At 39.2% G+C, this 72,089-nt stretch overlaps 1 protein-coding gene and 1 pseudogene across 1 annotated transcript; one reads left to right on the top strand and one right to left on the bottom strand.

Annotated features, from left to right (window-relative positions):
- Positions 1–34,674: 34,674 nt before the first annotated feature.
- On the bottom strand, positions 34,675–35,085 carry LOC148567072 (uncharacterized). The gene has a single exon (XM_088484519.1). The coding sequence runs from the start codon at positions 35,083–35,085 to the stop codon at positions 34,675–34,677; it is 411 nt and encodes a 136-aa protein (XP_088340645.1).
- An 11,110-nt stretch (positions 35,086–46,195) lies between these two features.
- LOC148567071 (uncharacterized) lies at positions 46,196–46,917 on the top strand (annotated as a pseudogene).
- The last annotated feature ends 25,172 nt before the right edge of the window (positions 46,918–72,089 follow it).

Below are 72,089 nucleotides of genomic sequence, written 5' to 3'. Positions count from 1 at the left end.
CATGGTAGCTACAACATGTAAGTGAGAAAACAGTAGAAGCGAATGGCATATCAATAGTGCAAAAATTACAACAATGGGAGAAGAGTGTGGGTAACGAAAGACAGTGCAAGTTCATGTCAATGCAAAAGGAATACAAGTATCATAAAAGATTGGCATTGATTTAAGTAATATTACCCAACAGTGTAGAACAAGTCACTAAGCACCAAAATAATACCAGAAAAGATACAACAGTTGAAAAAAAATTTAACACCAATGGAAAAATAATAAATTTAGAAAAGAAAATAAAAATATGCACAAATTTAAAATGCAATGAATGAAAGTATGCAGATAAATTGTGTAAAAATAGAATGAAAGTGAAGAATGATGAGAAGTTAAAGAGATGAAGAAAAAAGAAAGAAAGAAGGAAGAAGAAAGAATAAGAAAAGATAGAAGAAAGATAAGTAGGATTGGAGAAGAAAAGATAGGAATTTTGGCACTGATCTGGATAAACTGTGCGTCGCATGCGACGCGGACGCGTGGGACACGCGTTCACGTGGTTGGCGCTGTTTTCAGGTGACGCGGACGCGTGGGTTACGCGTTCGCGTGAAATGAACTATGCCAATGGCGCGAGAACAGCCTCGCGTACGCACAACTCTCTGTTTCATTCACATAATGCCAAAATTTAGGGTGACGCGTGCGCGTGGGTGATGCGCACGCGTGAATGGCCTATTTTTGAAAAATGACGTGGACGCGTGGGCCACGCGTTCACATGGTGAGGCTTGTGCTTCCAGCATCATTCCAGCCCCACTCCATCATAACTTACTGCCATATACCCATTTACGTCGAGTTCGCAGGGTCACGCGTGTGCGTGGGTGATGCGCAGGCGTGGGAGGCTATTTTTCAAAATGACGCAGATGCGTCAGCAACGCGTACGCGTGGGCGTGCTTGTGCCTAAGGCACGCCTCCAGCCACGCTTCCGCGTGACTCTCTGCTTCTTTTCTTCCTTGTTTCGAATGCACCTATGACGCGGATGTGTCAGCGACGCTTGCGCGTCGCGTGCGAAATTTTTTTTATACATAATGCAGACTACATGCATGAACACTAAGAAAAATAGAATAAAACAAAACTAAGAATAAAACAAAGTAAAATAAAATTGAGACTGAAAAAGAACAATCATACCATGGTGGGTTGTCTCCCACCTAGCACTTTTAGTTAAAGTCCTTAAGTTGGACATTTGGTGAGACCCCTTGTTATGCTGGCTTGTTTTTGAACTCGTCTTGAAATTTCCACCAATGCTTGGACTTCCAAAAAGCTCTATCAATACCAAGTAAATTCCTCAAGCTTTGATGGAGTTCTTCACAAGTTTTGAGCTCCCAAAATTGATCCTCATATATTCCCGGATCCCAAATCTTGATTCTACATCCGTCTTCAAGTTAATCATGATGATTCCATCCGGGTGGTAAGCAATCTGAATTCTCACTAAGGCATCCAAATAGCTTCCTAGACCCATACAATTCAGTATTCTTCCAACCATGATAATTCAGCCGTGAGCTTCCTACCACAATGAATCTAGGATTGTGTTGCCAACCACTAACCATCTCTCTCTTACTCTTATAGCCACAAAGAGCTCTAAGTTACCCATCCATCTCAAGTAAAGCATATTCAAGTGGGCTAATTAAGCTTAGAGATGAAAGATTTACCCACTTGAATGAAAGAATGGACGGTGATGGCTTTGGGGGAGAGGTCTCCAACAACTTTGGCAAGGTGATTTCCAGCTCTATTCCCTTGAACTCTTCCTTGAGAACTTCCACCTCCTTGCAAGCTTCTTCAATTTCAACCTCTTTCTCTTGGTAGCTTTCCTCCGATTCGATCTCTCTTTCATTGTTCACCAAGGGCATGGGAGGTTGTGCTTCTTCTTTAATCTCCATCTCAAGTTCAATGGGAGAGGATTCAAATGTAGATAAGAATTCATCAATGATTGAATCCATCTCTTGATCATCCCCTTCAAAGTCTTCAACCATGATATGCCTTGGAGGTTGTACACCCTCCTCAACATTAAATTCAAACTCCTTAGAAGGGGGCTCTATGACTGGGCTTTCCCATGGACGTTCCGCATCTCCTAAGTCTTCAACCATTTCTTCCTCTTCAACGATTACGGCTTCCTCCAATTGTTCCAATACAAAGTCATGCTGCTTACTGTCCACCGGAGTTTCTAGCTTCTTCTTCCTGCTACGTTCTTCATTAGATTCTCCACATGAAGCCATGGGGTTCCTTGAGTGTCTGAACGTCGGAAAGCTAATTAATTTATCGCTTGTTCCAATTGATGAAGGGTTGCATGAAATTGATCTACTGTTTCCTTGAGGCGATCCTGTGATTCTTGGGTCGATGGATATGGACATGGTGCATATGGAAGTGGTGGTTCTTGGGGGTAATTGGGTTAGAATTGGGGTGGATAGGAGTTGGGGTCATATGGAGGTGAATGGTGTAAAGGGACTTGTGAGTTTAGTGGTTCAAAGGTATGTTGGGGAGGTGGTTCATAAGTATATGGTGGGGCTTGTTGGTAACTACAAGGGGCCCACCATATTCATCATCTTGGTACGCTCTCTGGAATGGCTCTTGACCATAGTAATTTGGTGGAGGTGATTTGTCACGAAGGGGTCCACCATGACTATTGTCTTGGCATGCATTGTAGAATGGTCGTTGTCTATTGTATCTTGGAAGGTGTTGTTGCCGAAAGGGTTGATCAGATCCTCGTGGCTCCTTCCATCTGTGATTGTTTCAACCTTGATGCATGTTCCTGTTATAGCTTCCATTCCTTTCAAAAAAATTAGAACCAAACTCAAAGCGACGGGGGTGAGAATTCATAGTAGCTAATGAAAACTAAAAACAAAAATAAAAACAAATAAACAAGCAAAATAAAATATTTACAGTAACCAATAATAAGGCACACGTTTGCAATTCCCCGGCAACGGCGCTATTTTTGACGATTGGATTTCTGTCAGTAAAGAATTTTCACAAATAAAGTCCCGTTGTAAGTATAGTTTCTAAACCAACAGAGAATCCTTTCATACAAAAGTTTTGGTTGTCACTTAAGCAAACCCAATAAAATTGATAACCGAAGTATTGAAACCCCGGGTCATCTCTCAAGGAATTGTAGGGAAGTATGATTTATTATTGGTTATGGAAAAAAGGTATATTTTTGGGTTTTTGAAATAAGGAACAGGAAAATAAACTGGCAATAAAGTAAATTAATTATTATGAAAACTAGTGCAGGGTATAAGAACTAGAAATCCCATCCCATTTATCCTTATCAGGTGTGATGAGAATTGTTTATTTCTCCCACTTAGTTAACCCTTACTAAATAAAGGAAAGTCAAGTGGACTAATTAATTTAATTCCTCAAGTCCTAGTCAACTCCTGTGGAAAGACTAGCTTTAGAGGGATCCAAATCAATCAGCAAATCCCAATTTTCAATCAACAGCTGAGTTTGATAACTCAAGTGTCACCAATTACTCAACCAAAGCAAAGGGGGAAAAATCTAAATTATTTATATTAAATAGAAGAAAGCAATCATAAATCTGAAATACCTCAAATTGCATTAAATAGAATATTCAAATCTAACATGAAGAGTTCATAAGCCAATTTGGCAACATAAGTATTAGCAAGTGAAATAGAGTAACTAAAGTAATAGAGTAAATAAAAGTAGAAGAAAAACTAAATTAAAGGAACATTGAACCTGGAATGAAGAAGAAGTAAACCATAAACCTAAAACTAAGAGAAATCCTAATCCTAAAAACCTAAGAGAGAGGAGAGAGCCTCTCTCTCTCTAAAACTACATCTAAAACCTAAAATTATGAATAATGAATGTTGTCCAACGAATGGATGGATTCTCCCACCTTATAGCCTCTAATCTGTGTTTTCTGGACCGAAAACTAGGTCAGAAACAGCCCAGAAATTGCCCCCAGCAATTTCTGGTATGTACAGGTCGCTGCAAAGTCACGCGTACGCGTGGATTGAGTTTTTGTCAGGTCACGCATGCACGTGATCTACGCGTGCGCGTTACCTATCTTCGGGGCAGCTATGGCAAATTATATATCATTGTGAAGCCCTGGATGTTATATTTCCAACACAACTATAACCGCGTCATTTGGACTTTTGTAGCTCAAGTTATGATCGATTTAGTACCAAGAGGTCAGGCTGGACAGCTTTAGCAGTTCCTTCAGTTTCTTGTATTCCTTCCACTTTTGCATGCTTCCTTTCCATCCTCTAAGCCATTCCTGCCCTATAAAGCCTGAAATCACTTAACACACATATCAAGGCATCAAATAGTGATAAGAGGGAATTAATTTTTGGTAATTTAAAGGCTTGGAAAGCAAGTTTCCAATTATAGAACAAAATTAGGAAGGAAAATATAAAACCATGCAATTTATATGAATAAGTGAGTAAAGAATTGATATAGACCACTCAATTGAGCATAAGATAAACTATAAAATAATGGTTTATCAAGGATCATTAAGGAGAATGGACTGTACGCGCTTCACCCTCAAGCAAAGATGGATCCACACTAACCCTAGGGTTCAGATCTGGAGGAGTATTGGCAACTGCTCAAACCAGTGTCAATCACATACAACTTGCCATTGAAGAAATCACTCACAAGCAAAGAGAGTAGTAATACTAGTGTTAATTCAGAAAGATAAAGCAACTTCAATCCTTAACCCTATTCCTATCAGTATTTTCTACCTCTTTTTCTTTATTCCACATTAAATAGTTTCTCTTTATGAATGAAAATCCAATAACCTTTTGATCTGCCTGATTAAGACCTGCAAGATAACCATAGCTTGCTTCAAACCACAATCCTCGTGGGATCGATCCTGACTCGCTCAGGTATTACTTGGACGGCCCAATGCACTTGCTGGTACTGCTGTACGAAAGTGTGGGGTTCGTACACACCACTTTTAAATTTTATGTACCATTGGGAGCACTACCTTCGAGAAAGCCCTATGTGATCTGGGTGCAAGCATAAATCTAATGTCCTTGTCTATGATGAAGAAGTTACAAATCCAAGAGGCACAATCCACAAGGATAGCATTACAAATGGCAGACAAATCTCTAAAGCCTGCATATGGATTAGTGGAGAATATCCTGGTCAAAGTGGGTAAGTTCTTCCTCCCAATAGATTTTGTAATTCTTGACATGTAGGAGGATGAAAATGCCTCCATAATTCTAGGAAGACCATTCCTAGCCACTGGGAGAACTCTGATTGATGTAGAAGTGGGCGAATTAGTGCTTAGAGTGCATGATGAGCAACTGGTCTTTCATGTCTTCAAAGATATGCATTCATCAGGTGAAGAGGAGAGGTGTATGCAGACTGGGCTTATTGATCCAAACCTTCAAGATCCCCCTGATGATGCACCACAGGATCTGTAGCTCAAACCTTCTTTGGTGACAATCAACAAAATTCCTCCTGACATCAAACCTAAGTTCGATGTCGGGAATGCATCATCCACCAAGGAGGAGGTTCCCAAAAAAAAAAAAGAAAGTACCCAGAGGATGGAGAAATAAAAAGATTTCCACTGAAAACTTCTCTCCAGGAATGAAGGTGGTATTTACTGCAAGCCCAATCCTGCCTGATACAGTAAACAGAATTCTTTCTCTTGAGCATATTGAGCTACTTCATGGGAACACATGGAGACGATTCAAAGTGAGAGGAGAGGAGTTGAAGCTCTATGATCAACTTCCACCTTAGTAGAACTGACTGTCAAGCTAATGATGGTAAAGAAGCACTTGTTGGGAGGTAACTCAACTATTGTATGCTTTGATTTTGTGCTAATTTGTTTTTACTTTCTATTTTCCTTTCCTTTTCATGATAATTTTGTGTTCTTCCTATTTTTACATGTCTTGTGTTCATGCAGAGTGATTAGAACAGAAACAGGTGCGATCAGACGAAGTTTAGGACACCCTGGAGGAGCTGGGTTTAGACTAGGTGGTTCCTAACTTCACTTTCTAAAGTTAGGCGCTACATGAAGGCCAATTTGGGAGGAGCATTCGGGAGGCTTGGCGCATAACTTCACTTTTTTGAAGTTAGGCGCCACATGATGCGTACAAAGAGGAGGTTTTCACTGGTGGGTGGCGCTTAACTTGGCCTCATGAAGTTAGGTGCCACCAATGAAGCTTTTGATGCCATTTACCACTGCCAAAAAGAAAATTATTTTCACGCCTAACTTGGGTTACACCAAGTTAGGCGCCAGAGGGGTGCTGCGTTTCGGGAAGGCCCGCGCCTAACTTCCCTATTGTGAAGTTAGGCGCCAGTGGAGGGTTGTGATACGGGGCATGTGGCGCCCAACTTCCCCTTCTTCACGTTTGGCGCCAGGTTCCATAATTTAGCCTCATATCAAACAAAATCATAAAGGAATCAGATCATTATTTGATCTCCCCCCTGTCATTATTCCCTGACCACTTTTCTTTTTACCTTCCCCATGCCTTCTTTCCCAACATGTTGACCAAACCCCACCTACAACCCGTGAACCCCACTTATTACCCCCCTCTCCCCCTAATATATATAATCCTACTCCCCACCCATGACCCCAACCATTCCTTATACACACCTAACCCCCCACACCCTAAACTTGCTTCAACTACGTCCCCCAGCCCTCTCCTTATCCTGAACTGTGATCCTTACCCCCCTCCCCTCCTTACGTCTTTTTCTTTTTTTTATTATTTATTCCGTTTTAGAACATTACTTTACTTCATTCTTTATTTATTTCACTTTGCTGTATCCTCCTCTATTTTTTTAGCTTTCTACTTCCTCATTATTCTATTCTATTTTGCTCAGGGACAAGCAATGATTTAAGATTGGTGTTATCACTACGCTGTTATTTTTCCAGTTAATTTCATTGCACCAAACACTATTGAGTCCTCAAGAAAGAGGAAAGGTAAGGAGTCCGCCACCAGTGCTTATAATTCACAGATATTCCGCTCGAAACTACATGAAGAGCATTTCTATGATGTCCCTTACAAGAAGGTTGTGATTCTGGAAGTGAAATTTGCACTTCAACCGGATCAATATCCGGAAATTCAGTTTCAGATTCAGAGGCGAAGATGGCAATTTCTGTGCAAACCGCATACTGAGGTGGTTTAGTCTCTTTTTCACTTCATATTTCCTTTCGTCTCTATTATGTTATATTCCTATTTTCTGCTATTTTACTTGAATGTTTGCATGATCTTTAGTAATTCTGAGTCCTAGGTTCTAGTTTAATTCTGTTATTCTAAAATTTCAGTTATTCACCTTTTATTTGAAGAGATGTATTGCATGAGAAATTGAGTTTATATTAAAGAGTAGTCTTATTTACTTAAATATGGTGGTATTATCTATGATTCTGAATGCATGACATGAACAGTGCATATTTGAATTTGAATCAAGGGATGTTGGTGCATAAGGAACAGGAATTTAGAGAATTATTATGAATTCTCTGAATTAAACAAAAGTTTAATCCTTGAAGCAAAAGAAACAGCAAAAAGAAAATAAAGAAGAGCAAGGTCCAAGGCTCTGAGCATCAATGGCTAGGAAGGTCAAATATGATTAAAAGCTCAAAGAGTTATTTTTCTAGCCATATGCTTGTGGTGTAAATGTGTCAAGTAATCCTTGAGACAGAGCACCAAGAGTCGAGATCAAGTGCATTTAACAGAGTATGCGAAAGGCTTTGAGCACCACTGTCTGGGAGTAACTAAAAAAAATTAGAACAAAAAGAAAGTTCCCCAGTTAAGTGCTTATGGTGTTTTTGTGTCAAGTAAAGCTTGAGACAAAGCATTTAAAGTCACGACTAGTCTCAAGGTGCAAAGCACTAAAGAAAAAAGGAATAAAAGAAAATTTGTTGTATTCAAGGATTAATCCGAAGTGAAAAGGCCAGAGAATTCATAACATTATCCGGATTCTAATTCCAAATGATAGTGACATTCCTTAGATTCAAAGGAGTGTGAGATGCCAAAACTATTAAGAACTACAGTGCATAAACCCCACTTTGAGAAGAGACATGAGCTTAATTGAGCACTCGCTTCTCATGCAAATTCATATCCTAAGTTATATTTGTTTTGGTTGCTTGAGGACAAGCAACAATTCAAGTTTGGTATTGTGATGCATGAGCATCTTTCCTAACTTTTCCTAGTAAATTTGCATTCTCATTTGTAAGTTTAACCATGATTTAAAAACTTTTTGAACCACAATGAATACTACTTTTAGTTGTGTACAATTCTATTTATTTCAAGTAGCATTCGGATGGATTTAACAAGCTTTTGTTGCAGAAAAGGAAGAAAGCGAATGATGTTATCAACCCTGACCTCCTTGCACTCCAACAGAAATAACTTGAGCTACAGAGGTCCAATTGACGTGATTTCAATGGCATTGGAAATTTAACTTCCAGAGCTTTCCAACAATATATAATAGCATATATTTCTTCTCCAATCGGTATGGCCATGTTGGCACCTAACTTGGAGAATCCCAAGTTATGCGCCGGAGGAAGACAAAAGCTTATAATGTGTGCTGCCAAGGCAGCGCCTATAGGAAGACAAAAGCGCATGATTCCATTCGGCCAAGGCAGTGCCTAACTTCACTTTCTTGAAGTTAGGCACCAGTTCAAAAGGAAGTAGTGGTCCCCATTCATCCAAATGAAGCTGCACAAGGATTGTAATTAATTTTTTATTAAACCTTTTATTCTAAATATAAATAAAAAAAGATGTTATTTAGTTTTAGAAAATATATTTCGCATTAATTAGGATTAGATATAAAAGGAAAAAGAATCAGCCCTTCGGGTTTGACGATCTGCTTTCCACTGCTAGTAAAGAAATTTTTTATAAAAGTAATTGCGTTGTAAGTATAGTTTCTAAACTAACAGAGAATCCTTTCGTACAAAAGTTTGGTTGTCACAAGTAACAAAACCCAATAAAAATAATAACCGAAGTATTTAAACCTCGGGTCGTCCTCTCAAGGAATTGCAGGGAGGTATGATTTATTATTGGTTATGGAAAAAGGTATATTTTTGGGTTTTTGAAATAAGGAACAAGTAATTTAAATGACAAGAAAAATAAATTAATAATTATAAAAATCTCTTGCAAGGTATAAGAACTGGAAATCGTATCCTAGTTATCCTTATCAGGTGTGATGAGATTTGGATTTTGCTCCCACTCAGTTAACACTTACTAAATAGAGGAAAGTCAAGTGGACTAATTAATTTGATCCCTCAAGTCCTAGTCAACTCCTATGGAAAGACTAGATTTAGAAGAATTCAACTCAATCAGCAATCCTAATTTCCAATCAACTGCTAAGTTTGATAACTCAAGTGTCACCAATTTCTTAACCAAAGCAAAAGGGGGGAACAAATCTAAATTAAATTGAAAGCATTATAAATAGAACAATCATAAATCTGAAATACTTCAAAATGCATTAATTAAGAAAATCATAACATGAATGGTTCATAAGTCAAATTGAAAAGATAAATAACAATTAAAGTAATAGAATAAATAAAAGTAGAAAATAAATTAAAGGAACATTGAACCTGAGAAGAAGTTGAAATCCTAACTCTAAACTTGAGATCTCCTCTCTCTCTCTCTCTAAAAACTACATCTAAAACCTAAAAATGTGAATTAAAGTTGTCTCTAAGTTGTTATTTGATTCCCCCATTCTCTGACTTATATTCTGTGTTTCTGGATTTGGAATTGGGCCGAAAAAGGGTCCAGAAATCGCTGGGGCGTTTTCTGCAGATTCCTGTACGTGGCGTCTGTCATGCGTTCGCGTGGGTCACACGTCCGTGTGGTTTGGAGTTCTTTCTTTTCACGCGTACGCGTTGGTCATGCGTCCGCGTCATTTGCGCTCTGATCAAGGCACGCGTCCGCCTCAGTCACGCGTTTGCGTCGATGCCATTTCGCGCTAAGCACGCGTCCGCGTCATCCATGCGTCCGTGTCGCTGCCTTTTCTTCAAAACTCCATTTTTTTGCTTTCCTTCCATTTTTGTATGTTTCCTTTCTGTTCTCTAAGCCGTTCCTGCCCTATTAGACCTAAGAATACTTAACTCACAATTCACGGCATCGAATGGTAATAAATGATAATTAAAATTAATATTTTTAAAGCATAGGAAACATGTTTTCACACTTATCACCTAATAATGAAGGAAAAGTAAAACCATGCAATTCATATGAATAAGTGGGTGAAGAATTGATAAAAACACTCAATTTGAGCATAAGATGAATCATAAAATAGGGGTTTATCAATCTCCCCACACTTAAACAATAGTATGTCCTAATGCTAAATCCAAGAGAAAGAGTAGAGGTAGAATGGTGGAATCTTATGCAATGAAATCTATTCTAAATGCAAACTACCTAAATGAATCATGCAATTCTAATTACTATCCACCTATATATATAGAGCTTACATGTGGTTAATTTAATTCATATTCTCCAAGGAATCATATATGTACAATTAAAACCAAGCCATATTAAAATACATTCACAATTGAGTTGGGTTAAAATATTTCACAAACTTGCAAGACAATTAAATAATTAAATTTGGATATATGGAGATGAGCTATTGAACCCTCACTGGGTTTTTATGTTTACTCTCTAGTCACTCAGTGTTTGGGGTTAATCACTCTATTCTTGTCTATTCCTGCTTTCTAAAACTTTGTTCTTCATCTAACCAATCAACAAATATATAATGTATGTATACATACAAACATCATGAGGACTTTTTGAAGGTTGTAATGGGGCCAAGATAAAGGTAACGGTATATATTTGAGGCTAAGTGAGCTATAAATTGAATCCTTGATTAGTCTAAGATCTCACCTAACATATACATACTCTATAAAATTTTAAAACTATCCTGGTCTTCCCAATTTTTTCACTTTTGTGCCACATACTCATGTACCAATTTTATTTTGATTTTACTTCCATGTGCGTTGATTACTAAACTTATTATTGGGGTAATTTTGTCCCCTTATTTAATTATTTAAATAAATAAATTTTTTTATATATAAACATAACATTTTTAATGCACATGGTATTTTCATTTATTTTGGTTTCATATGAGTATGCTCCCAAAATCCTGATTATTATTTTAATTTAATCTTTTCCTATCAACCCATGTTCCCACGTTTCCCCACACTTAGTGTGCATCACAATTTCTATTTTAAGCTAGCCAAGGATTCAACTTGGGATTTTTAAATTATTTTTCTGCTTAAGGCTAGTAATGTGGTTATAAAACAAAAGGGGATTAAAAGGCTCAAGGGGGTTAACAAAGGTGATGTAGGAGGTAGGCTTATTTGGGATAAGTGAGGGAAAGTTTTAAATGATGGCCTCAATCATGTGCGGGTATGTATCTACATTCTATATTGGACATATAGATTAAAACAAAGTAAAGATTACAAGCATAGAAAAGAAGTGTGAAACACACATGAATGAAATTTATGGTTGAATGTAACCATATAATTAAGCTCAAAAACTCACGGGTTGTGTGTTCGTTAGCTCAAAAACCATATATCAGTTATGTATGTCATGCAAGTAGAAATCAAGAGTTTCCATTATTCTCAATGTGAATCTTAGGATGGCTCTTAAAATCTTAGTGTTCTTCCTTGAAGAAATGTTGTTAAATAACTCACATTTATTGCTATATATATACAATGTGTGGATTGTTGTGATTCTGTTATACTAAAGTCTCTAGTTTACTCTTTTTATTTTCAATTAATCCAAGTTATCATATGCTGAAAGGGTAAACTAAACTAATTAATCCATATATTCTATATCACAACTTAATAGGCTAAAAATGCAGCTAAACTAAATATCTAAGATAAATATATATAAGCCAAAGTGCAAAATGCAGAAATACAGTAAAAAAAATGTGCAAGTATCAGAAGATAAATAATATAAGATAAAATAAAAATAAAAATAAAAATAAAAATACAGAAAAATAAGCAAAATAGGATAAAAAGAGAGTCTGAAAAGTGGTTCACCAAAATAAAGTACGCCAGAGATGGTGATCTCCCCACACTTAAATAATAGCATCGTCCTTGATGCTCACTCAAGCTGGGTGTGAAGAAGTATCATCTCCGGAAGGATGTGCAGTAGGTGTCTCTGTGGTGGTCTGAGGCTCTGCAATCTGGATGAGTGTCGGAGGGTCTGCCTGCTGAAGTGGAGGCTTTGCCTGTAGAGGGATCTCTGGATCAGCCGGCTGTATTTGATGGGACTCCTCATGGTGTGGCGCAGCCTGCTCAGGTCCTGCCTGCTCAGCCTCTGCATGGGCCTCCTCCTTATGATCGTCCGCCTCCTCCTCAGATGGCTCAAAAGGGGTGTCAGGCTCGGAGGAAATGTCGGGGTGGCCAGATCGAATCATCAACTTTAGGTGCTCATAGCATCGCTTGCTACGACACTCAGATCTCTCAAATCACCGCTGGTTGCGGCGCTCCATCTAGTCCAACCGGTCAAATAGTCAATGCACGAGGTGGTAGATGGGCTCTGAGGCAGGTGAGGGTGCAGTAGTGGTGGCTGGGGCAGTGGATGCAGAAGGGGCAGCAGAAGATGTAGCTGCCTCAACAGAGACAATGAGAAATGGAGGTCTGTAGCCTAAAGCCTGAAACTTCCTGCTGTGCGGGATGATCTTCTTGCAGTCGGCGGTGGTTGGCTTCTCATCTGCTAGCTCCTAGGACACCTCAGCTCGGCGGCCCAACTGAGTAATCAAGTATGGAAAAGGGAGGGTGCCTCTGACATGGACTCTGGCCATGTAATACTGGATGAACTGGGGCAGATATAAGTCCTTTCCCTCCATCACATACCAAATGAGGGTAATCATAGCAGCTGGCACCTCTGTCTCATGAGTGCTTGCCATCACATAGTTACTTAGAATCTACTGCCAAAGCCGAGCCTCATCATTCAGATAAATGATCTTAATTCCTTTGGGGGCCACTGCGGATTTGCCCATGACCCAGGGGACAGTAGGATCAATAGCAATTCTCTGCTTTACTGTGTCCCAGTCAAATCTCATAAATCGCATATCCTCCTCAGCCTTTTGGTAACCATCTGGCTGATCTGATTTAGGTAGGAGCTGGAGGATTTCTTCTATTGCTTCCTCAGTAACCAGAATATGCTTGCCTTTAAGCTGAACTGCATCCAAGGATGTTTTGAAGTAGTTACAATAGAATTCTCTGACCCAGGATGAGTTGATCTCAGTCAAGTTTCTCTCCAAGAAGAACCAGCCTATCTGTTTAATCTAGTCTGAAGTGTATTGTTTGAGTTCTTCCAGAATTTTGAGGGTCCTTTTCAGGTATAGGTTCTTGGAAGTGGCAAAAACTGGGAATTTCAGCTCACAGTATTTGTTTGCAAATTTTTCTGGGTCAGTGGCAGGCACCAACTGATTAGCCTTTTCCTGCGGGGTAAAGTTCTTCAACTGCCAGGAATCGTCGTGAAGGATATCCAAAATAGAGGTAGAGGATTCGCCTCTTTTTCTTTTGCCAGTAGTTGCTTTACCCTTTCCTTTACTTTGAGGGTCAGACATCCTGAAAAGCAGAAGTTGTAGGATACAATTTAAGAACTAAAGCAGAAGAACAATTAAGCAAATAGGATTTATCAATATAGGCATAAAGGCAAAAGAGCAATAAAAGCATGAGATGAGTTAAATATAATTGAATTTTTGGACTGTATGTAAGTGAAAGGTCTGAGAGTAAAAATCACAATCCAAAATATATGATATGTGGAATTCTTATTAATTAGGAAAAATAGTAATCATGCCTTTGAGTTAGAAAGTTAAAGTAGTTAGGTAAAAAGAAAAGTTCGGAAGTTAAAGCAGTTAGTAAGTAAAAAGAAAGTTAAAGTAAGTGGCATGATAATGGGTTTCCTAGTTAACAATAAATTCAAATAATTGAAGAACAATCAACTCATATTCAAGCAAAGATTTCAGTTTATTGATGATAATTTATAAAATTTGCAAAAGGAAAAAGAAATCAACAATAATGCAATTTAGTAATCCGGGAACTAGAAAGAGTGAGAATGCAAGCCCATGCATCCATGAATTGGCTAGCTTGAAACCAAATAGTAAAACTTGAATTTGTCAAAAACAATTCATGAATGGTAGTTGAGTGAAATTTGCTGAAAAAAAATTTGGGCAGTATTTTGGCTAAAATTGGATGTTTCTGGGTAATAAACAGCAAGAAAATTAGTTCATATGACATTAAATTGTGCTGAAAAGATTAACAAATAGAAAGAACATTAAAGAACAGTGTAACAGCAGCATCAAACATGAAAAAATAATATATGAACAGCATCATCACAGCTATATTCAAATTGCGAAACAGGTAACAAGAACGGCGCAATTATCAGGCCTAAATCCACTAACCATATCCTAGCTACCTAACCACCTAAAATCCACTACAATCATGCATCTCTAACTATCCTAATTTTAACATAATTCGAAAAACTAACTAACGGAAAGAAGAATCGCTGTTTGGCGGAACTTGGTGTGTATGTAGGAACAGAATATGGACACAGAGAGGTGGTATGGTTGTGGTGGTGACGGCGGTGACGCGGCAGTGATGGAAGGCGGTGCGGTGGCGGTCCGTGGTGGAGGCAGGGGTGTGTTGGTGGTTGTGGGTGGATAAGGGTTAAGGGGGGAAAGGAGAGAAGAAGGGGGGTGAGGGTTGTGGTGGTTGGGGGTGTGGTGGCCGGCGGTTGAGGGCAGGTGGCGCAGTGGTGGCGGCTCGGTAATGGGGTGGGGGTGTTGCGGAGGGGGAAGAGTGGAGGGGAGAAGAGAGGGGAGGGGGGTTGCGGTGCGGGCGGCGCGGTAGGGGTTGACGGCGACGGTGGGGCGGCTCGGTGGGAGGTGGTGGTGATGGTGATATGGTGGTTGGGGGGAAGAAGAATAGAGAGTGCAGAGGGGGTTTGGGGGGTGAATGGTGACGCGGGGGAGGGGGGGTGAGGTTTCGGGTGAATTGGGGTTAGGGTATTTGAATCCACGCGAACGCGTGGAACATGCGAACGCGTGGTTAGGGCAAAATGGGAAATGACGCGCAGTGACGCGATCACGTGAGTCAGGTGAAATGTAATTGACGCGTACGCGTGAAGCACGTGAACGCGTCGCTTAGAATTGTGCTAAACGCACAGTTCCAGCGTCGTTTTGGCGCAAGTCTCTATTTCCAATAGGGTCCATCAAATCCATGCGACGCGTATGCGTCGCTCACGCTTTCGCGTGGGATGTGTGCAGTGCAAGTGACGCGTTTGCGTCAGGGACGCGAACGCGTGGGCCAATTTGTGCTAAACGTACACCAGCCGCACGATTCCAGCCCAACTTTCTGGGCGTTGGATCTTTACGCCGATTTCCAATCGACGCCCACGCGTGGCCTGCGCACTCGCGTGGGGTGATTTTTTTTATATATATGCATGATGCAAAATGCAGTGCTAATGTGGATGAAATGAATAATTCCAGGTTCAATGAAAATAGAATAAAATAAAACTCAAAAACAAACAAGATGAAATAAAATTGGAGTTGAAAAAGGAACGATCATACCATGGTGGGTTGTCTCCCACCTAGCACTTTTAATTAAAGTCCTTAAGTTGGACATTTGATGAGTTTCCTGCTATGGTGGCTTGTGCTTGAATTCATCCAAAAATCTCCACCACTGTTTGGAATGCCAACAGCCTCCGGGGTCCTAAACTAGGAATGTAAAGCCCTTGAGCAAATTCAAACAGGTTTTCAGGCTCCTAGGGTGTGGAATGTCAGAATAGATTCCAGGATCCCAAACCTTGTTTTTGTACCCACCTTTGTCTCGATCTATATTTTTCAAGCCGGGCGGTTTGGAAGTTGTATTCTCACCAAGATGACCAAACATTTTCTGAGACCCATGCAATCGAACTCGAAACCAATCCATACACTTTAAAGTGAAGCATGGAACCTTGTTGAATCTTGCATACCAGCCTTGAGCACGAACCATTTCCTTTTTACTCTTAAAGCCGCAAAGAGCTTTAAGCTGGCCATCTGTTTCAAGCAAACCATATTCAAGTGGAAAAGTAAAGATAAAGGCTAAGGATTTTACCCACTTGAAATTTGTCTTGGATGGTAATGGCCTTGGAAAAGGTGTTTCCAGTGGCTTTGCAAGCTCTACTCCCTTGTGTTCTTCTGTGAATTCTTTCACTTCTTTGCAAACTTCTTCAACTGCAATCACGTCTTGATCCAAGTCTTCGACATCTTCCTCATCACTCAAGTCATAATTTGGAGGTTAAGAAAAGTCTACCTCTGCATCATCTTCGTATTCATTTGGGAAAGATTCTTCCATCTCAAAGAATTCACTTGCGGATGTAAGTTCATTACTAGGAAAACTTGACTTGTGATTATCATCATCAAGGAAACTCGCTTCGTGAGTTGATCCGTCCAGTTCTTCATAAGATACCTACTTTGGGGGATGTGCACTATCCTCCTTAGCATCAATTGCAAATTTCTTAACAGGGTTCTCCACAACTCTGGATTCCCATGGAGGTTCAGCATCTCCTAAGTCTTCAACCAATTCTTCTTTTTTGATAATTTCAGCTTCCTCCACTTGTTCTAGTACAAAATCATGCTCCTTACTGTCCATTAGAGTTTCTAGTATCTCCCTCATGCTGTGTTCTTCATTAGATTGCCCACATGAAGCCCTGGGGGTTCCTTGAGTGTCCGAACGTCGAGAGAGTAATCGATTTATTGCTTGATTCAATTGGTGAAGGGTGGCATGAAATCTTTCCACTGTTTCCTTGAGTTGCTCCCTTGATTCTTGGGGTGATGGATATGGACATTGTGCATAGGGAAGTAGTGGTTCTTCGGAGTAATTGGGTTGGAATTGGTGTGAATACGGGTTAGGGTCATATGGAGGTGAATGGTAATAGGGGGCTTGTGAGTGTGGTGGTTCAAAGCTATGTTGAGGAGGTGGTTCATAGGCATATGATGGGGGTCCACCATATCTATCATCTTGGTATGCACCTCGGAATGGCTCGTGACTATAGTAATTTGGTGGGTGATGGTTGTCACGAAAGGGTCCACCATAACTATTGTCTAGACATGCATTGTGGAATAGTCGTGGTCCATGATATCTAGGAGGGTGTTGTTGCCTAAAGGGTTGATCAGATCCTCGTGGATCCTTCCATCTCTGATTATTTTGACCTTGATGCATGTTCCTGTTATAGCTTCCATTCCTTTCAACAATATTTGAACCAAACTCAAAGCGACGGGGGTGAGAGTTCATAGTAGCTAATAAAAATTAAAAACAAAAATAAAAACAAATAAACAGGTAAAAGAAAATATTTACAATAACCAATAATAAGGCACACAGTTGCAATTTCCCAGCAACGGCGCCATTTTGGCGAACTGATTTCTGCTAATTTAGAAATTTATAAAAATAATCGTGTTGTAAGTATAGTTTCTAAACCAACAGAGAATCCTTTCGTACAAAAATTTGGTTGTCACAAGTAACAAAACCCAATAAAATTTATAACCGAAGTATTTAAACATCGGGTCGTCTTCTCAAGGAATTGCATGGAAGTATGATTTATTATTGGTTATGGAAAAAGGTATGTTTTTGGGTTTTTGAAATAAGGAACAAGTAATTTAAATGGCAAGAAAAATAAATTAATAATTATAAAAATCTCTTGCAAGGTATAAGAACTGGAAATCCCATCCTAGTTATCCTTATCAGGTGTGACGAGAATTGTTATTGCTCCCACTTAGTTAACCCTTACTGAATAAAGGAAAGTCAAGTGGACCAATTAATTTGATCCTCAAGTCCTAGTTAACTCCTGTGGATAGACTAGATTTAGAGCGATCCAAATCAATCAGCAATTCCCAAATCTCAATCAACTGCTGAGTTTGACAACTCAAGTGTTACCAATTACTTAACCAAAGCCAAAAGGAGAAAACAAATCTAAATTAAATTGACAGCATCATAAATAGAGTAAAACAATCATAAATCTGAAATACCTCGAATTGCATTAAAGAGAATATTCAAATCTTAACATGAAAAGTTCATAAGCCAATTTAGGAACATTAACAAGTAAAAGCATTGGAATAAATAAAAGTAAAAAATAAATTAAAGAAACATTGAACCTATGATTGAAGAGAAGTAGCCTAATCATAATAGAAATCCCAAATCCTAATTCTAAATCCTAATCCTAAGAGAGAGGAGAGAACCTCTCTCTCTCTCTCTCTAAAACTACATCTAAAACCAAAAATTGTGAATTCTGAATGTTCTATGAATTGTCCTCTTCGATTTCCCCATTCTTTGGCTTCTATTCTGTGTTTGTGGGCTTGGATCTGGGCCAAAAGGGGCCCAGAAATTGCTGAGGCCATTTTCTGCAGATTCTTGTACGTGGCGTCCGTCACGCGTGCGCGTGGGTCACGCGTTTGCGTCATTTGGAGTTTTTCCTGGTCACGCGTACGCGTCAGTCACTCGTATGCATCATTTGCGTTCTGCTCAAAGCACGCGTACGCGTTGTCCACGCGTACGCGTCACTGCCATTTTGCGCTAGGCACGCGTCCGCATTGTCTACGCGTGCGCGTCGCTGCCTTTTCTTCAAAACTCCATTTTTGTGCTTTCCTTCAATTTTTGTATGTTTCCTTTCTGTCCTCTAAGCCATTCCTACCCTGTAAATCCTGAAATTACTTAACACACAGATCACGGCATCGAATGGTAATAAAGGATAATTAAAATTAATATTTTTAAAGCATAGAAAATATGTTTTCACATATATCATAAAATAAAGAAGGAATAGTAAAACCATGCAATTTACATGAACAAGTGGGTGAAGAATTGATAAAAACACTTAATTGAGCACAAGATGAATCATAAAATAGGGGTTTATCAGACACATAATCAACTGCCACTAGAATATAGTTGTTTGAATGTGAGGGTGGGAAAGGTCCCATGAAATCAATACCCCACACATCAAATAACTCAACCTCAAGAATCCCCTGCTGTGGCATTTCATGATTGGCAGAGAGATTTGTGGCTTTTTCACATCTGTCACAGTGCTTCACAAATGCTCTTGAGTATCTGAAGAGAGTCGGCCAGTAAAACCCGCTCTGAAGGACCTTTGTAGCTGTCCTTTCACCACCAAAGTGGCCTCCATACTTAGAACTATGACAGTGCCAAAGAATCTGTTGTTTTTCTTCATCTGGGACACATCTCCGGATGATACCATCTGAACACCTTTTAAAAAGGTATGGTTCCTCCCAAATGTAGTACTTTGCATCAGTCAATAGCTTCTTTACTTGTTGCCTACTGTACTCCCATGGAATAAAATTCATGGCCTTATAATTTTCAATGTCTGCAAACCATGGAGCCTGCTGAATGAGGAACAACTGCTCATCCGGAAACTCTCAGTCATAGCTGTGGGTGGTTGTACTCCTGCTTCAGGCTCAATTCTGGAGAGATGGTCAGCTACTTGATTTTCTGACCCTTTCCTGTCTTTTATCTCAATATCAAACTCCTGAAAGAGCAACACCCATCTGATTAATCTTGGTTTAGAATCCTGTTTGGTTAGAAGGTACTTCAAAGAAGCATGATCAGTATAAACAATAACCTTAGAACCAAGTAAATAGGACCTAAACTTATCAACAGCATACACAACAGCTAATAATTCCTTTTCTGTAGTTGTGTAATTCTTTTGGGCATCATTTAAAACACGACTGGCATAGTAAATGACATGTACAAGCTTACCATGCCTCTGTCCTAAAACAGCTCCTATAGCAAAGTCACTGGCATCACACATCAACTCAAATGTTAAATCCCAGTCAGGGGGATCTATAATGGGAGCAGAGGTAAGGTTTGCTTTCAGAGTTCCAAAAGCATGCAGACAATCAGACTCAAAGACAAAAGGAACATCAGCAACCAACAGGTTGCTTAATGGTTTAGCAATTTTAGAAAAGTCCTTTATAAATCTCTTATAAAATCCTACATGACCCAAGAAACTCCTGACTGCCTTAACATTAGTTGGTGGTGGTAATTTTTCAATTACCTCCACCTTTGCTCTATCAACCTCAATTCCCTTACTTGAAATATGGTGTCCAAGAACAATACCTTCTGTAACCATAAAATGACATTTTTCCCAATTTAAAACAAGGTTTTATTCTTGACACCATTTCAAAACAAGAGATAAATGCTTAAGGCATGATTCAAAAGAATTACCAAAGACAGAAAAGTCATCCATAAATACCTCAATGAACTTTTCAACCAATTTAGAAAAAATTGAAAGCATACACCTCTAAAAAGTTATTGGAGTATTGCAAAGTCCGAAAGGCATTCTTCTGTAGGCAAATACTCCAAAGGGGCATGTGAATGCTGTCTTCTCCTGATCTTGAGGGTCCATTGCAATTTGGTTATATCCAGAATAGCCATCTAGAAAGCAATAAAATGCATGACCAGCTAACCTCTCAAGCATCTGATCAATGAAAGGCAGGGGAAAGTGATCCTTCCTTGTAGCAGTGTTGAGCCTCATGTAGTCTATACACATTCTCCATCCTGTGATTGTTCTTGTAGGAATAAGCTCATTCTCTTCATTCTTGATCACTGTCATCCCTCCTTTCTTGGGGACTACCTGCACAGGACTTACCCAAGGACTGTCAGAAATAGGGTAAATAATACCTGCTTCCCATAGTTTCATTACCTCTTTTTGGACCACCTCTTTCATAGTTGGATTGAGTCTCCTTTGTGGTTGCACAACGGGTTTAGCATCATCTTTAAGGAGGATCTTGTGCATACACTTGGTTGGACTAATCCCCTTTAAGTCACTAATGGTCCACCCAAGAGCCGTTTTATGTCTCCTGAGTACTGAAATAAGCGCCTCTTCCTCTTCAGGCTTCAGGGAAGAACTAATAATCACTGGATAGGAATCATCTTCACCCAAGAACACATACTTAAGAGAAGGAGGTAAAGGTTTGAGCTCAAGCTTGGGGGCTTCCTCCTCTGCTTTAGGCGTGTGAACTAGTGCCTTCTGGGGTGGTGAATCATCAACTTCAACTAATTCATACTCAAAAATAGGATCTAGAATATCATCAAGTACCTCAGCTTCCAGTACTTCTTGAACAAGTGGTTCAACAACATCAATTCTCATGCACCCTTCAGAATCATTAGGGTGTTTGAGAGCTTCAAAAACATTAAGGACCACCTGTTTTTCATGGACCCTCAGGGTTAATTCACCCTTTTGCACATCAATCAGAGCTCTACCTGTAGCTAAAAAGGGTCTACCAAGAATAATAGATGATTTTACATCCTCTTCCATGTCTAATATGACAAAATCAGCAGAAAAAGTAAATGGTCCTACTTTCACAAGTAAATCCTCAACAACACCCATAGGTAATTTAATAGAAAGATCAGCAAGTTGAAGAGAAATACGAGTGGGTTTTACCTTCTCAATTTGAAGCTTTTTCATCACTGAAAGTGGCATGAGATTGATGCTAGCTCCAAGATCACATAAAGCTCTCTGAATGGTGACATCTCCAATGGTGCATGGAATCACAAAGCTCCCTGGATCTTGCATTTTCTCAAGAAGTTTATGTTGAATAATAGCACTGTATTCTTTGGTTAACACCACGGTTTCTTGCTCCTTCCAATTCCTCTTGTTGGTCAACAATTCTTTCATGAATTTAGCATAAAGGGGCATTTGCTCAAGAGCCTCTGCAAAAGGAATGTTGATCTGTAGCTTCTTGAAGACGTCTAAAAATTTAGAGAACTGCTTTTCTTTGGAAGCCTTCTGAAGCCTCTGAGGATATGGCATTTTTGGCTTGTATTCAGGAGCCTTTGGCAATGTAGGATACGTGTCAAGAGAGTCAGGGAACAGGTTGTCTGCACGCTTTGGAGGGGCGTGTTCCACTTCTTCCTTCTTCTCCTCTAGAGCTTTCTTTTCAACTACCTCTTCATTGGCTCTTGTCTCAGAGCCAGCTATTTTACCACTTCTCAATTGAATAACCTTGCAATCTTCTCTTGGGTTCACCTCTGTATCACCTGGAAAGGTACTTGTAAACCTCTCGGTATTTGTTTGCTCAGTTGGCCCATTTGCACCTCTAAGTTTCTAATGGCTTTGCAAGCTCTACTCCCTTGTGTTCTTCTGTGAATTTTTCCACTTCTTTGCAAACTTCTTCAACTGTAATCACGTCTTGATCCAAGTCTTCGACATCTTCCTCATCACTCAAGTCATAATTTGGGGGTTGAGAAAAGTCTACCTCTGCACCATCTTCGTATTCATTTAGGGAAGATTCTTCCATCTCAAAGAATTCACTTGTGGATGCAAGTTCATTACTAGGAAAACTTGACTTGTGATTATCATCATCAAGGAAACTCGCTTCGTGAGTTGATCCATCCAGTTCTTCATAAGATACCTGCTTTGGGGGCTGTGCACTATCCTCCTTAGCATCAATTGCAAATTTTAGCATCTCCTAAGTCTTCAACCAATTCTTCTTTTTTGATAATTTCAGCTTCCTCCATTTGTTTCAGTACAAAATCATGCTCCTTACTGTCCATTGGGGTTTCTAGTATCTCCCTCATGCTACGTTCTTCATTAGATTTCCCACATGAAGCCATGGGGGTTCCTTGAGTGTCCGAACATTGAGAGGGTAATCAATTTATTGCTTGATTCAATTGGTGAAGGGTGGCATGAAATCTTTCCACTGTTTTCTTGAGTTACTCCCTTAATTCTTGGGGTGATGGATATGGACATTGTTCATAGGAAAGTGGTGGTTCTTGGGAGTAATTGGGTTGGAATTGGTGTCGATACGGGTTAGGGTCATATGGAGGTGAATGGTAATAGGGGACTTGTGAGTGTGGTGGTTCAAAGCTATGTTGAGGAGGTGGTTCATAGGCATATAATGGGGGTCCACCATATCTATCATCTTGGTATACACCTCGGAATGGCTCTTGACTATAGTAATTTGGTGGGTGTTGGTTGTCACGATAGGATCCACCATAACTATTGTCTGGACATGCATTGTGGAATGGTCGTGGTCCATGATATCTTGGAGGGTGTTGTTGACTAAAGGGTTGATCAGATCCTCGTGGCTCCTTCCATCTCTGATTGTTTTGACCTTGATGCATGTTCCTGTTATAGCTTCCATTCCTTGCAACAACATTAGAACTAAACTCAAAGCGATGGTGGTGAGAATTCATAGTAACTAATAAAAATTAAAAACAAAAACAAAAACAAATAAACAGGTAAAAGAAAATATTTACAATAACCAATAATAAAGCACACGTTTGTAATTCTCCGGCAACGGCGCCATTTTGACGATCTGGTTTCCACTACTAGTAAAGAAATTTTTTATAAAAATAATCGTGTTGTAAGTATAGTTTCTAAACCAATAGAGAATCTTTTTGTACAAAATTTTGGTTGTCACAAGTAACAAAACCCAATAAAAATAATAACCAAAGTATTTAAACCTCGGGTCGTCTTCTCAAGGAATTGCAGGAAATTATATTTTATTATTGGTTATGGAAAAAGGTATATTTTTGGGTTTTTGAAATAAGGAACAAGTAATTTAAATGACAAGAAAAATAAATTAATAATTATAAAAATTTCTTGCAAGGTATAAGAAGTGGAAATCCTATCCTAGTTATCCTTATCAGGTGTGATGAGAATTGGATTTTGCTCCCACTTAGTTAACCGTTACTAAATAGAGGAAAATTAAGTGGACTAATTAATTTGATCCCTCAAGTCCTAGTCAACTCCTATGGAAAGACTAGATTTAGAAGAATTTAACTCAATCAGCAATCCTAATTTCTAATCAACTGCTGAGTTTGATAACTCAAGTGTCACCAATTTCTTAACCAAAGCAAAAGGGGGGAAGAAATCTAAATTAAATTGAAAGCATTATAAATAGAACAATCATAAATCTGAAATACCTCAAATTGCATTAATTAAGAAAATCATAACATGAATGGTTCATAAGCCAAATTGAAAAGATAAATAACAATTAAAGTAATAGAATAAATAAAAGTAGAAAATAAATTAAAGGAACATTGAACCTGAGAAGAAGTTGAAATCCTAATTCTAAACTTGAGAGAGAGGAGAGAGCCTCTCTCTTTAAAAACTACATCTAAAACCTAAAAATGTGAATTAAAGTTGTCTCTAAGTTGTTATTTGATTCCCCCATTCTCTGACTTATATTCTGTGTTTCTGGATTTGGAATTGGGCCGAAAAAGGGTCCAGAAATTGCTGGGGGCATTTTTTACAGATTCCTGTACGTGGCGTCTGTCACGCGTTCGCGTGGGTCACGCGTCCGCGTGGTTTGGAGTTCTTTCTTATCACGCGTACGCGTCGGTCACACGTCCGCGTCATTTGCGTTCTGCTCAAGGCACGCGTCCGCGTCATCCATGCGTCCGCGTCGCTGCCTTTTCTTCAAAACTCCATTTTTTTGCTTTCCTTCCATTTTTGTATGTTTCCTTTCTGTTCTCTAAGCCATTCCTGCCCTATGAGACCTGAAAATACTTAAAACACAAATCACGACATCGGATGGTAATAAATGATAATTAAAATTAATACTTTTAAAGCATAGGAAACATGTTTTCACACTTATCACCTAATAATGAAGGAAAAGTAAAACCATGCAATTCATATGAATAAATGGGTGAAGAATTGATAAAAACACTCAATTTGAGCACAAGATGAATCATAAAATAGGGGTTTATCAGGGTTCTTCTCCCGGACCTTATTCCGCCCTTTACAGTTTTTCCGAACCCTAGTTTTCTTTCTTCATCTTCTGAATCTGGGTGGAACAGAAGTATGACCCTTAGTCTAATTTAGTTCTTGTAAACCTTGGAAAAGCGATTTACTTGAACAATAGCTTGAAAATAATTTCTTCTAAATTTCTAATTACGAGATACGTGATATATTGATAAACCATGATTTTTTGGTATATTTTGGATTGAATTGAGTGGATTTTGTCAACTATTCTCACACTTATTTATGTAAATTGCATGTTTTTAAGTTTCCTTCCTAATTTTTTGCTATGATTGAAAACATGCTTCCTAGGCCTTAAAATCGCTAATTTTTAATCCTCTTTTATTACTATTCGATGCCGTGATATGTACGTTAAGTGTTCTCAGGTTTATAGGGTAGGAATAGCTTAGAGGATGGAAAGGAAGCATGAAAAAGTGGAAGGAACACAAGAAGTTGGAGATTTGAGAAGCTGGTATCGATGCGTACGCATGGATACGCGTACGCATGACTAAGCCATAGTCCAAATGACGCGAATGCGTGGCTGATGCGTACGCGTGGCTTACGCGTACGCGTGGCTTACGCGTACGCGTGGCTTACGCGTACGCGTGACGAGTGCCACATGCTACAATAAAGTGAAAACACTGGTAGTGATTTCAGAGCTCATTTCTGTACTAGTTTCGAGCCCAGTATGCAGATTAGAGGCTGGGAGTGAAGGAGGATGAAGATTCACAATTCATTAAGTTAGTTTTAGTTTTTAGATAGATGTAGGGTTCTAGAAAGAGAGGCTCTCTCCTCTCTCTAGGTTTTAGGGTTTCTTCTTCTATTTTTAGTTTCATCTAGGTTTAGATTCTACTTCTTATCTTGATTCAAGTTCCTTTTTTAATTCCTTGTTATTACTTTTTTGCTTTCTTAGTTTTATATGTTGTTTCCTTTACCTTGTTGCTTTATGGTTCATGACTCCTTGTTGATTCCAATTTTCTTTTTATGCACTTTAAGGTATTTTATGTTTATTGTCTCCTTCTTTAATTTGTTGCTATTTTTTCTTGCAATTGTCAATCTTAGATTTCACTATTTCTTGTTAATTTTCTATATTTTTATTTTGTACCTTCCAACTGTTTGATAAAATGCTTGGTTTGATTTTAAAATAGATTTTTGTGTTCTTGGCTTGGATTGAGTAATTTGGACACTCTTGAATTGTCAAAGTCTCTTGTTGATTGGTGATTGAAAGTCGCTAGTTGGCTTGAGCTTCACTAAATCTAGTCTTTGATTAGGATCTGTAAACTTAAGTTGATTTTGCTCACTTGAATTTCCTTCAATTGTTAGAGGTTAACTAAGTGAGAGCAAAAGGCAATTACCATCACAATTGACGATGATAATGAGGATAGGAATTCCAATTCTCAACTCTTGCTAGGACTTTTCTTAGTTGTTAGTTTATTTTCTTGTTATTCACATTTCTTGTTCATCATTCAAAGACCCCAAAAATACTTTTTCACAACCAATAATAAGTACACTTCCCTGCAGTTCCTTTGAGAGACGACCCGAGGTTTAAATACTTCGGTTATTTTTATTGGTTTGCATTGTGACAAACAAATTAAACGTTGACCGAGGATTTTATGTCAGTTTAGAACTATACTCGCAATGCGATTTTATTGAGAAATTCTTTACCGAGATTTATCCTCCGTCAAGTTTTTGCCACCGTTGCTGGGGAATTGCAAATGTGTGCCTTATTGGTTATTGTATATATTGTGAATATGTTCACCTTTTGCTTATTTGTTAGTTTTTGTTACTTTTAGGAGTTTATTTTCATTAGTTCTTATTAGTGTTGTTTTTATTTTCTCTTGCTACTTTGAATTCTCACCCATTTGACTATGAATGTGGTTACAACTATGTTTTAGGAAATTGGAACTACAATGAGAACATGCATCAAGGATGGGACAATCAAAGGTGGGAGGAGCCTCAAGCATATGATCAATCTTCATGGCAACAACCCTCTCCAATGCACTATGAACAAGAGCCATTCCAAGATGCATACCAATCTGATGGCTATGGTGGACCTCCTTGTGATTATCAACAACCTCTACCATATGTCTATGAACCTCCTCCACAACATAGCCCTCAACCATACTCACAAGCCTCATACCACCAAACACCTTCATATGATCCTAATCCTTATCCACCATACCAACCACCATATGAGCCATAGTTAGAACTACAACAATTCCAATACCCATACTCCCAAGAAGCACCTCAATATATACCATCTCCATATCCTTATCAAGATGATCCACCTTCCTATCATGAACCCTTCCTCCCAAGCAATAAACCCTCATATCCACTCCAATCTCCAATGGATGACACCCTTGGTCTTATTCTTCAAGGGTAAAGAGAGATGCAAAGGACGGCACTAGAATTCATAGCTACCTTAACCGAGGTAGTAAATAATTTAGCCTTCCTATGCTTAGACACTCAAAGTACCCCCATGGCCGCATGTGGAGAATCTAATGAGGAGCATAGCATGAAGGAGAGATTAGAAACTGTAGTGGAAAATGAGGAATGTGAATTTGTATTGGAACAATTTGAGGAAGCCATAATTATTGAAGAGGAAGAAATGGTTAAAGACTTATGAGATGCTGAACCTCCATGGGAATCTAGAGTTGTAGAGTATTCCTCCAAGAAGCTTGAAATTGATGTTGAGGAGGATAGTGCACAACCTCCAAGGCATGTTCCCTATGAAGAATTGGAAGTAATAGAGCAAGAGGAAAGTTCCCTTGGTGATGATGATGATGAATCAAGTCCTCCTAGTGATGATTTTGCATCCGCAAGTGAACTCCTTGAGTTTGAAGAACCGTCTCCCGATGAAATTAAAATCAACATTGAGGTAGATTTCTCTCAACTTCCGGTTTATGATTTGAGTGACGGAGAAGAGTTGGATGAATTTGGTGAGGAAAAGCTTGAAGGTGAAGAATCTTTTCAAAAGGTGGAAGTCCTTCAGAAACATTGGACGGGAGTTGAATATGCTTTGTCAAAATTGTTGGAGAATTTTCTACCTAGGTTGCCATCTACTCCTTCATTTGAGTGGGTAAAACTTATCTCTGTTAGCTTTATTGTCGCACTTGAGTATGGTATGCTTGAAACAGATGGCCAACTTAGGAAGCTTTGTGGATTGAAGCGTAAGAGAAGGATGTTTAGTGGTTGGCATTGCAAATCAAGACTCATCAAGGTTGAGATTTCAAGAGATAGATGCAAGGATTGGTTGAGTGCTACATTGAATACGTCTAGAAGAAGAGTTTGGTACCTCATTGAGAGTTCATTTTACTCACCACTCGAGTGGAATTACAAGGATCAATTTGAAGACGGGTGTGAAAATAAGATATGGGATCCAAGATCACAACATGAATGCCAATTTTGGGAGCTCATATCTTGTGGAGAACCTCACCAACGCTAGGTGAAATTGGCTGGAAATTCTAACAACCACTTGAAGATCAAGCACTTTTGGGAGTTCAAGGATGAATATAAGCACAAGCCACCTTGACAAGGAGCTTCCTAATTGTCCAACTTAAGGACAATAAAAAAAAAGTGCTAGGTGGGAGACACCCCACCATGGTATGATCTTCCTAGTTTGTGTTTTCTTTTATCTTATTTTTTTCCCCTTTGTGTAGGTATGTTTGATTAGCTATGGTATGAACCTCTTGAGTTTGATTAGGTTTGTTGAATGAACATTGTTTCATAGAGTTCTCATTTATGTTATTTTAGTCAATTTAAAACTTTTTATTATTGTCTTCATTTCTAAGTATTTTTGTGGAGTCTTTTCTTGCATTAACATGCCTAGAAAGTGTTCAACTCCTTTTCCCCTATTTTCATGTAAAAAAAAAGAGGGCTGCCACGCGTGCGCGTCGATGCCAAAATTTTGATGCTGCTGCTGCATGATTTATAAAACAGAGAGTTGTGCTGGAACCATGCGGCTAAGGTGCGAGGAGCACGATGTACCCCGACGCGAACGCGTGCCTGACGTGTACGCATCACTTTCTTTTGGGCCTATCACGCATGCGCATGGCCGATGCGCACACATCACCAGTGTTTATTTCCTTCCACGCGTACGTGTGGTCGACGCATCACGTCGCCTCCCTGCCCTGTTTCTCCTCTCTACTTCTTCTTTCTTTATTTCTTTCCTACTCATTCCTCTTCCTTTCTTACTTTTTTCTTCTCCCTCTTTTCAAAGTTTCACTTCTCCTTATTCTCATCCTTCATTTTCTTTTGTCTATTGCGGTCGCATATTTTCCTTTATTGCATTTTAACTTTGTGCTTGTTCTTATTTTCTTTTCTAAGTTTGCTATTTTTCCATTGGTGTTAAATTTTTTTACTCAGCTGTTGAATATTTCTTGCATTATTTTGGTGCTTCTTGACTTGTTTGATATTGATTGGGTAATGAAATTTTTAGGTCAATGCTTCATCTTTGATGACTCTTGCATTCTTTTTGCATTGTTATGAACTTATATTATCTTTCATAATCCACCCTTTCTTACTTACTATTTGCAATTATTGCCCCACACACAAGATTATTACTTTAGTCCTTTCTAACTTATTATTCTTTGTTTTTGTACTTTATTATCATTGAGTTAGAATGGGACCGAATTCTCTCATGCTTATGACTAATCTTGTTTGTGTAAATTCTTGTTTGAACTTGATGCTCCAAGTGTTCTTTTTATGCCATTTACTTGTGCTTTGACTTTACTCTTGCATCAAATGTTAGTTGATATTCCCTTTGCCTATATTTCCTTCTCACTTACATGTTGTAGCTACCATGTAGTTGAGAACCCCGCTCTTATTCGGCATTAGCCCCACCTATATTCTATTTGCTTTGATATCTTTGTTTTTTGGGCTTAATCTTCCATCTTCTTCTCCCCTTTCAGGTTGGCCACCAAGAAGGGAAGGGAAAAGTTTCGAAATAGGTCAAACAACAAGTCCCTCCACACAATCCTTTGAAAAATCTCATCAGTTGTAGCAACCCACCCTAATTCACCTTGCCCAACTTTGAATGCACCGAGGACGGTGCGATCTTTAAGTGTGGGGAGGTCGAGGACCGACTTCCGTGGGTAACAATTCCCTTCTCCAACACCCAATCTTTAATTTTCTTTGTTAGTTAGTATAATTTACCTTTTTGTAGTTAGTCATTTGCATAATAGATTGCATTATAGTTAGAGTTTATGCATATTTTACCAGTACTTGGTTGAAGTGATAATTTTTTTTCCAAGAAAACTATTCTAGGGAATTTCACTAATTTGAATAAAAACTTTTGTTGAACTTTCTTGAAGAAATTTATTTTGGAACATGGTTTTCGAGCTAGAACACACAAGCCTAGTGAGATTTTGAGCCTATTGGATTGGTTGCATCTTATCAACCAATATTTTATTTTGGTGTGTGTTGTTCTCTCTAAGATTGTGATCTTTGTCTTGCTTAATTCTATATTTCCATTGTTTGATGTATGCATGCACTTATGTGATTGAGGCCTTTGTTTCATTAAAGCCCACATACCCAAATGGCCTTACCATTTTATCATCCTTTGCAAACCAATGTTGAGCCTAATTAATCCCATTTGTTCTTTATTTTAGCACATCACTAACACTAAGTGAAAACAATGAATGTCCTTAATTTGAATCTTTGGTTAGCTTAGAATAGTGAGAGTATGTATAATCTAAGTGTAGGAAAATTGGGTTTGGGAACATTTGGTTTGGGAATTGGGTATTGTATATTTTTGTGAAAATGTGAAAAAGATAGTTGAGCACATGTTCGTGCATTCAATACCTTAATCATATGCATTGATCTCTCGTATATATATAATCCACCACATATATAAAAAGAATAAAGAGAAAAAAAAAGAAAAAAAGGAAAAAAGAGAAAAAGAAAGCAATAAAAAGAGGACAAAATGCTCCAAAGTAAGTGGTGATAGCAATGCATATGAATTGTGTTCAAAATTGGGATGCATGAATATGTGGCAAAAGATAGTCAATGGATAGTTAGGTTTTGCATTTTGATTACATGGATTGTCTTAGGTTAGGTGGGAAGTTTAGGTTAATCAAGGATTCAAATTTTAGTCCACTTGACCAAATATAATCCTACCTTGACCCTAACCCCATTACAACCCTTAAAAGATGTCTTGATATGTGTGTTCATGCATTGAATTTTTGTTGATTGGTAGACAAAGAGCAAGGCTTAGAAAGCAGGATTAGTAGAGAACCGAGCGAATCGACCCTTAAACACTAGAGAGATTAGAGTGTAAACACTTCCAGTGAGGGTTCAATGCTCAATTCCTTGTTCCCGGCTTTCACGAGCTTTCTTCTTGAAAGTCTATTTGTACTTCATTTTGTGATTTGAATTAGTGTAATTCTTTAATCATCATACTATTTCAGCACTACTTGTTCATATATGTTCTTGGAGGTTGATTCATTTTTAACTAAGTAGGTAGAAACATTTTGCATTTAGTTGCATTCATATAGATAGGTTGCATTTAATAAATCCTACCATCCCTCTTCACACCTTTATAGCTTCTCTTGAACTTAGCCTGAAGACATGCTAATATTTAAGTGTGGGGAGATTGATAAACCACTATTTTATGGTATATTTTGGATTGAATTTAATTGAAACGAACGCATGGCTGATGCGTACGCATGGCCAGTGCAGAGTTCAAATGATGCATACGCGTGGCTGACGCGTATGCGTAACGAGCGTCACGTGCTGCAATAAAGTGAAAACATTGGGGCGATTTCAGAGCTCATTTCTGGTCCAGTTTTGAGCCCAGTATGCAAATTAGAGGCTGGGAGTGAAGGAGGATGAGGATTCACAATTCATTAAGTTAGTTTTAGTTTTTAGATAGATGTAGGGTTCTAGAGAAAGAAGCTTTCTCCTCTCTCTAGGTTTTAGGGTTTCTTCTTCTATTATCAGTTTCATTTATGTTAAGATTCTACTTCTTATCTTGATTCAAGTTCCTCTTTTAATTCCTTGTTATTACTTCTTTACTTTCTTAGTTTTATATGTTGTTTCCTTTACCTTGTTGCTTTATGGTTCATGACCCCTTGTTGATTCTAATTTCCTTTTTATGCACTTTGAGGTATTTTATGTTTATTGTTGCCTTCTTTAATTTGTTGCTATTGTTTTCTTGCAATTGTCAGACTTTGATTTTACTATTTCTTGTTAATTTTCTATCTTTTCATTTTGTACCTTCCAAGTGTTTGATAAAATGCTTGGTTGGATTTTAAAATAGATTTTTGTGTTCTTGGTTTGGATTGAGTAATTTGGACACTCTTGAATTGTCAAAGTCTCTTGTTGATTGGTGATTGAAAGTTGCTAGTTGGCTTGAGCTTCACTAAATCTAGTCTTTGATTAGGATCTATGAACTTAAGTTGATTTTGCTCACTTAAATTTCCTTCAATTGTTAGAGGTTAACTAAGTGAGAGCAAAAGGCAATTACCATCACAATTGACGATGATAGTAAGGATAGGAATTCCAATTCTCAACCCTTGCTAGGACTTTTCTTAGTTGTTAGTTTATTTTCTTGTTATTCACATTTCTTGTTCATCATTCAAAAACTCCAAAAATACTTTTCACAACCAATAATAAGTACACTTCCCTGCAGTTCCTTTGAGAGACGACCCGAGGTTTAAATACTTCGGTTATTTTTATTGGTTTGCATTGTGACAAACAAATTAAACGTGGACCGAGGATTGTATGTCAGTTTAGAACTATACTCGCAACGCGATTTTATTGAGATATTCTTTACTGACATTTATCCTCCGTCACAAATAATCCTCTTATATTTGAATAATTAGGGTTTTTATGGCACATAAGCTAGTTTTGAACTTAACCATCTAATCGAAATCAAGTGACCATGGAATTGGCGATTGATGAAGGTTAGAGAAGACTAAAAAGGTCTAAGGAATTAGGGTTTAGTCACATATAGTTTGCCATGAATTGAATCTTGCATGATTAAAATAGTTGGTAAGAAAAGTTAATCCGGAAAATAAACATCTCTGAAACCTTAACTGTTTTCTCATATATGTTTCACAACCCGTTTACTGCTTGCTTATTTAATTCTCTGAGTTTACTGTTTAATGCAATTGGAACCCAATTACCATTTTCTGCTTGTCTGACTAAGTGAATCACTCAACCATTATTGATTGGTCCATCAATCCTCGTGGGATCGACCCTCACTCACCTGAGGTATTACTCGATATGACTCGGTGCACTTGTCGGTTAGTTTGTGGGTTAAAAATTCTACACCAGGCAACCATAACAATATAGGACCAAAGAAGAGAAAATACTTAAGATTTTCAGTTATCAATGAAGCTTAGGTCTAGTTATGGCATCTCACTAGCCGTTGAAGCTCAGAAATATTAGTGTCCCTTAGAATTAGAAATTGGATCATATTATTGATTCTCTTCTTTAGGTTATTGTTGATTCTTGAACACAGCTTTTCTTTTCTTTCGGTGCTTTGCACCTTTGAGCCTAGCCATGACTCTAAGTGTTTTGTTTTCAAGATTAACTTGATACATAAACACCACAAGCACTTAACTGGGGGAACCCTTTGGATTCGACTTTTTATATGCCTTTATTCCCAGACAGTGCTGCTGAGAGCCTTAAGCGTACTCTTTACAGCATTGGGTACGACTTTAAATGCTTAGTCTCAAGGGTTACTTGACACTTTCACACCACAAGCATATAGTTAGGGAAAACCACTCTTTTGAGCTTTTAGATCAATTTTGACCCTCCTAACCATTAATGCTCAAAGTCTTGGACCTTTTTCTTTTATTTTTCTTTTTATTTTCTTTTTTTTTTGCTGTTTCTTTTGCTTCAAGAATCAATCTTTTTAATTTTTTAGAGAATCAATAATACTTCTCAAATTTCCTATTCCTCAAGAACCAATATACTCAACATTAATATCAAATATGCACAGTTAATTCATACACTCAAAAATAAAGATAGTGCCACCACATTAAAGTGATCAGAATAACTCATAATATCTAATTCAAATCTCATGCATTTTACTACTTCTTTTTAACGCCATAAAAATTTTGAAAATAAACTACTAAAGCAAAGAAATCCTAAGAATGATTATGCAAGCCTAGAAAGGAAAACAGAAAAATAGAATGAAATACTGAAAAACAGAGAGAAAAGGATATTGAAACTCAACCACCTCAGTGCTGGTGGCTGCTCATGTTGTGCTCTTCTATGAGGATGATTCACCTCCCTTTGTGCCATTGATGATAATATAAATCTAGAGCTCGCTCTGCAACACCAAACTTAAAAAGTTTGCTTGTCCCCAAGCAAAGAAGACTTGGTTCCCTTTTTGGCGTTAAACACTAGGGATGCCTGCCTCCTTTTTGGCACTAAAAGCTCAGCCTGGCGCTTAGCACCAGAGCCTTCCTGCTCTGGGGTGCTCTGTTCTTCCATTATGAGTTCTTCTGTCCCTGTTCTAAGTACTGTGCATGATCACAAACAATATTAAACCTAGGAAAACTATGGAGATCAAAGAAAAATAAAAATGAAAATCAAATTGAAATAAAACTGAAATAAAACTAAAATAAACTTAAGGACACTTATGGTTGGGTTGCCTCCCAACAAGCACTTCTTTACCGTCACTAGCTTGACAGTCAGCTCCTTCAAGGAGGAAGATAGTCATAGAGGCTTAGATCCTCACCCCTCCCTGGGAGCTTCTTTCCTATGCTCTCATGAATCAATTTAATATGCTCAAGAGACAGAATCATGTTCACAGTATGAGAAGGATTGGGCATGCAGTAAATACCTCCCTCATCCCTGGTGAGAAGCCTTCAGTAGGGATCTTTTTGTCCTTCCATCCCCTAGGCATCTTCCACTTGGGACCTTCCCCCTTGGTGGATAGTTCACACCCAACACCAAACTTAAGTTTGGTGTTGGGGGGATTAAATTGGTTCCAACCAAGGGAGGAGGCTTCAACATTGTATTCTGCATGCAAGTACATCCTTTGTCAGAGGGGTGGCAGAGGTTTGTAAACTTTGAAAGCCATGTAGTCCTCATGTAACCTCAGCACTAATTTGCCTCTCTCAACATCTATCAGGGCTCTTCCAGTGGCTAGAAATGGTCTTCCTAGAATGATGGAGTCATTCACATCCTCTCCCATGTCAAGTATCAAAAAGTCTGCACGGAGCAAGAGCTCTCCAAGCTTTACCAGTACGTTCTCCACTAGCCCATGTGCTTGCCTCAAAGACTTGTCAGCGAATTGCAGGGTGATCCATGTTGGTTGTGCTTCTTGAATCCCCAGCTTTCTCATTACTGATAGAGGTATCAAATTGATGCTTGAACCAAGGTCACAAAGTGCCTTTTCAAAAGTGATAGTCCCTATAGTACATAAAATCATAAAGCTTCCAGGATCAGGCATCTTCTTTGGTAGATTTCTGGTGCGTGTGTACGCAAAACCCACACTATTTCGTACAACAGCAGCAGTACCAAATTTTTGGTGCCGTTGAGAGTGCTCCATTTAGACTTCTGTAGCTCCAGAAAAGCTCTTCCGAATACAAGCAGGTCAGATCTGGACAGCATCTGCAGTGCTTTCTCTGTCTCTGAATCAGACTTCTGCTCCAGCTCCTCAATTTCAGCCAAAAAATACCTGAAATTGCCCAAAAACAGAAAAAATCATAGTAGAATCCAAAAATGTGAATTTAACACTAAAACCTATAAAAACTTAATAAAAACTAAACAAAAACTACTAAAAGCTATATGAAAATGATGTCAAAAAGTGTATAAAATATCCGCTTATCACACCACCAAACTTAAACCGTTGCTTGTCCCCAAGCAACTAAAAACACAGTAGGATAAAAAAGAAAATTAAGATACAATAAATTTCTAAGTTTCAAATGAAGCTTAGTTAAAATCAGATGAGCGGGACTTAGTAGCTTTTTGCTTCTGAATAGTTTTGGCACCTCACTGTCCATTGAAACTCAGAGATGTTGGCATCTTTAGGAACTTAGAATCCAAAAGATATTATTGACTCTCCTAGTTAAGCTTATTTTGATTCTTGAACACATCTTTTTGAGTCTTGGCCGTGACCCTAAGCACTCTGTTTTCTAGTATTACCACCGGATACATTCATGCCACAGACACTTTACCTGGGTGAACCTTTTCAGATTGTGACTCAGCTTTGCTAGAGTCCCTAGATAGAGGTATCTAGAGTTCTTAAGCACACTCTTTTGCTTTGGACCACGACTTTAACCGCCCAGTCTCAAGCTTTTCACTTAACACCTTTACGCCACAAGCACATGGTTAGGGACAGCTTAGATTGAGCCGCTTAGGTCAGGATTTTATTCCTTTGGGCCCTCTTAACCACTGATGCTCCTAGCCCTGGGCCCTTTTACTCTTGCCTTTTGGTTTAAAGGGTTATTGGCTTTTTTTGCTTGCTTTTTATTTTTATTTTCTTTCTCCATTTTTTTCTTTCTTGCATTCATATATTTTTTTTTTCTTTTGCAACATGCTTTTTTCTTTTACTTTTTGCTGCTTTTTCTTGCTTCAAGAATCAATTTTTAGATTTTTCAGATTATCAATAATATTTTTCCTTTTTCCTTATTCTTTCAGGAGCCAACATTCATAAATATCAACTTCAAATATGCATTGTTTATTTCATACATTCAGAAAATAAAAGCAAATGACACCACCTCAAACTAATTAAACTAATCTTTTTTTAAACTTGAAATTCATGCATCTCTCAATTCTTTTCAATAAAAATTTTTTATTTAAGCAAGGTGAGAGATATATGGCATATTTTACAACTTAAAGACATCAAATGCAAATGATCATGCAACTAGAACAACAAAACAGATAAATAAACAGACAAAAAATTGAAAAATAACAGGAAATGAGTAAAAGAGAACGAATCCACCTAAATGATGGTGGCCAGTGCTCCTCCTTGAGGATCCTATGTAGTGCTTGATCTCTTCTATGTCACTTTTTTATCTTTGTTGAGGCGGCTGCACAGGCTTATGTGCATGCTCTCTAGTTTGTTCCATCCTCTTCTTCTATACTTAAGAGTGGTAGAAGTCACAAAGTAGAACTTTGGCAACACCAAACTTAAGAGTTTTTCTCGTCCTCGAGCAAATATGATCAATAGGAAGGAAGAAGATGGGGTAGGTGGAGCTTCTGTGGGACCTCTTGGTCCTGAGAGGCTAGGGAATCCAGATTCTCTGTTTCTCTGCACTGGTGTTCAATGCCAGCAATGCTCCCCTCTTGGGGTGTTGAATGCCCAGGAGGACTTCCTCGCTGGAGTTTTCTGCTTTCACTGCTATGAATTCCGTCTCTGGACTGGTGCACATGATCATGACTTTGACAACTAAAAGGAAAAACAAAAAGAAAATAAATGGTTGAGTAAGGTTGGGTTGCCTCCCAACAAGCGCTCTTTTAAAGTCACTAGCTTGACCTTCAGCTCCTTAAGGAGGTGAGTAAGGGCTCAGATTTTTGCCCCTGACAGTGAATTTTCTTCCTGTCCTCTCATTAATGAGCTCTACATGCTCTAGAGATAGGACATGGTTCATTGTATGTGGTAGGACTGGATTCTTAGTGAAGACAGCTCTCATGCCAGGTGAGAGGCCTTCAGTTGGGACTTTTTTGTCCTTCCAGCCTTTAGGTACTTTCTTTTTAATACCTTTGTGCTTAGAGCTTGTTGAGGGCTGCCCAACACCAAACTTAGAATTGATGTCTGGGGGCTCTGCAGAGCTCTGCACAGAAAGAGAGGGTTGGCACACTAGGTGTTTCACTGTTATCTCTCTTTTAGATGGAGAACTGAGATGAGGCATCTTGAATAAGATGTGATCCTTCCCTATCTTTAAGGTTAGTTCTCCCTTAGCCACATCAATAATAGCATTAGCTGTGGTTAGGAAAGGTCTTCCAAGGATGACACAGTCATCCTTATCCTCTCCTATGTCCAAGACTATAAAGTTTGCAGGAATGTAGTGGTTTTCAACTTTAACCAAGACATCCTTTACTAAGCCATATGGCTTCTTTATAGTCTTGTCTGCCATCTCTAAAGAGACGTGGGCAGCTTGTACCTCAAGTATGTCTAGCTTCTTCATTACGGAGATTGGCATGAGGTTAATGCTTGACCCTAGGTCACATAGAGCCTTTTCAAAGGTCATAATGCCTATGGTGCAAGGAATCAGAAAGTGTCCAGGATCTGGAAGCATTTGAGGTAGCTCTTGCTGAACCAAAGCATGGAGTTCTTTGGTAAGTAGTGGAGGTTCCTTCTCCAGAGGCTTTGTACCAAATAGCTTGGCATTCAACTTTATTAGAGCTCCTAGGAATCGAGCAACTTGCTCTTCCCTAGTGTCTTCATCCTCACTTGAGGATGAGTAGTCATCAGAACTCATGCACTGTAGAAGTGCATTCAAAGGAACCACTATTGTCTTTATGGTTTCCTTTGATTCTGGGCTAGAGGGTTCTTGAGTGGGCTTTAAGCTCTCAAGGGGTGTGCTGTGACTACCGTTCAATAGCAATCCCTCCAGCATTCTGGGCACTGAATGCCCAGTGAAGGCTTCTTCACTGGCGTTCAATGCCTTTCTATTCTCCCCCAATTCGGCCTCAACCTCCATGGTTATGGCCTTGCACTCTTCTCTAAGATTAACCTCAGTATTATTGGGAAGAGTGTCAGAAGGGATCTCAGGGATCCTCTTGCTCAGTTGACCAACTTGTACCTCCAAGTTTCTGATGGAGGACCTTGTTTCACTAATGAAACTGTGGGTGGTCTTAGTGAGGCTGGAGACCAGAATGGTTAAGTCAGAGAGGCTCTGCTTAGAGGTCTACATATTCCCTTGAGAAGATGGGAATGGTGGTCTGTTATTGAACTTATTCTGGTTCATACCACCTTGATTGAAACCTTGCTGAAGTTTCTGTTGAGCCTTCCATGAGAGGTTAGGATGATTCCTCCATGAAAGATTGTAGGTGTTTCCATAGGCTTCTCCCATGTAATTTACCTCTTCCATGGTGGGTTGATCAGGATCATAGGCTTCTTCTTCAAGAGAAGCTCCCTGATTACTGCCTTCTGCAGTTTGCATCCTAGTAAGATGTTGAGAGCTCATGTTGACCAATTGGGTCAAGATCTTATTCTAAGCCAGGATGGCATTCAGAGTCTCAACTTCATGAATTCCTTTCTTCTGAGAGGTACCATGATTTATAGGATTCTTGTTATAAGTGTACATGAATTAGTTGTTTAGAACCATCTCAATGAGCTCTCTTGCTTCTGCAGGTATTTTCTTCAAGTAGAGAGATCCACCTGAAGAGCTGTCTAATGAAATTTTGGACACCTCAGACAAACCATCATAGAACACGCCTATGATGGACCACTCTGAGAGCATGTCAGAAGGACATCTCCTGATCAGTTGCTTGTATCTTTCCCAAGCTTCATCGAGGGATTCACTTTTTCTTTGTCTGAAGGTTTGAACTTTCACTCTAATCTTGCTCATCCTTTGAGGAGGAAAGAACTTAGCCAGAAAAGTATTAACTAGCTTTTTCCAAGAGTCAAGACTCTCTCTTGGTTGGGCATCCAACCAGAACTTAGCTCTATCTCTTAAAGTAAAAGGGAAAAGCATCAACTTATAGACTTCAGGATTAACTCCATTAGTCTTTACAGTATCACAAATCTGTAAGAATTTTGCCAAGAACTGATGTGGATCTTCCCGTAGAAGTCCATGAAATTTACAGTTCTACTGCAGAAGAGAAACTAACTGAGGTTTAAGCTCAAAATTGTTAGCTCCAATGGCAGGTAACAGCAATGCTTCTGCCATAAAATTCAGAAGTAGGCATGGTGAAGTCACCAAAAACCTTTCTGGTCTCCTCTTGTGGTTCGGCCATATCCTCTGTTTCTTGTTCAAAACTTTCTGAAAGGTCTCTTCCGGAGTGTTGTGCTTTAGCTTGTTGTAAACGTCTCCTTAGAGTTCTTTCAGGTTCAGGATTAGGAGTTAAGAGGGGTTCTTTATTCCTGTTCGTGGTCATAAACAAGAAGAACAGAAAGAAAGAAGAAAAGACCACGCCAATAGGCAGGACGCTCCTCCTTAAAGTCAGAAGTAAAAAGGGAAGAAGAAGATAGAAAATAAAAATAAAATAAAAATAAATAAAAGAAGTAGAGGAAGAAGAGAGAAAATAAAAAAATAAAAATAAAAGTAAATGAAATAAGTAGAGTCTAAATACCTTGGATATAGTAGATAAGCATAAATAAAGAAAGAAAATCACAAAAGGGCTTTCTATGCCAATTAGCAAGAAGCTCCAAGTGAAATGTGAGATGAAGAGCAAAGAAGAAGATAAAGAAGTTGAGGTAAAGCTATTAGAGTTGAGTGAAAAGAGATGAGAAGAGAAGAGGTATAAATAGAAAAAGCAGATTAAAATATTTTAATTTTTATTTATTTATTTAATTAATTTTTGAAAATATGGTTAGTAAATTAAAAAGATTTTAAAATTTAAATGTTAAAATTTTTGAAAAATAGAAAGGAGAGAAGAGAGGGAATTTTTGAAAATAGAGAGAGAAGAGGGTTAGTTAGGTAGTTTTGAAAAAGAAGAGAGAGAAGAAGATATTATTTTTGAAAATTAAGGAGGGGGGAGTTAGTTAGGAGGTTTTGAAAAAGATGAGAGAGAAGATAAGATATTATTTAAGAAAAGACAAAAAAAAAAAATAAAAACAAAAATAAAAAAATAAAAACAAAAATAAAAATAAAAATAAAAATAAAAAATAAGATAAGAAAAGATTTTAATTAAGATAAAATAGAAGATAAGATAAGAAAAAGATTTGAAATTGAAATTTGAAATAAAAAAAGATAAGATTTTGAAATTTGATTTTGAAAAAGATATGATTTAAAAATTAGAAGTTAGAAAAGATAAGATAAAAAACAAAAAGATAAGATTAGAAAATTGATTTTGGAAAAGATTTAATTTTTTAAAAATTTGAAATTTGAAAAAGGAAAGATGAGATTTTTGAATTTTGAAAAAGATATGATATGATTTTGAAAAGATAAGATTTTTGAAAAAGATATAATTTTTAATTTTGAAAATTTTGATTTTTAAAAACTTGACAACTAAGATATGATAAAATAAAATTTTGAAAATTGAAATCTAAATTTTTTGAATATTTTCGAAAATTATGGTTATGAACTAGTTAGAAAAGATATTTTTTATTTTTTGAATTTTATGATGAAAGAGAAATACACAAAAAAGACACAAGACTTAAAATTTTTAGATCGAGCACCACTTGATTTTCGAAAATTTGGAGGAAAACACCAAGAGACACCAAACTTAAAAATTTTAAGATTAAAACACATGCAAGACTCAAGAACACCTTGAAGACTCACAAGAACGCAAAGAACAAAATTTAAAGACTCAAAGGACTCAAGAATACAAAAAGAACACTAAACTTAAAATTTTTTAGAAAACTACGACAAAATCTCGAAAATCACAAGAAAATACCAAACTTAAAAACTTGACACAAGATTTAACAAAGAAAAATTATTTTTGAAAAATTTTTAGAAAGAAAGACTTAAAGAAACACAAATTACCAAGAACATGAACACAACACTCTAGCCAATTGAGCTACAAATTTAACAATATTTTTGAAAAGACTTTTATGATTTTCAAAAATTAAAGAAGAAAAATTAAAATTAAAAGACTCAAAGACTCAAACCAAGATCATAGACACATTCGAAAAATGCATGGATTAAACAAAGAAAAAAAAATATTTTTGAAAAACTTTTTGAAATTTTCGAAAATAAGAAGACTCAACAAGAACAAAACTAAAAGATTCAAGTACTCAAAACTCAACAAGAACATCAACACTATGACTCATACTAAGAACAAAAATTAAACAAAGAAAATAAAAAATATTTTTGAAGAATTTTTTAAAGCTTTCGAAAATTATGAAGAAGAAGACAAAAATTAAAGACTTAATTAAAATAAAATAAAATAAACTTACCTGATCTAAGGAGCAAAACAACCGGCAGTTTATCCAAACTCAACAATCCCCGGCAACGGCGCCAAAAACTTGGTGTTCGTGTACGCAAAACCCACACTATTTTGTACAACAGCAGCAGTACCAAGTTTTTAGTTGTTGAGAGCGCTCCATTTGGACTTCTGTAGCTCCAGAAAAGCTCTTTCGAATGCAGGCAGGTCAGATCTGGACAGCATCTGCAGTGCTTTCTCTATCTCTGAATCAGACTTCTGCTCCAGCTCCTCAATTTCAGTCAGAAAATACCTGAAATTGCCCAAAAACACAAAAGCTCATAGTAGAATCCAAAAATATGAATTTAACACTAAAACCTATAAAAACATAATAAAAACTAAAAAAAAGTACTAAAAACTATATGAAAATGATGTCAAAAAGCGTTTAAAATATCCGCTCATCAATTTCTCTGGACCAGTGCACTGCACTCCTTGGTTAAGATCACAGTTTCAATTCTCTTCAAGGCCTTCTTCTTAGAGAATAGGCTTTTTATGAAGGCCATATAGGGAGGCATCTTTTCTAGCACCTCAGCAAAAGGAATATTGATGGGTAGCTTCTTAAAGATTTCCAAGAACTGAGACTGCTGCTCATCCTTGGTCTCCTTTTGCTCTTCCTGAGGACACGACACTTCAGGCTCTCTTCCTATAAGAGGGAAATGTAACAGTGTGCTTCCAGCCTCTTCTTGATCCCTTTCTTCATTTAGTTCCTCAACAGTGTGTACCGCCTTAGGCTCAGCCTCTTTGGTCATGATAAGGGCCTTACACTCTTCCCTTGGATTCACTTCTGTGTCACTGGGAAGAGTGTTAGGAGGTCTTTGAAGTTTCTGAGGGTATAGCAATTTGGCTCTGTACTCTGGGGCCTTGGGTACTGTAGGATGAGTGTCTAGAGTGACTAGGAATGGATTATCAGGGTGTCTGGGGGGAGCCTCCTCTGAATTGGCATTTATGGCTCCTCTCCTCTCTGGGTGTTCAGCGCCCTTGATGGTGCTCTGGCTTGCTGTGTTTTCACTTTCTAGTGTTCCCTCTTTAACCTGTTCTATATTATTGTTCTAAGGTTGGGTAACTAGGGTCCTTCCACTCCTCAATTGAATAGCTTGGCACTCCTCTCTTATCTGTTCAGATAGCTGCCATTTGGCCTGGCTCAATTGCGCTTCCATATTCTTGTGGAAAGCTCGGGTCTCTTGTAATACTTCTGCCAACATGGAAGCCAAGTAGGGTTCAATGTTAGGTTGTGGGGGCTGAGAAAGAGTATTGCTGACTGAACCTTGCAAGCTTAGCACTTGTGGTATGAAAAAGTTTAGTTGTTGGGCTAAAGATTCATTCTGGTCAAGAATGGCGGGTTTAGCAGATGCTTCCTTGAGTTCCCTTTTCATTGAGGTCTCACTGGGTGAGTATAAATGCTAATTATTAGCAACCATCTCAATGAGTTCATCAGGTTCGTCAGGCGTCTTCCTCATGTGTATCGAACCACCAACAGAATTATCTAGGGATATCTTGGCCATGTCTGAGAGTCCATAATAGAAAATATCCAGTTTGACCTAATTTGTGAACATTTCAATGGGACACCTTCTGAGCATCAGCTTGTACCTTATCCAAGCATCGTAGAGGGACTAGCTCTCTTCTTGCTTAAAGTTCTAAATATCCATCCTCAACCTTGTCAATTTCCTAGGGGAAAATATTCATTCAGAAACTTATTTACTACTTTACTCCATGTGTTCAGGCTTTCTTTGGGCATTCATCCATCTCTTTGCTTGATCTTTCAGAGCAGTTTGTAGACGTAAGGTCTACTCTGTCGGTTCTCACAGTGTCACAGATTTGCAGAAAGTCAGCAATGAATTCATTGGGTTCTTCCTGTGGGGTCTATGGAACTGGCAAGTCAGCAATGAATTCATTGAGTGATCAATTGTGGGCTGAGCTCAAAATTATCTGCTCTAATAGTAGTGTTCTGAGGGTTACCTAAAATTGAAGGTCGATATCGGAAGAGATCTGCTGTTGTGGCCGGAGCTGTCGTGTCCGACTTGCTGAGTCTTGAGATGTTGCGGATCCTTGATCACTGGAGGGTGGTGGTACCTGCAAGAGACTCCGATGCTTAAGTTAGTACGGGCTTTTAGCAGGTTTTTTATGTAGAATTAAAGTATGAGTTATACCTGGGTGCTCCAGTGTATTTATAGTAGTGGGAAATGACCTTTCTTTGGGATAAGTTAGTTATCTTATCTTATCTTTAGGGTGAGGTCACCTATCTTTTAGGCCAGCCACCTTTAGAGTGGGCTGCGTCCTTCTGTTTGGGCCTACTTGGGCCTTTATGACAATGTGGCTGACCTCTTTTTAGGAAGAGGTTGATGACGACCAACCTTTGCAAGAGGTCGGTCGCTTTCTGGATCATGTAGCTCGCCCCAGGGTATGAACAGTGCCCCTGCTTGAGTTCGGACCTTTCATGACGTCGTGCTTTTTTAGCTTCGATCTTTTTTGGGGAAGTTGTGCTCAAGCATTTTGGTCCAATCTGTTTGCGAGTTAAAATGCAAAGCGTTTCTTTTCTCTCGCTCCTTTATTGCCGCGTTTGTTTCTTCGAAGGGGTTACTTTCTTGGGAATATGCATGTGTATTTAATGCCTATTGATTAGGCTTTTATTTTGCCATTTCTTTTTCCCCCTTAAAACTTTTTTGAAATCAAAGAAGAGGTTTTTCAGTTTCCTTCTTCCCTCTGTTTCGTTTTCCCTTTTTTGGCTCTTGCTCCTCCATCTTCCTGCTTCCAAGCTCCCTACTTTTTTCTTCGCAGTGTTTTGTTAGTGTGGGTTGCTCGTGTTTCTGTTCGTGTATTCATTACTCTCACTCCCCCTTCGTCGCAGGTTGGTATTCCACTTCTCTTCTTGTGTCTTTTAATAGTCATCTTTATATATGCTTTCTTTGTTGCATGCTTGTCTTTTCGCATAAAGTTTTGATCTTTATTGCTTTCCTCAATAAAAGATTACTTTGCTTTTCTGGAAGATTGTGTATCCTTGTTTTGATCAAGGTTGTAGTCTTTGCTTTACTTTCGTTGTCTTGTTTTGAGGAAGCGTAGGATTTTTACTCTTTTGGGAAGTCTGTGGCTATATGTTTTTTGTCAATACTTTCTGTATTCTTGTTCTGTTGCCTCCAAAAGGTGCCCCTGGGTTTCTGCTGATGATTTCTTATTTTCGTGGATCCTTGGGTGCCCTTTTTTGCCATACCAATTGTTTAATTGTTCTTCCAATTCGGTCCGAGTTATTTTTGGTAGTGACCCCTTGCTATTTTCTTTGCTGTAGGTATAGTTTACTGTATGTCTTCCCATAAGAATATTGTTGAGATGTCTACCAAAGTCTCCACTGGTATGGCCGATTGGCTGGACTCTATAGTCCTGATGTGTGTTACCGTAGCTGACCCTGAGTACTGTGAGAAACTTAGGCGATTTTATAGGATTTGTAGTAATAGGGAGGATGAGAAGAATTATGAAATGGTGTCACCTGACCCTGAGCAGAGGGTTAGCTTCCCTCCCTTAGGTCAGGACGAGCGTCCCTTTTTCTACGCCTATGATTACTTCTTTTCCTTGCTGAATATTACTATTCCTTTTACTGCTTTTGAGACCGAACTGTTGTGGAACTGTAATGTGGCCCCTTCTCAGCTTCATCAGAACTCTTGGGCCTTTATGAAGATCTTTCAGTTATTGTGCCAAGAATTGAGTGTCCGACCTACCATTCAACTTTTCCTTTATCTCTTTGTTCTGATAAAAACCCGGGGTAGCTAAGAAGAAAACTTCTTGGATTTCTTTCCGGGCTACCCAGGGAAAGAAAGTGTTTTCGATGTTTGATGAGTCCTTCCGGAATTTTAAGAACTACTACTTTAAGGTCCGAGCTGTTCAAGATGCTCAACCTTTCTTTTTAGATGAGAATAATGAGCCCACCTTTCCTTTATGGTGGCAAAAAGATCCTGTAGTCCTCAAATATCCTGGGAAGAGTTTAGATGAGGTGGAACAAGCTTTTGTGAATGTTTTAGAGGAGCACTGGGGGGAGCCTTCTCATCTGGACACAAAGAGATTTCTAGGAGATCCTTCCCTCCTCAGTGCCGAGCTAGGTAATGCCCGAGCTCTTTTTTTGTGCAAAATGTACTTTTCTATTAATTTGGTATTCTGTCTTCATCTGTGATTTTAACTATTTTCTTGACTTCTTTTTCAGAAATGGTTAAATCTTCAGATTCCATGAAGGCCTTCCGGAGGGCGAAAAAGGTGACCGCTGCCTTAAACATGTCAGCGAAGACCTCAAGGGAGTGTTCCAGGTGTCCCCAAAGAAGCCGACTTCTGACTCTCAAGGCCCGAGAAATCTCATCCCGACCCCTAGAGTTTGGGTAGTTCCATCTGATCAAACTTAGGCAACTTCTGGCCCTGCTTCTTCTCCTCCTGCTACCGGTCCTGCTCTCAAGAAGCAAAAAACTATCGGGACCTATGACTTGAATGATAAAGATTTTGATGGCATTTCCTTTACTACAGAATTGATTGCTCCACATGGTAAAGTCCCTATGGACGACATCTCGATCCTTCATCACCTTGATTTTATAACAAGCAATAGCATTCGGATGGACAATCTCGGCGCAGCTTTATCTCGAGTTGTTAAGGAGTCCCCTGTCCGTGCTACGAAGCCTTTCTGGAGGATGCCCGAGTTGAATTTGATAGGGTAAAGGGTCTGAAGGATGAGCTGGACGCCCAAGTTGCCAAGTTGGAGCTTGATGTGGAGACAGAAAAAGAGCGGGCTACTAGGGCAGAGGCAGCTGCTAACTTAGCTGATAAGACTGCGAAAAAGTATAAGGAAAGCTATACTCGGACCTATGGTGAGCTGCTGGAAGCTAAGGAGAGGTTTTAATCGGCCCAAGATGATTATGCCGAGCTTCAGGGACATATGGTAAATAGTATGACCGATATGTTCCAGATCCTGAAGGCACAGGTCCAAGTTATTGCTCCCGAGGCCGATCTTTCTTTGTTCAGTATGGATAACGTGGTGGTGGATGGCCAGATCGTGCCTACCCCTGATGATGAGGATGAGGGTCCTCCTCTTATGCCACCAGGGAAAACCTCGGCAGCTTCAGCTTCTTCCGTCCCTTCAGATGTCATCCCTCCAGAGCCCGAACCAGATGTGCAGATTCTGAATGGGTCAGATGGGGTTGTCAATGCTACCCCGATCTCGACCATTCCTCCTCCTCCCCTGCCAAGGATGTTGCTACTGGGGCGAAATTGGATCCCCTAACTTTTATAAGTTGTACTTGTTACAGTCCGACTTGTGGACTTTAAACTTGTTTTTTGTAAATCTTCCTGTGGTTGACTTCTTTGACGTTTGGTTGCTTCCCAGCAACTTTATTTTGCAAAACAAAACACTTTAAGCTCTGAGGCTGCCTTTTAGGTAGCCTTTTTGAGTCTTTAATGTTTTATTATGATAGATGCATTTTGCTAAATATTTGGGGTTTACTTTTTGCAACCTTTTGAATTTTTATTTAAGTATTTCCCAGTTTGACCTCTTTTGAGTGAGCTTTCTACCCTTGTCTTTTGGGGTCATGCCCTGCTTTGATTTGGTGCTGGTAAACTTTGTATCAAGTCAGGCCATATTATCTTTGTGGCTTGGTGGGTGGGCTTTTTAGTGATTCGTCCGACAACTTTTTAGTGTTCCTTAGATAGAACCTTTTTAGTTTCAGATGTCCTTCTGTAGCTCTGTTCTGAGGTCGTGCTTTCTTTTGAGTGGAGTTGCATCCATTTTAAGCACTTTTGAGCCTTGTTTCTCAGCCTTTTTGGCTTTCTCTTTTCTTGAGGTCGTACCTGTGCCCCTTTGACGTCGACCCGTGCGACCTCCTTACCCGGGCTTTTTATTCATATTCCAACAACTTTTTAGGTAGTGTTCCTGCTGAGGCACCTTTTCTTTATAGTTTGTTTGGATGAATTTTTAGCGCCGTTTTGACTTGTGCTTTCGCTTTTTAAGTAATGTCATTTTTGCAAGACTTGTACCTTTCAGCGAAGCACTTTTGGCCTTTGGTTTTTTAACCTTTCTTTGGCCTTTGGGAGGTGTCTTCGTCCCTTTTCAGTGATCCTTTCATTGGTCTGACTTCTATGTCGGGCCTTCTTAAGTTATTTTTAGTAGTCCATTTTTAGTCAGACCTCGTCAGGTCACTTTTTATGGTCTACTTTTTATAACTTCTTGCATTAAGTTGCTCCTATCGCTTCACCTTGCCGACCTCTTTTGTAATCGGACGATGAACTTTGCGTTTTTCGAGCTTAGATTAATGCGTCTTGGTAGGAAACTTTTTAGGGAATTGGTGACTTTTATTCGAATAATAATGAGATAAAAACATAAATATAAGTATGTATATATGAGTGCTTACCCTTAGAGGTCGGGCAGTTTCTTAGATCTCGGCCTGGCGCCTCATTAAAAAACCTTTTCAGGAAAAAGATTGCGCCTTGACCTAAGACCTCTTTTTCTAACTATAGTACCTTCTTAGGTTACAGGCATGCCATGACCTTGGTAGCTCTCGCCCTTCGAGGTTGGACACCTTGTAGTAACCTTTCCCCAGTACTTCTGCTACTCGGTATGGTCCTTTCTAATTAGCTGCTAGCTTCCCTTCTCCTGATCGACCTGCTCCGATATCATTTCTGATTAATATGAGATCATTGGTGGTGAAGCTTCGCTGGATTACCTTCCGATTATATCTCAGAGCCATTTGACGTTTTAGGGCTTCCTCTCTAATCCGAACTCTTTCTCGGACTTCTGGAAGTAGGTCCAGTTCTTCCCTTTGAACTTGGGAGTTGGTCTCCTCGTTGTAGAGGATCATTTTGGGAGACCCTTCTTCTACCTCCACGGGAATCATTGCCTCCATTCCGTAAGCAAGTCGGAATGGAGATTCTCCAGTGGTTGAATGTGGTATTGTCCGGTATGCCCATAGGACTTGCGAGAGCTCTTCTGCCCAAGCTCCCTTGGCGTCTTGTAATCTCCGTTTTAACCCAGCCAGTATAACTTTATTGGCGGCTTTCGCCTGTCCATTGGCTTGTGGGTGCTCGACAGAGGTGAACTGGTGCTTGATTTTCAAATCGGCTACCAGGTTTTTAAAGCCTGTGTCGGTGAATTGAGTACCATTATCTATGGTGATGGAGCATGGGACCCCAAACCTTGTGACAATGTTTCTGTAAAGAAATTTCTGACTTTTTGGGTGGTGGCATTAGCTAATGGCTCTGCTTCAATCCACTTTGTGAAGTAGTCTATGTCTGCAATGAGAAACTTGACTTGTCCGGACCCCTGGGGGAAGGGTCCAAGGAGGTCGAGCCCCCACTTTGCGAATGGCCACGGTGAAGTAACGCAGATGAGCTCCTCAGGTCGAGCTACGTGGAAGTTAGCGTGCTTCGGCATGGTGGGCATGTCTTGACAAACTCTGTTGCTTCCCTTTGCAAGGTCGGCCAGTAGAAACCAACTCGAAGTACCTTTTTGGCAAGAGCTCGCGCCCCAAGGTAGTTGCCGCACATGCCACTGTGGATTTCTTCGAGAACCTTCCTTGTAGTGGAGGACGGGACGCATTTTAGGAGGGGGTAGAGATTCCTCTCCTATATAGGACGTCGTGTACTATGGTGTAGTACTGTGCTTCTCGTACTAGCCTTTTTGCCTCCTTCTTGTCTGCGGGAAGTATTTCCGACTTGAGATAGTTGACTATAGGAGTCATCCACCCTTGGTCCTGGTCTAATATGCTTAGGACCTTTTTCTCTTCTGTGGTTGACAGGTTTTGCAGTGTTCCTTGGATGAGGCTTCTATTATTTTCCCCTGGTTTAGTGCTGGCTAGTTTCAAAAGTGCATCAGCTCGGGAATTTTGTTCTCTGGGTATATGACGAATCTCGTATCCCATGAATTATCCGAGCTGTTCTCTGGTTTTATCTAAGTATTTCCTCATAGTGGGATCCTTGGCCTGGTAGCTTCCTTCTATTTGAAATGACTACATTTGAATAACTGAAAATGGTAAGCTTCTGAGCTCCTACCTCCCTAGCCAGCTTCAAACCAGCCAGTAGGACTTCGTATTCAGCTTGGTTATTTGAAGCGGGAAACTCGAACTTTAATGAGAGCTCGATTTGGGTTCCCTGATCACTTTCTAAAATGACGCATGCGCCACTCCCGGTTTTCTAAAATGCACTCTGTGATGAAGTCGGCCATGTACTGAGATTTGATAGCTGTCCGGGCTTCACACTTGAGGTCGAATTCGGATAACTCGACTGCCCATTGTAGGATTCTTCCAGCTAAGTCTGTTTTCTGTAAAATACCTTTTATGGGCTGGTTAGTCCGTACTCTGATGGTGTAAGCTTGGAAGTATGGGTGGAGTCATCGAGAAGTGAGTATGAGGACGTAAGTGAAATTTTCTATCTTTTGATAGTTTAGTTCAGCCCCTTGTAGAGCCTTACTAATGAAGTAGAGGGTTGTTGCCCACTTTCGTCTTCTCTAACTAGTGCTGAAGCTATTGCCCGACTTCCTACGGTGAAGTATAATACGAGTTCTTCACCTTCCCGAGGTCGAGTAAGGATGGGTGGTTGTCCCATAAATTTTTTGAAGTCTTGGAAGGCTTGTTCGCATTCTAGAGTCCACTCAAACCTCTTTCCCTTCCTTAATGTTGCATATAAGGGGAAAGATCTTAAGGCTAATCCAGCTAGGAATTTAGATAGAGCTGCTAGCCTTCCATTGAGTTGCTGGACTTCTGGTGCACAGAATTGCAATCACACCTTTGCAACTCTGCACAACTCACCAGCAAGTGCATTGGGTCGTCCAAGTAATACCTTACGTGAATAAGGGTCGATCCCATGGAGATTGCCGGCTTGAAGCAAGCTATGGTTATCTTGTAATTCTTAGTCAGGAGATTAATGATAAAAATGATTTTGTTTATGAAAAGTAAATAACATGAAATGAATGGTACTTGTGATTCAGTAATGAGGAGTAGGCTGAGGTTCTGAAGATGCTCTGTCGGCTGAATCTCTGCTTTCCTACTGTTTTCTTCTCCAAACACGCATGGCTTCCTTCAATGGCAAGCTATATGTTGGTGGATCACCTTTGTCAATGGCTACCATCCGCCTCTTGGATGAAAAATACCAGGCACGGTTTTTGTACGACTAATCAACTGTGGGATCTCTCGTCTCAGATGAAAAATACCAGGTACAGCGACCGCACGGCTAAACATCTGTCGGTTCTCACTTGTGTAGGAATATGATCTCTCTATCCTTTTGCACATTGTCACTGCGCCCAACATTCGTGAGTTTGAAGCTCGTCACATACATCCCGTTCCAGATCCTACTCAGAATACCACAGACAAGGTTTAGACTTTTTGGATCTCAGGAATGCTGCCAATTGGTTCTAGCCTCTACCACGAAGGTTCTAATCTCACGGACTCAGTCCGTGGATTAGAGACCCAAGAGATACGCACTCAAGCTGTCGCCCAATGACTACGTTGAGCTCAGGTAGAATGCGAGTGGTTGTCAAGCACGCGTTCATAAATTTGAAAATGATGATGAGTGTCACGAATCATCATATTCTCTATATTGAAGTACGAGTGAGTATCTTAGAACAGAATCAAGCGAGATTGAATAGAAAACAATAGTAATTGCATTAATCCATTGAGACACAACAGAGCTTCTCACCCCCACCTATGGGGTTTATAGACTCATGCTGTAGAAAATATAATATGAGATGTAAAATGTCATGAGTTACAAAATGGATATCTAAAAGTAGTTTTTATACTAAACTAGTAACTTAGGTTTACAGAAGGGTCAGAATCCAATAGCATCTGCAGTCCTTTCTCAGCCTCTGAATCAGACTTTTGCTCAAGTCCCTCAATTTCAGCCAAAAAATACCTAAAATTACAGAAAAACACACAAACTCATAGTAAAGTCCAGAAATGCGATTTTTGCATAAAAACTAATAAAAATATAATAAAAAGTAACTAAAACATACTAAAAACTATGTAAAAACAATGCCAAAAAGCGTATAAATTATCCGCTCATCACAACACCAAACTTAAATTGTTGCTTGTCCCTAAGCAACTAAAAACAAAATAGGATAAAAAGAAGAGAAAATACAATAAATTTTAAAATATCAATGAAGCTTAGTTCCAATTAGACGAGCGGGACTAGTAGCTTTTTGCTTCTGAATAGTTTTGGCATCCCACTTTTTCCTTTGAAGTTCAGAATGATTGGCATCCATAGGAATTTAGAATTCAGATAGTGTTATTGATCGTCCTAGTTTAGTATGTTGATTCTTGAACACAGCTACTTTATGAGTCTTGGCCGTGGCCCTAAACATTTTGTTTTCCAGTATTACCACCGGATACATAAATGCCACAGACACATAACTGGGTGAACCTTTTCAGATTGTGACTCAGCTTTGCTAGAGTCCCTAGTTAGAGGTGCCCAGAGTTCTTAAGCACACTCTTTTTGCTTTGGACCACGACTTTAACCGCTCAGTCTCAAGCTTTTCACTTGACACATTCACGCCACAAGCACATGGTTAGGGATAGCTTGATTTAGCCGCTTAGGCTAGGATTTTATTCCCTTGGGCCCTCCTATCCATTAATGCTCAAAGCCTTAGATCCTTTTCTAATGAGCGGATAATTTATACCCTTTTTGGCATTGTTTTTACATAGTTTTTAGTATGTTTTAGTTACTTTTTATTTTATTTTTATTAGTTTTTATGCAAAAAGTCACATTTCTGGACTTTACTATGAGTTTGTGTGTTTTTCTGTAATTTCAGGTATTTTCTAGCTGAAATTGAGGGACCTGAGCAAAAAATCTGATTCAGACTCTGAGAAAGGACTACAGATACTGTTGGATTCTGACCCTCCCACACTCGAAGTGAATTTTCTAGAGCTACAGAAGCCCAAATGGCGCGCTCTCAATTGCGTTGAAAAGTAGACATCTTGGGCTTTCCAACAATATATAGACTCCATACTTTGCCCGAGATTTGATATCTAAACTGGCGTCTAAACGGCAGCCAGAGACCCTTTTCTGGCGTAAAACGCCAGAACTGGCACCAAAACTGGAGTTAAACGCCCAAACTGGCATCCAAGCTGGCGTTTAACTCAAGAGAAGGCCTGTGCACGTGTAAAGCTCAATGCTCAGCCCAAGCACACACCAAGTGGGCCCCGGAAGTGGATTTCTGCACTATCTGCACTTAGTTACTTATTTTCTGTAATCCCTAGTAACTAGTTTAGTATAAATAGCACTTTTTACTATTGTATTCAGATATCATCGATCTTTGGATGGAAAGGCGGGCCATTCGGCCATGCCTAAACCTATTTGTCTTATGTATTTTCAACGGTGGAGTTTTTACACCTCATAGATTAAGGTGCATATCTCTGGTGTTCTTCATGAATTAATGCAAGTACTATTGTTTCTCTTTCAATTCACGCTTACTTCTTCTCCAAGATATACTCTTGTACTTAATTCAGTTAAGTCAGAATGAAGGGGTGACCCATGACAATCACCCACTATCTTCGTTACTCACTTAGCCAAGATCTGCGTGCCTGACAACCACAAGCGGTCCACATGATGTTCAACGTAGTCATTGGACGACAGCCGAAGTATATCATTGGACCGACAATTGGTGTTGAATGCCAGTTTAGGCCATCAAATCTTGAGCAAAGTATGAACTATTATATATTGCTGGAAAGCCCAAGATGTTTACTTTCCAACGCAATTGAAAGCGCGCCAATTGGGCTTCTGTAGCTCTAGAAAATCCACTTCGAGTGCAGGAGGGTCAGAATCCAACAGCATCTGCAGTCCTTTCTCAACCTCTGAATCAGACTTTTGCTCAAATCCCTCAATTTCAGCCAGAAAATACCTAAAATTACATAAAAATACACAAACTCATAGTAAAGTCCAGAAATGTGATTTTTGTATAAAAACTAATAAAAATATAATAAAAAGTAACTAAAACATACTAAAAACTATGTAAAAAAATAATGCAAAAAAGCGTATAAATTATCCGCTCATCAACTTCCTTGACACAGGTCGAACTTTTCATGCGAAGTATGGCTTGGCATTTATCTGGGTTTGCTTCAATTCCTCTTTGGGTGAGCATGAAGCCCAAGAATTTGCCAGCTTCTACTGCAAAAGTGCATTTTGCGGGATTAAGTTTCATCCCATGCTTTATTATGGTATTGAACACTTTAATGAGGTCAGATAGGAATGTTTCCTTACTTTGTGTCTTTACCAACATGTCATCGACATATACTTCCATTAGTTTCCCAATGTGATTGGCAAAGACTTTGTTCATCAGTCTTTGGTAGGTAGCCCCTGCGTTCTTGATTCCGAAAGGCATGCTTATGTAGTAGTAGTTTGCTTTTGGGGTTAAGAATGATGTTTTCTCTTGGTTGGGTTGATACATTGGGTTTTGATTGTATCCCGAGTAAGCGTCCATGAAGGAGAGGTACTGATATCCTGACGAAGCGTCGACTAGGGTGTCTATATTTGGGAGTGGGTAAGGATCTTTGGGGCAGGCTTTGTTGAGGTCGGTGTAATCAGTGCACATCCGCCATTTACCATTTGACTTTTTGACCAATACTACATTGGCCAGCCATAATGGATATTTTACCTTTCTTATGAATTCTACTTCCAGCAAGGCCTGTACCTGCTCCTCTATAGCTTACGACCTCTCTGGGATGAGTTTCCTACGTTTCTACTGTACTGGCCGAGACCCTGGGTATATGGCTAACTTGTGGCACATTAGTCCGGGATCAATACCGGGCATGTCGGCAGCCTTCCATGCAAAGAGGTCGGAGTTATCCTTTAGGAGTTTTATTAGTGGTTCCTCTAGGTCTTCTTTCAGATTCGCCCCTATATTTGTTTTTTTATCTTGAGTGTCTCCAATTTGAACTTCTTTAGTTTCACCTTCAGGTTGAGGGCGAAGTTCTTCGTGAGCTTGAATTCTCCCGAGTTCTATAGTATTGATTTCCTTTCCTCTGGTTGTGTGAAGTGGGATGTACCCAAGTGGTTGAATTGGAGTGTCTTCGAAACTGAATAAACTATTCAGATACGCTCTGAGCTCTTTCTCTTGTAAGCCGAGCTTGTCGAAAGCGGATTTAAACAGGATATCTGCAGAACTTTCTTGGTCTACTAGTGTTCAATGGACATTAGCATTAGCTAGTATGATTGTAATGACGACGGGGTCATCATGCCCCGGGATGATGCCTGCGGTGTCTTCTTGAGTGAAGGTGATAGTGGGGAGGTCGGATGGCCTGTCTCCTTCTCCAACATGGTACACTTCTTTGAGGTGTCTTTTTCGGGATGACTTAGAGATCTCTCCTCCTGCGAATCCACCATTTATCGTGTGAACATGCCTCTCAGGGGCGTGAGGAGGACGTTCAGCTCGTCCGACCTCTTCGTCCCTTCTTCGCTTCTTTGGTTCATCTGTTTTGTTGGCCAGGAACCTGTCTAGTCTTCCTTCTCAGGCTAGCTTCTCTATAACGTTCTTTAGGTCGTAGCACTCGTTGGTAGGGTGCCCGTAGACTCGGTGGTATTCGCAATACTCTGTCTGACTTCCTCCTCTTTTATGCTTAATCAGACGAGGGGGCGAGATATTCTCAATATTGCATATATCTCTGTAGACATCCACAAGTGACACCCTGAGGGGAGTGTAGTTATGGTATTTTCTAGGTTTTTTAGTAGGCTGGTCTTTTTTTTTCCTAGACTCTTTATCCTTGTCCCGAGATGGGTAGGAGAATCCGGATTTTGAGGTTTCTCCTAATCGAGAGTTTTCCTCCATATTAATGTACTTTTCTGCCTGCTCTTGTACTTCGTTCAGAGATGTAGGGTGCTTTTTGGATATGGAGTGGCTAAAGGGTCCTTCTCATAGGCCATTAATGAGACCCATGATGGCTGCTTCTGTTGGCGGCCTTTGTATGTCCAGACATGCTTTGATGAATCTTTCTATGTAGCTGCGGAGGCTCTCCCGATCTCCTTGCTTAATCCCTAGCAAACTTGGCGCATGCTTGGCTTTGTCTTTCTGGATGGAGAATCTAGCTAAGAATTTCTTGGCAAGGTCATCGAAGCATGCTATTGACCTTGGTGGCAAACTGTCGAACCACTTTATTGCTGTTTTGGTCAAGGTAGTCGGGAAGGCTTTGCAACGAATTGTGTCTGAGGCATCCGTAAGATACATCCGACTTCTGAAATTGCTGAGATGGTGGGTTGGGTCCGACATTCCATCGTACAGGGTCATGTCAGGGGCCTTGAAGTCCTTTGGAACTTTAGCTTTTATGATCTCCTTTGTGAACGGATCTTGATCCTTGTGGGGGCTATCTTCATGGCTGGTTCGAGTAGTCTTGGCTTTAAGATCAGCTTTAAGCTTTAGAAGTTTGCTTTTCAGCTCTCGACGCCATTTGGTTTCTCTCCAAAGGTCTCACTCAGCCTCCCTCTACCGGTCGGCCTCTTGTTCTAACTGTTTAAGGCGATTCTGTTGTTCACGAATGGCTTCAAAAATTTCTGCATTTGGAGCCTGTTTGTCTCCCTTGTTTTGAGGAATATCCTTTGGTATGGTATCCGTGTTCTTGTGTGGCATTCTGTCCTCCAAGTCAGAATTATGATGGTTGTCAAGGTTGTCCTCCATGATGATAGGATGACTTCCAGGTACCCCGGCAACGGTGCAAATGTTCCGAGGGTTACCTGAAACTGAAGGTCGATCTCGGTGGAGATCTGTTGTTGTGGCCGGAGCTATCGTATCCGACTTGCTGAGTCTTGAGATGTTGCGGATCCTTGATCACCGGAGTGTGGTGGTATCTGCAAGAGACTCCGATGCTTAAGTTAGTACGGACTTTTAGCAGGTTTTTTGTGTAGAATCAGAGTATGAGTTATACCTGGGTGCTCCAGTGTATTTATAGTAGTGGGGAGTGACCTTTCTTTGAGATAAGTTAGTTATCTTATCTTATCTTTAGGGTGAGGTCACCTATCTTTTAGGCCAGCCGCCTTTAGAGTGGGCTGCATCCTTCTGTTTGGGCCTACTTGGGCCTTTATGACAATTTGGCCGACCTCTTTTTAGGAAGAGGTCGGTGACGACCAACCTTTACAAGAGGTCGGTCGCTTTCTGGATCATGTAGCTCGCCCCAGGGTATGAACAAGTAGGCACAGTTATGCTCCTGCCATAGAAGTCAGGAGTGGGAGCTGTATAAGATCCCAAAGTTCTTCTGGGTTGTGCACTCTCATTTGGATCCATAGTGATTTTGTTGTTCCTATATTCACAACCAAGAGACAAGAAAAAGTGAGAGTCTCTATGTTAGAGTATAGAGAGCTCCCAGTGAGGTATCCTAAAAAGAAATAAAATAAAATAAAGTAGCCAATTAACAAGAAAATTCGAAACAAGAATGCAAGAATTAATCCTAAAAGTTTCGAAAATTAGAAAGAAAAAGTTTTTTTTCTTCTCTTTTTTTAATAAAAATCTGAAAATGATTAAAAAATTAGAATACTAATTCAAAAGTAAGAAAAGTAACTACAAATTCCGAAACTATTTAAAAAAATTAGAAAGAAAGGGGTTTAAAAATTTTCGAAATTCAAAAAGTAGAGTGAGAAAACACTAAAAAAATACCAAACTTAAAAATTTGAATAAAACAAGATCAAGTAAACAATTAACTAGGAAACATTTGGAAATAGAGATGGAAGATTTAATTTAAAAATTTTTGAAATTAGAAAGAAAAGGTCTTAAAAGTTTTGAAATTCAAAAAGAAAGAAAGAAAAACTAACGAAACACCAAACTTAAAATTTGAAATTAAATGAAAAATAAAATAACCAAGATAAAATTTCAAAAATCAAGGAAAAGATAAATAAGATAAAGATCGTAAATCAAGAAAGATAAACAAGATGGGATTCGAAAATTTAAAAACAAAATTAATTAAATCAAAAAAAGAAAATCACTAATGGGATACCAAATTTAAAAATTGAAATTAAATAAAGAAGATAGAGAAAATTCCAAAAATAAAAGGGAAAGATAGATTAGTTAGAAATTGAAATTTCAAGAAAATAACCAAGATAAAAAAAAAAAGAAGAAACACCGAACTAAAAATTTGAATTTAATAAAAACAAACAAGACTAAATTAAAAAATTTAAGGGAAAGACATTAACAAACACCAAACTTAGAATTTGAAGCTAAATGAGAACAGAATTTGGAAAGAAAGAAGAAGATAACTAAAAAAATAAAAAAATTGGAAAAATAAGAGAGAATCAAAAATCAAAAGAAAAATAATTAAATAAAATTAGTAAAAATACCTAGTCTAAGCAACAAGATAACTGGTAATTGTCAATCACGAACAATCCCCGGCAACGGCGCCAAACACTTGGTGCACAAAATTAGAACTCGTACAACTTCACCGGCAAGTGCATCGGGTTGTCCAAGTAATACCTCAGGTGAGTGAGGGTCGATCCCACGAGGATTGTTGGATTGAGCAAGCAATAGTTATCTTGCTGGACTTAGTCAGGTGAAAAGTAAAGATTGTAGTTGTTGAAAGCACATAAAACAAAATAATAAAGAAAAGCAATTAAAGGTTGGTTTAAAATCAATATAAGAAAACAGTTAAGGTCTCGGAGATGTTTATCTTTCCGGATTAATACTTCTTACTAACTATTTTAACAATGAATGATTCATTCTATGGAAAACTATAAGTGATTAAATCCTAATTCCTTAGCAATTTAATCTCCTCTGATTCTCATCAAATGCTAGGGTCAGTGGTCATTCAATTTGAATGAATGTGAAGCTCAGTATTCTAGTTTATACCACAAAGGCCTTAATCACCCCCAGATCCCGGCTGAAGAGATGTTCCTGATGAGACGCAGAAGCTGGTGAATTAAAAATTATTAAAATGGTTACGTTGAAAGTATAGTTCTTAACTCACCGAAAATCTGCCTATCAATTTAGAAGTATGTCACAGAGAGTTTGAATTAAAAATTACTGGGAGTTTTAAGTCCCAGGTCGTCTCCCAACGAGTTGCAGAAAAGTGTGCTATCTTATTAATCAGATGTTCAAAGAAGTTGAGTTAAGTAAATTGGAATTTAAATTGAGGAAATTTAATTAATATGAGTAAAAGCCTTGACTGGGAGTTGATTAGTTGGAATTTCTACTATTGATGGAGTGATTGTAAGATTAATTTATAATTAATGGTTGTTCTATTTGGTTATCCTTTACTAGGTAAGGGAAAGTCAAACAAGTTGGAATGCCAGATCTGTTCACAAGTTGCAACCCACTTAGTTCAAAGGGATTGGCGTTGGTGACAGGATAGCAATCCAACATTTAACCCAATTACAAATTTTTCCTTCAATCCTTCCAACTCAAGAGTTCCTTTTAATCAACTCCCCATCAAGTAAAGAAACTACTCACGCATTGTAAATAATAAATCCATAGCACATGAAAGGGAATTAAAAGAAGACATGATTATTGGAATTGAAATTGAATTAAAAAGAAATAATCCTTGCATTAATTAATCATAAAAGTATTCAAATAACAAAATTGAACAAAATAAAGAACATGGAAGAATGAAACCAAGTTAAGAAGACGAACTAGAATGACGAAGTCTTGATGATGAAATAACTCTTCTCAATGTTCCAATGCTAAGATCAATTGAAAATTAAAAATTCTAAAACCTAGAGAGAAAAAACCTAAGAGAGTAAAACTAGATCTAAAATTGTCTCTGAATGAATGTGTTGTTTGTTTCTGCATATTCTCTGACTCTAGTCTGCTGTTCCGGGCCGAGAACTGGGTCGAAATAGGGTCCAAAATCGCCCCCAGCAAATTCTACAGATTATGCAGATCGCACATGTCACGCGATCGCGTCATCCATGCGGACACGTCACTTGCGCTTTTCCTCGCCACGCGTTCGCATCGTCCACGCTACCATGTCGCTTGGGCTTTCCAATCCGCGCGGCCGCGTGAGCCATGCGGCCGCGTCGCTGCGATTTGCTCTCCTTCGCGCGGTCGCGTGGGCCATGCGACCGCGTCACTTCTCGCTGGTTATCTCCTCAAATTCTTGTGTTTCTTCCATTTTTGCTAGCTTCCTTCCCAATCTCCAACTCATTCATGCCCTATAAAATCTGAAACACTTAACACACAGATCACAACATCGAATGGAATAAAGGAGAATTAAAATTAAATAATTAAAGTCTCTAGGAAGCAGTTTTCAAACATGTAATAAATTCCAGAAAGAAATCTAATATGCATGCTAATTTAATGAATAAGTGGGTAAGGATCATGATAAAACCACATAATTAAACACAATATAAATCATAAAATAGTGGTTTATCAACCTCCCCACACTTAAACATTAGCATGTCCTCATACTTAATTGAAGGAGATAAGGAAATAAGTATGAACATGTAGAAACTCATGAAATGCAATGCAAACCTATATATATATATATATATATATAAATAAATGCAACTATATGGTTCTTGCCCACTTGATCAAAAATAAATAAGCTCTTCAAAACAATTACAAATCAAATTCCACTAATTCTATCATTATACAATAAAATGGATAAAAGTGCAAGAAGATAGCTCATGAAAGCAGGGAACATAGAAATTCAAGTATTGAACCCTCACTGATAATGTATGTACGCTCTAATCTCTAGTGTATAGGATGATCACTCTATCCTTCTCTAATCATGCTTTCTAACTTTTGTTCTTCTCCTAACCAATCAACAACAGTTAATATACCAATGCAAACATCATGAGGTCTTTTCAAGGTTGTAATGGGGCTAAGGTAAAGGTAAGGATGTATATATATATAAGGCTAAGTGAGCTAACAAAGTGAATCTTTGATTAGTCTAAGATCTCACCTAACATATACATACTTTATACAAGGTTAAAATCATACCTAGCTACCCATAATTCCCACTTTTGTATGATTCCCATACTCATGTACCAAATTTTTCTTTTTAATTTATCACATGTGCATTGATTAACATTAACATTGGGGTAATTTTTGTCTCCTTATTTATTATATATATATATATATATATATATATATATATATAATTTTTATTATTATTATTATTATTATTATTTTATTTTTTTTTAATTCATAAAAGCAAACATGACGTATCAATGCACATAGATTCTTCATTATTTTCTAATTTGGTTTTTCTTTTCATGAGTAGGTTCCCAAATTCCCAATATTCAAATAAATTAAATACATTCCCTTATTACCCAATGTTCCCACACTTTAGTTGATACACAATTTCTATCTTAAGCTAACCAAAGATTCACTTGGGATTTTAAATTTGTTTTTCTGCTTAAGGCTAGTAATGTGGTTATAGAACAAGAGGGGATTAAAAGCTCAAGGGGCTAACAAAGGTGATGTAAAAGGTAGGCTTATTTGGGATAAGTGAGTTAATAACAAATAATGGCCTCAATCATGTGCAAGCATGTGAATATAATAAATATTGGACATATAAGATAAAACAAAATATAGATTACAATCATAGAGAAGTAAACACACAAGAATGAAATAATTATGGTTAAATAATGTAACCATACATAAAGGCTCAAATCTTTCACAGGTTGTGTGTTCTTTAATTCAAATATCATGTTCCAAATACAACTCAAGCAAATTTATCATAAAAAATTTTTGAAAAATTAGTGAAATTTTGTTCCAAAGATAGATTTTTAAAAGAAACTTATTGTCTTTTCAATCAAGTAGAACATGCATGCAACTATCCTAACCTACGCAATTTATTCTATTCTATAAAGGAAAGAAAATCTAACTAAAATATCCTAATTATTGTGCTAGCGAAGAGAAATTACCTCCGGAAGTCAGGTACTGACCGACCTCCCCACACTTAAGGCTTTGCACCGTCCTCGGTGCCATCCGTCAGGAACAGGGGTGGGCTGGTAGCAGTATCTCCATCATCGAGACTGTCATGGCTCCCTGTGCTAGTAAAGAAAGTGGAATCCGAGGTATCTGAGTCTCTGAAGTGTCCCTTGAGTAGCTCCTTGAGGTGTTTGAATCGGCGCTCGTTACGGCACTCTCTCATCTTTGCTTTCTGTTCTTGCCGATCCAACCGTTCGATTATCTACTGGAGCAAAGTCTCAGTTGTAGATGCTTGTGGTGTTGAAGAAGGATTATCTTCAACTGGAGCAGTAGGAAGGCTTGTAGTGGCTGCTGAGAGTCTGAGGTATTTCCCGTTAGGGACATACTGATCATCTCGTGGAAGCACGACTTTGGTGTCCCCAGCTCTGTAGGAGACTCTGGCTGCTGAGACAAGATCTGAGACCAAGGCGGGGAAAGGTAAGTTGTCCGCAATTTGTACGTGTTCCATAGCATTCCGGATATGTCTTGAGAGATTCAGAGGTTGGTCTGTAAGGATGCACCATAGTAAAACAGCCATGTCCGCAGTGAAGGAGGACTCATGAGTGCTCGGAAAGATGTAATGGGACATGATCTGTGCCCATACGCGAGCCTCCAAGGTAAGTGCTGAAGCCAAGATTCCCTTAGGGTGGGTACGGTGGTATCCGTAGATCCAACGGCTGCCAGGTGCTGCGATGATTCCGAGAACGGAGTCCCAGTCAAATTGGTATCTCTGGCGCTGAAGGGTGGCTTCTTGAAAAGCGTCCATTCCTGCTGGAATAGGGGGAAGACTCAGAGCTTGCTGAATGGCCTCTTCTGTGATAGGGACTTGCTTCTGCCGGACATAAATAGACTGCAGGGTCGGCATGTAGAAGTTAGAGTAGAACTCAACTACCCAAGAAAGATTGACCTGCCTTGGCTATCTCCGTAGGAAACCCCATTGTCTTCACTCAATTTGTGGCTCAACAAAGGTGGCAATATTGGACGGGAGGATAAGAAGGTATTCATTGTTATAGTTCCTTTCTGCCAGGAGAGGGAACATCTGCTCACAGTAGCGATTGGAAAATCGCGCAGCGTCCTTTGCTGGAAAGGCTTTCTCCTTTTCATCAACCTTTATTATCCTCTTAACTCGTTTTGTTGAGGGCTTGACTGCAGTTGAAGAAGGCTCTGCCACTAATGCTCTTTTAGTTCCTCTTCTTGCTGGTGGTTTGGAAGTTGCTTTCTCCTTTCCTTTCTTGGTGGCCATCCTGAAAAAAGGGAAGAGAAAGAAAATTAAATTTAAAGAGATATACAGCAAGGAAGGAAACGGAAAAGAGGGTGAATGATGCACAGAAAAATGTAGATGACATTAACACATGCTCTCGAGTGCATATGAAAAGCCAACAGTGGAAAATAACTGGTGCATACAAAGACAAGTGGATGCAAGGCATTTATTGGCATGCCGGAAAAGGGCATGAGTAGCATAGACCAAGCAATACTTTGTAACAAGCCAAAATATTTGTATTGACAATAAAATTCAATTAATATAATAGTAAGGGAAAGTTGTGAAAAGCAAGCATTGAATGGTATAGCATAGAGAAGTGCATAATGCCATATGAGCTTTTTCACAAACACATAGCATGCATGGTGAATAGGGTATAGAAAATATGAAGATGAATATGCAAGCAATCCCTTAAATAGGAGAAAAAAAAAAGAAAAAAAATAAATGTCAAATAATTTGCAATAATCCATAAGCATATAATGAGGGATGATGACTCCAAAAAATTTCTAGCACCATGTAAAAAGGAAAAGAAGGAGAAGAAAAATAAAATAAAAAAATTGAAAAGAAAGAGAAAAAAAAAGGAAATAATAATATATATACATAAAATAATAAGAATGATAGAAAAGAGAAGAAGGAAGAAGAAGGTAAAACCTTATTAATGGTGGTGAGAGAGATAGAGAGTGAAAGGTGAGATAGAAAGGGGAAGGGGGAAGGAAGAAATAAGGAGGGAAAAGAAAAATTAGGATTGGGAGGAGGGGAAGATAAGGTATGTGGCAATTTTAGGTTGAGCTGTGCGGCGCATGCGACGCGGCCGCGTGGGGCACGCGTTCGCGTGGGTGCGCTTCCAGGTAAAGGGGGCGCGATCGCGTCGGTCACGCGGTCGCGTGACCCATGTTACGCTGTTGGCGCGAGTGCAGCCTCGCTCCAGCACAACTCTCTGTTCAATTTATTTTAATTGCCAAAATTGGGTGACGCGATCGCGTGGGTCACGCAATCGCGTGAGTGTGCGTTATAAATGGGTGATGCGGCCGCGTCGGCGACGCGGTCGTGTGACAAGGATTGTGCTTCCAGCACCAATCCAGCATCACTCTCGCACAGAATGTTACTGTGCACCCTTTTACGTCGAAAACTCAGGGCACGCGGCCGCGTGGGGCACGCGGCCGCGTGGGGCACGCGGTCGCGTGGGAGGCCATGATTCCCATGCGACGCGAACGCGTCAGGGATGCGGTCGCGTGGGTCGATTTGTGCCATTAGCACACCTCCAGCCACGCTCCAACGTAACTCTCTGTTCATTTATTTTTTTTCTCGACCGCCCTTGCGACGCGGACGCGTCGCTAATGCGATCGCGTCGCGTGGCGAAAAACCCTTTTTTTTTTTAAGGAAATATAAAGACATGTAAATGAAAGAGCACGAAAGCACTAATAAAGAGAAGAGTTATTAAAGAAGAAAAACTAAAAGTGAAGAAAAGAACGATCATACCGCGGTGGGTTGTCTCCCACCAAGCACTTTGCTTTAACGTCCGTAAGTTGGACGCTCCACTAGCTCAATCTGCTACGATGTGGGGATCTTCCAAGCGGAAGATCTCAAGCTCCTTATTTTTCTGCACCTTCTCACCATGGTATAGCTTCAGGCGTTGTCCATTAACCTTAATAAGTTCAGAGCTTGAAGGATGGCTTAGGTGATAAACTCCGTACGGTTCAGCCTTCTCTACTCTGTATGGACCTTCCCATTTTGATCTCAACTTACCGGGCATGAGCCTTAGTCGAGATTTGTAAAGGACAAAATCTCCAGGTTGGAACTCTTTCTTCTTGATGTTTTGATCATGCACAGCTTTCATCTTTTCCTTGTAAATTCTGGAATTCTCATAAGCTTCTAGGCGAAGGTTCTCCAGTTCCTGCAGTTGCAACTTTCTTTCAACTCCAGCATTCTCAATTCCCATGTTGCACTCCTTAACTGCCCAGAAGGCTCTGTGTTCTATTTCAATTGGGAGATGACAAGCTTTTCTGTAAACCAAGCGGAAGGGGCTCATCCCAATGGGTGTCTTGTATGATGTTCTGTATGCCCACAGTGCATCTTGTAGCCTGGTGCTCCAGTCTTTTCTATGAGGCTTTACTATCTTTTGCAAGATACGCTTAATTTCTCTGTTTGACACCTCGGCTTGCCCATTAGTTTGGGGATGGTAAGCTGTTGCAACTTTATGGATTATCCCATGCTTCTTCATCAATCCTGTTAGTCTCCTGTTACAAAAATGGGTGCCTTGATCGCTCACGATCGCTCGTGGTGATCCAAAGCGACATATAATATGGTTTCTCACAAAGGAAACAACAGTGTTAGCATCATCAGTGTGGGTAGGAATTGCTTCCACCCATTTGGAAACATAATCCACAGCTAACAATATATAAAAATATCCATTAGAATTTGGAAATGGACCCATGAAGTCAATGCCCCAAACATAAAAAATTTCACAGAAGAGCATATATTGTTGAGGCATCTCATCCCTCCTGGATATATTACCAAATTTCTGGCATGGGGGGCAAGATTTACAAAACTCAGCAGCGTCTCTAAAAAGAGTAGGCCACCAGAATCCGCAGTCTAAGATCTTTCTAGCTGTTCTTTGAGGGCCAAAATGTCCTCCACTCTCAGATGAGTGACAGGCCTCTAAAATTGACTGGAATTCTGATTGAGACACACAACGTCTAATTATCTAGTCAGCGCCACATCTTCATAAATATGGGTCATCCTATATATAATATTTAGACTCGCTTTTTAGCTTGTCTCTTTGATGTTTAGAAAAATGTGGAGGAAATGTGCGGCTAACTAAATAATTAGCGACAGGTGCATACCAAGGGACTACCTCGGATACTGCTTGCAGGTTGTCAAAAGAAAAATTATCATCTATAGGAGTAGAATCATCCTTAATATGTTCAAGGCGACTCAAGTGGTCTGCTACTAAATTCTGATTACCACTCCTATCCTTTATTTCTAAATCAAATTCTTGTAACAGCAGTATCCAACGTATAAGTCTTGGTTTGGATTCCTTTTTAGCTAATAGATACTTTAGAGCTGCATGGTCCGAATACACTACTACTCTAGTACCAAGTAAATAAGCTCGGAATTTATCCAGAGCAAAAACAATAGCAAGAAGCTCTTTCTCAGTAGTAGTATAATTGGACTGGGCAGTGTCTAAAGTCTTAGACACATAGGCAATAACAAAAGGATCCTTACCTTCACGCTGAGCCAGCGCTGCTCCTACGGCATGGTTGGAAGCATCGCACATGATTTCAAACGGCTGGCTCCAGTCGGGTCCTCTCACAATTGGGGCTTGAGTTAGAGCAGTCTTCAGCTTATCAAATGCTTGTTTGCAATCCTCACTGAACTCAAACTCAATATCCTTCTGCAGTAATCTGGATAAGGGAAGTGTCACCTTACTAAAGTCCTTAATAAATCTCCTGTAGAAACCTGCATGGCCAAGGAACGAACGGACTTCCCTCACAGAAGAGGGGTAAGGTAAACTAGAAATAACATTCACCTTTGCTGGGTCTATAGAAATGCCATTATTGGATACCACATGTCCCAATACAATCCCTTGTTTTACCATAAAGTGGCATTTTTCGAAATTCAATACAAGGTTTGTGTTAACACATCTATCTAATACTTTAGATAATCCCTCTAAGCAAAGGTTAAAAGAATCACCATAAACGCTAAAATCGTCCATAAAAACTTCCATACAGTCCTCAATAAGATCAGAAAAAAGACTCATCATGCACCTTTGGAAGGTAGCTGGTGCATTGCACAAGCCAAAGGGCATTCTCTTATAAGCATAAGTCCCAAAAGGACATGTAAAAGTAGTCTTTTCCTGATCCTCAGGAGCTATATGAATCTGGAAATAACCTGTGTAACCATCTAAAAAGCAATAATGTGATTTACCTGACAGGCGATCCAGCATTTGATCAATGAATGGAAGTGGGTAGTGATCCTTACGGGTAGCTTGGTTGAGACGCCTGTAATCAATGCAGACTCTCCAAGCATTCTGAACTCTAGTTGCTATAAGCTCTCCATGCTCACTCTTCACTGTAGTGACTCCAGATTTCTTGGGCACCACTTGTACTGGGCTTACCCATTCACTGTCTGAAATGGGATATATGATACCTGCTTCCAATAGTATGGTCACTTCCTTTTTGAAAACTTCCAAGATGGTGGGATTCAATCTTCTTTGTGGTTGACGGACAGGTCTTGCTCCCTCTTCTAAAAGTATTCTGTGCTCGCATACTTGAGGTTGATTCCCACTATGTCTGCCAAACTCCACACAATTGCCTTCTTATGCTTCCTCAGTACATCAAGTAACTGCTCTTCTTGTTGAGAAGTCAGTTCCCTTGCAATAATAACCGGAAGCTTCTGCTCATCCTCAAGATAAGCATATTTGAGATGTGGAGGGAGAGGTTTCAATTCTAACTTTTGATCATGGGCGGGCTCTGGATTATCTGGGGCTTGTGAAAATGGCGAAGTGCCCCCATTGTCAGTTAAGAGGGTCCCCACACTTGGACCTTGTCCAGTGTGCCTCTATTCAAACTCTTCCTTTTGAACTTCAGCCACACTTTCGTCTATGACATCACACTGGAAGATAGAACGATCTTCTGGGGGGTTGTCAATGACTCCATTCAGATTGAAGATTACTATGCGGCCATCTATTTCAAAGGAGTATGTTCCTGAAAAAGCATCCAATTTGAATTTTGATGTCTTCAGGAATGGTCTTCCAAGTAGGATTGATGATGGCTTATCTGAATCATTGTGGGGCATCTCCAAGATATAAAAATCAGTGGAAAATGTGAGCCCTTTAATGTTCACCAAAACATCTTCAACAACTCCAGCCACTGTAATAATGCTTTTATCTGCTAACACAGAACGAGCCGCCGACCTTTTTAAGGGAGGGAGCCTCAAAACATCATATATAGACAAAGGCATTATACTGATACATGCTCCTAAATCACACATGCAATCATAAATTACTACACCACCAATAGTACAACTAACTATGCAAGGACCTGGATCACTACATTTTTCAGGTAATCCTCCCATTAAAGCATATATAGAACTACCTAAAGGAATAGTTTCTAATTCATTAATTTTGACTTTATGGATACATAAGTCTTTTAGAAACTTTGCATATTTAAGTACCTGCTGAATAACATCAAAAAGGGGAATAGTTACCTCAACCTTTTTGAATATCTCTACCATTTTAGGATCGGGTTCCAGCTGCTTCCTGGGCTTTCTTGCAAGTTGTGGAAATGGAATAGGAGTAGTGTTTTCTGTGGTGCCTGCGCCTTTTGGTGCTTCCTCCTGTGGTTGAGTTGTTTCTTCTTCAGCTGTGTTCTGTATATCCTCTTCCTCTTCAACATCTTCGATTTCTACCACCTCTTCAGCTGAGGCGTATTCTAGTGAGCTTGGTTCCTCCTGATTCCTCTCATGCAGTGTGGTTCCGAACCTCAGGGTGATGGCATTAATGCCTCCCTTTGGATTGGGTAATGGTTGAGAGGGGATTCCAGTGGTGCTTGCAGGTTGGTTACTGGAATTTTGTGCTGATCCAAACTGTGTCATAAAAGCTTACAGAGTAGAGGTGAGACCATTTAGACTGGTATTAATACTATTCATGATGTTATTTTCCATGGTCTGTTGTCTTTTCTCAAAAGATTGTAGTAGATCTTCATTAGAAGATAATGAAGAATGAGTAAATTGAGAGGTCTGCTGCTGATTGTTCTGTGGTCCTTGGTTCTGCCTCAAGTGAGGTGCTCTGTAAGGTTGATTTTGCTGCCTGTTGTTGTTATTGTTCCACTTCTGATTTTCCTGATTATCTCTACCTCCTCTGTTATTGTTGTCCCTCCAATTCTGGTTTGAATTGTCCTGCCATCCATGGTTATTATTTCCACTTTGATTGTACCCTTGGTTGGGGCGGTCATAGAAGTTGTGAGTGGATGCCACCATGTTGTCTTCTTGTTGGAGCTGCGGGCATTCATCAGTGTAATGGCTATAATCAGCACAGATTCCACAAATTCTTTGTGGGACTAGTTGTTGGTTTTGCTGTGGTGGAGGAGGTTGAGCTTGCTGAGCTTGTTGATTCAACTGCATTTGTTTCAGCAAGTTGGTCATTTCACAGATGCTTTGAGTTAGAGCAGCAGTCTCTCTGCTAGAAGATACTTCTGCAACAGCTTTTGAACGGCATTGCTTCTGTCTGTGGTTCCTAGTGGATTCAGCTAAATCACTGATCAATTGCGAGGCTTCATCAGTGGTCTTGTACTTCTTCATAGACCCATTGCTGGCACTTTCCAGTGTGGTCGTATCCTGGGGCCTCATACCCTGTGTAATATAGCTGAGTAGCACGATCTTGTCAATTATGTGATGGGGGCATGCTTCCAGAAGATTATTGAAGTACTCCTAGTATTCAAAGAGAGTCTCATTGTCATCCTGAACAATTGTGGAGATATCCTTCCTCAGTTTATCAGTAACTTCAGATGGAAAGAATTTCTCCAAAAACTCCTTTCTGAGTGTATCCCAGTTGGATACATTTGCTAGAGGTTGAGTGTAGTACCACTCTCTTGCTTTTCCCTCAAGAGAAAATGGAAAAGCTTTCAGTAGAATTGAAGTTTCATCAGTGCCATCACGCCTGACAGTAGAACAGGCTTCCTGGAAATCTCTCAAGTGCTTGATAGGCTCTTGAGCAGGTAGGCCATGAAACTTGGGCATCAAATTTAGCAGTGCGGTCTTTATTTCAAAATCTGTAGCTACCGCTGGATGATGCGCTTGAAACGGTTGCATTGTAAAATCAGGGGCTCCCTCCTCCTGGATAGTAACTCTCCTAACTGCCATGTTTTCTGCACGTAAAACGACCGAATCAGTAGAACGGGGGCTGGTTTCTTCCTCAGATTCACTTTCAGATCCGCCCTCAGAGCGGGCTAACCGACGCTGTTCTCGCCTTATTCGTGAAATTGTCCTTTCAATTTCAGGATCGAATATTAGCAAGCGTGGATCAGGAAGTGAACGTGTCATTTGACGGAAGAAACATGCAGCTCATAGTAGCAAAATAAAACAAAATGCAAATAAATAAATTATAATCAATAAAATTAGCACTCTATTGCAACTCCCCGGCAATGGCGCCAAAAATTGATGAGACGCAGAAGCTGGTGAATTAAAAATTATTAAAATGGTTACGTTGCAAGTATAATTCTTAACTCACCGAAAATCTGCCTATCAATTTAGAAGTATGTCACAGAGAGTTTGAATTAAAAATTACTGGGAGTTTTAAGTCCCAGGTCGTCTCCCAACGAGTTGCAGAAAAGTGTGCTATCTTATTAATCAGATGTTCAAAGAAGTTGAGTTAAGTAAATTGGAATTTAAATTGAGGAAATTTAATTAATATGAGTAAAAGCCTTGAGTGGGAGTTGATTGGTTGGAATTTCTACTATTGACGGAGTGATTGTAAGATTAATTTATAATTAATGGTTGTTCTGTTTGGTTATCCTTTACTAGGTAAGGGAAAGTCAAACAAGTTGGAATGCCAGATCTGTTCACAAGTTGCAACCCACTTAGTTCAAAGGGATTGGCGTTGGTGACAGGATAGCAATCCAACATTTAACCCAATTACAAATTTTTCCTTCAATCCTTCCAACTCAAGAGTTCCTTTTAATCAACTCCCCATTAAGTAAAGAAACTACTCACGCATTGTAAATAATAAATCCATAGTACATGAAAGGGAATTAAAAGAAGACATGATTATTGGAATTGAAATTGAATTAAAAATAAATAATCCTTGCATTAATTAATCATAAAAGTATTCAAATAACAAAATTGAACAAAACAAAGAATATGGAAGAATGAAACCAAGTTAAGAAAACGAACTAGAATGACGAAGTCTTGATGATGAAATAACTCTTCTCAATGTTCCAATGCTAAGATCAATTGAAAATTAAAAATTCTAAAACCTAGAGAGAAAAAACCTAAGAGAGTAAAACTAGATCTAAAACTGTCTCTGAATGAATGTGTTGTTTATTTCTGCATATTCTCTGACTCTAGTCTGTTGTTCCGGGCCAAGAACTGGGTCGAAATAGGGTCCAAAATCGCCCCCAGCGAATTCTGCAGATTATGCAGATCGCACATGTCACGCGATCGCGTCATCCATGCGGACGCGTCACTTGCGCTTTTCCTCGCCACGCGTTCGCGTCGTCCACACTACCGCGTCGCTTGGGCTTTCCAATCCGCGCGGCCGCGTGAGCCATGCGGCCGCGTCACTGCGATTTGCTCTCCTTCGCGCGATCACGTGAGCCATGCAACCGCGTCACTTCTCGCTGGTTATCTCCTCAAATTCTTGTGTTTCTTCCATTTTTGCTAGCTTCCTTCCCAATCTCCAACCCATTCATGCCCTATAAAATCTGAAACACTTAACACACAGATCACGGCATCGAATGGAATAAAGGAGAATTAAAATTAAATAATTAAAGTCTCTAGGAAGCAGTTTTCAAACATGTAATAAATTCCGGAAAGAAATCTAATATGCATGCTAATTTAATGAATAAGTGGGTAAGGATCATGATAAAACCACATAATTAAACACAATATAAACCATAAAATAGTAGTTTATCAGTTCCCATGTCCCCAATGAGTTGTGGATTAGCCGTCTAAGAGGTGTGATCTCAAGCTGTAGTTCAAGCGACCTTAGTCAGAGTATCACAAGAATTCATGTAAAAAAAGATGTCATACTTCCGTTCCACCCAGTTTTATTTAGATTAAGAACGAGTCACACCTTAGAATGGAATCAAACATATTCTAAAATAGAAAAGTAATAATATTAATCCATAGAAATAAACAGAGCTCCTAACCTTAACCAGAAAGTTTATTTGCTCAAGACTTACAGAGAAAATACAAAAATGAGGAGCCCCCCCTCCGAGGAGAGATCCAATGTCCCCTATTTATAGTAAAAACTTCTAAGAATAAACCTAGAATTCAAATTCAAAACTAAATCAAAACAAAATCAAATTTAGATCAAATCAAATCTTTTGATTTGAAACTAAAATAAAATATTGAATTCTAAACCTAAAAGATATTGTTTGTAAATAAAAATTACAAAAATAAAATGAAATTGGCTAAAAAGTGCTAAATTCACTTGAGAGGTCCAAAGAGGGTGATCCGGGCTGCTGGGGGCGTTCGGCGCCAGTCTGGGTGTTGAACCCCCAAAGGTGAGTGTAACGATGCTGGTTCTGGCCCCCTACTGGCGTTCAGCGCCAAAATGGGCGTTCAGTGCCGGGAGGGGGAAGTTTCTGGTCCCTTTGGCATTTAGCGCCAG

The sequence above is a fragment of the Arachis ipaensis genome, chromosome B4 (assembly GCF_059453495.1).
Source record: "Arachis ipaensis isolate K30076 ecotype BB chromosome B4, ASM5945349v1, whole genome shotgun sequence".
In the NCBI taxonomy this organism is placed as follows: Eukaryota; Viridiplantae; Streptophyta; class Magnoliopsida; order Fabales; family Fabaceae; genus Arachis; species Arachis ipaensis.
This window is presented reverse-complemented; position numbering and strand designations above follow the sequence as displayed.

What these genes read in the sequence shown, in the direction of transcription:
- LOC148567072 (XM_088484519.1), bottom strand. Translation starts at nt 35,085, where the DNA reads ATGCCTGATCCTGGAAGCTTTATGATTTTATGTACTATAGGGACTATC.